General features: G+C 38.2%; 14 protein-coding genes and 1 pseudogene across 18 annotated transcripts; 6 read left to right on the top strand and 9 right to left on the bottom strand.

The window, feature by feature from the left end:
- Window positions 1-749: 749 nt before the first annotated feature.
- Window positions 750-1,889, top strand: LOC112177327 (F-box/kelch-repeat protein At3g23880). Its single transcript, XM_024315623.1, has one exon. It carries the CDS (start codon window positions 750-752, stop codon window positions 1,887-1,889), a length of 1,140 nt encoding a protein of 379 aa, XP_024171391.1.
- A 2,122-nt stretch (window positions 1,890-4,011) lies between these two features.
- On the top strand, window positions 4,012-9,465 carry LOC112179765 (protein RAE1). Of its 2 annotated transcripts, none has more exons than XM_024318243.2 (12): window positions 4,012-4,144; window positions 4,355-4,411; window positions 4,508-4,594; window positions 4,879-4,956; window positions 5,941-6,134; window positions 6,442-6,583; window positions 6,792-6,872; window positions 7,192-7,320; window positions 8,473-8,550; window positions 8,739-8,749; window positions 8,948-9,028; window positions 9,107-9,465. In XM_024318243.2, the coding sequence occupies exons 2-12, from the start codon at window positions 4,370-4,372 to the stop codon at window positions 9,252-9,254; spliced, it is 1,071 nt and encodes a 356-aa protein (XP_024174011.1). In that variant the 5' UTR covers window positions 4,012-4,144; window positions 4,355-4,369; the 3' UTR covers window positions 9,255-9,465. The 2 variants fall into 2 exon arrangements, with proteins under 2 accessions (XP_024174011.1, XP_024174012.1); XM_024318244.2 differs by having other exon boundaries at window positions 4,013-4,144; window positions 8,739-8,810.
- A 4,283-nt stretch (window positions 9,466-13,748) lies between these two features.
- LOC112176281 (RING-H2 finger protein ATL79) lies at window positions 13,749-14,684 on the top strand. The gene has a single exon (XM_024314122.2). The coding sequence runs from the start codon at window positions 13,913-13,915 to the stop codon at window positions 14,588-14,590; it is 678 nt and encodes a 225-aa protein (XP_024169890.1). The 5' UTR covers window positions 13,749-13,912; the 3' UTR covers window positions 14,591-14,684.
- A 723-nt stretch (window positions 14,685-15,407) lies between these two features.
- LOC112176280 (actin-7) lies at window positions 15,408-18,749 on the bottom strand. Its single transcript, XM_024314121.2, has 6 exons — window positions 18,632-18,749; window positions 18,426-18,452; window positions 17,371-17,444; window positions 16,882-17,275; window positions 16,111-16,724; window positions 15,408-15,736 (listed from the first exon to the last, which is right to left on the bottom strand). Exons 3-6 carry the CDS (start codon window positions 17,428-17,430, stop codon window positions 15,671-15,673), a joined length of 1,134 nt encoding a protein of 377 aa, XP_024169889.1. The 5' UTR covers window positions 17,431-17,444; window positions 18,426-18,452; window positions 18,632-18,749; the 3' UTR covers window positions 15,408-15,670.
- Window positions 18,750-20,411: 1,662 nt separating this feature from the next.
- LOC112179176 lies at window positions 20,412-22,102 on the top strand. The gene is made up of 2 exons (XM_024317518.2): window positions 20,412-20,730; window positions 21,579-22,102. Exons 1-2 carry the CDS (start codon window positions 20,491-20,493, stop codon window positions 21,810-21,812), a joined length of 474 nt encoding a protein of 157 aa, XP_024173286.1. The 5' UTR covers window positions 20,412-20,490; the 3' UTR covers window positions 21,813-22,102.
- Window positions 22,103-23,929: 1,827 nt separating this feature from the next.
- LOC112175092 (probable cinnamyl alcohol dehydrogenase 1) lies at window positions 23,930-26,488 on the top strand. Of its 2 annotated transcripts, none has more exons than XM_024312754.2 (7): window positions 23,930-24,078; window positions 24,425-24,517; window positions 24,818-24,931; window positions 25,018-25,248; window positions 25,377-25,662; window positions 25,845-25,995; window positions 26,102-26,488. In XM_024312754.2, the coding sequence occupies exons 2-7, from the start codon at window positions 24,438-24,440 to the stop codon at window positions 26,296-26,298; spliced, it is 1,059 nt and encodes a 352-aa protein (XP_024168522.1). In that variant the 5' UTR covers window positions 23,930-24,078; window positions 24,425-24,437; the 3' UTR covers window positions 26,299-26,488. The 2 variants fall into 2 exon arrangements, with proteins under 2 accessions (XP_024168522.1, XP_024168524.1); XM_024312756.2 differs by lacking the exon at window positions 23,930-24,078 and adding an exon at window positions 24,227-24,277.
- Window positions 26,489-29,362: 2,874 nt separating this feature from the next.
- LOC112180641 (probable cinnamyl alcohol dehydrogenase 1) lies at window positions 29,363-32,054 on the top strand. Its single transcript, XM_024319198.2, has 7 exons — window positions 29,363-29,523; window positions 29,928-30,020; window positions 30,352-30,465; window positions 30,552-30,782; window positions 30,911-31,196; window positions 31,379-31,529; window positions 31,636-32,054. Exons 1-7 carry the CDS (start codon window positions 29,516-29,518, stop codon window positions 31,830-31,832), a joined length of 1,080 nt encoding a protein of 359 aa, XP_024174966.1. The 5' UTR covers window positions 29,363-29,515; the 3' UTR covers window positions 31,833-32,054.
- On the bottom strand, window positions 31,990-34,110 carry LOC112180640 (WAT1-related protein At5g07050). Its single transcript, XM_024319197.2, has 6 exons — window positions 33,892-34,110; window positions 33,610-33,789; window positions 32,956-33,196; window positions 32,696-32,854; window positions 32,357-32,508; window positions 31,990-32,273 (listed from the first exon to the last, which is right to left on the bottom strand). Exons 1-6 carry the CDS (start codon window positions 34,062-34,064, stop codon window positions 32,078-32,080), a joined length of 1,101 nt encoding a protein of 366 aa, XP_024174965.1. The 5' UTR covers window positions 34,065-34,110; the 3' UTR covers window positions 31,990-32,077.
- Window positions 34,111-37,200: 3,090 nt separating this feature from the next.
- LOC121050788 (WAT1-related protein At5g07050-like) lies at window positions 37,201-39,406 on the bottom strand. The gene is made up of 6 exons (XM_040511953.1): window positions 39,092-39,406; window positions 38,820-38,999; window positions 38,339-38,582; window positions 38,079-38,237; window positions 37,726-37,877; window positions 37,201-37,613 (listed from the first exon to the last, which is right to left on the bottom strand). Exons 1-6 carry the CDS (start codon window positions 39,262-39,264, stop codon window positions 37,463-37,465), a joined length of 1,059 nt encoding a protein of 352 aa, XP_040367887.1. The 5' UTR covers window positions 39,265-39,406; the 3' UTR covers window positions 37,201-37,462.
- Window positions 39,407-39,611: 205 nt separating this feature from the next.
- On the bottom strand, window positions 39,612-41,935 carry LOC112176712 (WAT1-related protein At5g07050). The gene is made up of 6 exons (XM_024314771.2): window positions 41,602-41,935; window positions 41,332-41,511; window positions 40,794-41,037; window positions 40,542-40,700; window positions 40,161-40,312; window positions 39,612-40,062 (listed from the first exon to the last, which is right to left on the bottom strand). The coding sequence occupies exons 1-6, from the start codon at window positions 41,772-41,774 to the stop codon at window positions 39,876-39,878; spliced, it is 1,095 nt and encodes a 364-aa protein (XP_024170539.1). The 5' UTR covers window positions 41,775-41,935; the 3' UTR covers window positions 39,612-39,875.
- Window positions 41,936-42,060: 125 nt separating this feature from the next.
- LOC112176713 (60S ribosomal protein L9) lies at window positions 42,061-43,002 on the bottom strand. The gene has a single exon (XM_024314772.2). It carries the CDS (start codon window positions 42,933-42,935, stop codon window positions 42,348-42,350), a length of 588 nt encoding a protein of 195 aa, XP_024170540.1. The 5' UTR covers window positions 42,936-43,002; the 3' UTR covers window positions 42,061-42,347.
- Window positions 43,003-43,393: 391 nt separating this feature from the next.
- On the bottom strand, window positions 43,394-49,268 carry LOC112176711 (nuclear pore complex protein NUP98A-like). Its single transcript, XM_024314769.2, is given in 13 exon segments — window positions 43,394-44,407; window positions 44,536-44,589; window positions 44,872-45,034; window positions 45,115-45,231; window positions 45,333-45,376; window positions 45,379-45,473; window positions 45,753-45,813; window positions 45,919-46,027; window positions 46,538-47,061; window positions 47,165-47,380; window positions 47,509-48,450; window positions 48,794-48,855; window positions 49,093-49,268. Coding segments are annotated over 12 exon segments (3,036 nt in total). The 5' UTR covers window positions 48,813-48,855; window positions 49,093-49,268; the 3' UTR covers window positions 43,394-43,715.
- A 4,054-nt stretch (window positions 49,269-53,322) lies between these two features.
- Window positions 53,323-56,766, bottom strand: LOC112176710 (serpin-ZX-like). Of its 3 annotated transcripts, none has more exons than XM_040511707.1 (7): window positions 56,675-56,766; window positions 56,080-56,170; window positions 55,913-55,973; window positions 55,538-55,632; window positions 54,952-55,178; window positions 54,704-54,782; window positions 53,323-54,596 (listed from the first exon to the last, which is right to left on the bottom strand). In XM_040511707.1, exons 4-7 carry the CDS (start codon window positions 55,557-55,559, stop codon window positions 53,353-53,355), a joined length of 1,572 nt encoding a protein of 523 aa, XP_040367641.1. In that variant the 5' UTR covers window positions 55,560-55,632; window positions 55,913-55,973; window positions 56,080-56,170; window positions 56,675-56,766; the 3' UTR covers window positions 53,323-53,352. The 3 variants fall into 3 exon arrangements, with proteins under 3 accessions (XP_040367641.1, XP_040367639.1, XP_040367640.1); XM_040511705.1 differs by having other exon boundaries at window positions 56,692-56,766; XM_040511706.1 differs by having other exon boundaries at window positions 55,541-55,632; window positions 56,675-56,717.
- LOC121048939 lies at window positions 55,722-59,060 on the bottom strand (annotated as a pseudogene).
- Window positions 58,859-62,223, bottom strand: LOC112176714 (nuclear pore complex protein NUP98B-like). Its single transcript, XM_040511299.1, has 6 exons — window positions 61,969-62,223; window positions 61,575-61,698; window positions 61,336-61,391; window positions 60,634-61,032; window positions 60,297-60,416; window positions 58,859-58,894 (listed from the first exon to the last, which is right to left on the bottom strand). The coding sequence occupies exons 1-6, from the start codon at window positions 62,221-62,223 to the stop codon at window positions 58,859-58,861; spliced, it is 990 nt and encodes a 329-aa protein (XP_040367233.1).
- Between the last annotated feature and the right edge of the window lie 3,966 nt (window positions 62,224-66,189).

The following is a 66,189-nucleotide window of genomic DNA, read 5'->3' as shown; positions in this document are numbered from 1 at the left end:
ACCTAGCCTCTACCATTCTTTTACTTCTAAATGGGGTGTTGGAATTAAATTGGACGTCCAAAGTTCAATGGAATCCGTTTTAGGCATAATTTGTCATGACACACATTATTTGTTGAAATTGGAAGCTTAAAATTTATAAAGACTCGAAAGTGAGCCACGGAAACCACATTTATACATGACCGATTCTAACAAATAACTAAAAAGGAAATAGTTGATGCAAAAGGGCGACCAAACCTTTCGGAGGAGAATCAGAAAATGAAAAGCGCCATTAGAACTCAGAGAGAGAGAGAGAGAGAGAGAGAGAGAGAGAGAGAGAGAGAGAGAGAGAGAGAGAGAGAGAGAGAGAGAGAGAGAGAGAGAGAGAGTGTGTGTGTGTCTAGTGGCAAGAGTGAACTGGAAAAAAGATGGCTATTGAAGAATGAGAGGCAGAAAATGATAATTCAGTAGGAAAAGATGCAAAACTAAAGAATTTTCCTACACCTATCAGATTAAAGGAGTTAAAGATAAAAGGAATATAATACCTATTCCTAATAGATTAAGGAGTTGTCACATTTACCTATTCCTAATAGATTAAGGAGTTGTCACATTTACCTATTCCTAATAGATTAAGGGGCAATGCTCTATAAAAGGCAAGCCACTAGCTCTATCGGTTAATATCCAACTAACCAAAGTTTCTCTCCTCTCTCGACCACTTTAGATCTCGAAACCCTATTCCCTCTTAGGTGTCAGCGGTTCTCAAACAGTAGTCAATGGAGTACCTCCCGCAAGACCTAATATATGAAATTGTGTTACGACTCCCTGTGAAGGGTCTGATCCGATTTTCTTTTGTTTCGAAGCTATGGAAGGCTGTGATCTACAGCAAAGACTTCATTAAAGAGCATCAGCAACGCCGCTCTATCAACAACTCCAAGAAAGATTTCACCCTCATACGCCATGGTGTTCAGTCCGGAGATTTTCATCACTTCTATGCAGCCTCCTTTTCTGCTGATACATTAGAGGAAGAACAACAAATCGAGCATCCAATATATTCCCTTGAAGAAGAGTATGGACTTGGGCTTCATACTCGTATCATTACTGTCTGCCATGGATTGGTTTTACTAGGTGTTCTGTGTAGGAAGGCTACTAGTAATTATGTGCACCTCTATGTATGGAACCCGGTGATCGCAAAGCACAGATACATATCCCAGCCCATATGGCCAGAAGGAGAAGACTCGCATTTTACGTATGGAATAGGTTATCATTGTGACGAAGATGACTTAAAGGTGTTAGTTTTGAGGCAAACTGGTAGACGGCCGATTTGGAAAATCCAGTTTATAGTTTGCAGCGTAGCAACAGGCCAATGGAAAAGGATAACAAAACTTCCACCTAGTAATCTTCAAGTTAATATATTTTGTTATTATAATATGGTGTCGTTGAGCGATTCTCGTGTGGCTTGGCTGATGGCAGATGTTGATTATATGGATCTGTACCATGTTGTGACTTTTGACCTTGTGAAGGAGGAGTATAATACTTATCGGGTTCCGATTTCTATTCGTGGTCCAGGGGCTATAACGCTGATGGAACTGGGTGGCTTCCTGTGCTTTAGGCATGGTCAAAATATTTGGTTCATGAAGGATTCTTCTTGGTCGACCGAGCCTATTCCTCTGAATAATTCCAGGCCTCTATTCTTTGATGGTGAGAGGTTTCTGTTGAGCAGGTTTTCTGGTGATCATAAGGAGCTCTTTTGGTACAACATAAAGACACAAGATCATCAACATGTGACGCGAACTGGTGACTATGCTGGAAGCTTTGATGGGGCTACTACTCAGACAGCTTTCATTTGTGGAGGAAACCTCCGTTTTCTCCTCGATGGTCAACCTGATCTGTATGCCTATTTCTGTCGTCCCTAAACCCTAGCTAGTTTCAACTTTCAAGTCTCCATCGATCTCTTTGAATTATTGGGCAAAGCCCTAGCTAACTAAGGGCTTATGTTTTATGCGAATTGTATTTTATCACAAAAATCGGACACGAACTATGACCAAATGCAAATTTGAAAACCAAGTCCAAAAAATAGACTTGATACTTTCAATACAAAGGTGTGGGTTTGTTTAATTACATATATGGTACGTATTTTTGCAAATGTTCTGTACGTTTAGTGGTACAATGCGTTTATATATATCATTGTCTCCTACATCCTAAATACAGGTCATGAAAATTAGGAATCAATTATTTACATTCTTGTTGTACGTTGTAGTACTATTCTACATATTTTGTGCCCATCTTTTGTTTTGGTTGATCTTTTGCAGGTTGATAGAGGCACCGTGTTGATAAAGGCACTGGCAAGTACTTGGGTTTGTTAGTTCAAATGAGAAAGGATTTAAGGGTTTAACATAATCATTTTGAGGGTTTTGTAGCTAATATCTGGGATTCTGGATCTATCAAGAATTGTATTTGCTATTAAACATTATATGAACAATTAGGAGACGTCTAAACAAGTAATTCAGAGCTTCACTTGCTATATATTTGCTAGTATTGGCATCAAAATGAGTCAATGACCTACTCGCCCGAATGAATCGTTTGAACAAAACTTACCTCTTCACTTTCTAAAATCCCAATATGTCATTATCCTATTTAATTGGCTATGATTTATAGTGCACAAACCTAGATATCTCCCCACTACATTAGGATTCAAGGTGCATATCAAACTAAAATTAAAACCTCCTCGAATATTTAGGTCTAGCTAGCTACATATACACAAAATCTATGGATTATATATAGCACACAATTTTTTACCTTTATTTTTTTAAAAAAATTTTGACCAAATTTTCATGTTATTGTTTTTTTTTTTTCACCAAAATTTCCACCATCACATAATGATTTTTATACACTGCTCGAATTGATGGAACTCAAAAATCACGACCCGGTTTTTTACTAAATTTTTCAAAATAAAAAAAAAAGTTCTTAAAAAAGTCATTAGATTATGAAAATCGTGCTCTATAAACAGTGAGCTAATGGTGGCTGGTACATGAGAATTTCAAGACTCTGATAATTAGAACAAATACAACAATTAATTTTGGCATATTTTGAGATACCATTACGTTCCACGAGTATTCCCATAAGTCCATAACATCTCTTCTGTCATGTTTCTTAATCTTACCATTAATAAAGCATGATCTTTATAACACAGTTCAATTAACATAATACCAAAATCTTTAATGGTACGAACAAGAGGGTTGAAGGGGTCCAACTAAGACCTTCTTATTAAAAGAAATTAAAAATCATCCGTCTAAGCCCCAAAGACAAGCCAAATTCAAAGGGCAGCAACAACCAAAGTCAATTTATTCTCAAGGGAGGAAAACGATCTTGATTGACGAATCACAAAATTAATAACTGATCTACTCATACAACGGGGTATCAAGACCCTGATAATTATAACGTTCAAATACAACATCCTTTCATATATTTTCCATTAGTCAAGTAGGCCACTCCTCAAACCACATATAAATAATTTTATTTAACATGCTGTAAAATAAACCAAATTATTATCTGTATAAAAGACGTATTTCCTCAGCAACAACATCTACGTAAAAGATGCAAATATCATCAACCGCTTCCCAAAAAATTCAATTCAACAACCAACGAGAATAAAAATAGCTATCAATAGCTTGTCAAATCTCTTACTATTGGGTTTTCATCATCTCTCCATACTTAAAAAAAACACTTGAAAATTTGTAGCACAACGTTACAACGGAAAATGAGATGCTTATTGTAAGCTATTATCGACCAAAAAAAAAATTTGTAAGCTATTGACCATTTTTTAGTCAGAGCTATTGACTTATTTTGCACGCCAACATTTTTGACATATTGTGGATTTAAAAAAAAAAAAAAATTGTAGACCAACTCCCGCCCTCACAACCCTCATTTTCAATTTTCATTTCTTTATTATTTAAATCTCGCGCTCTTAGGCTCTTACAGCTTACCATTAAAGCTAATTAATCTTTGGTCGTAATTTGAACGCTAACCTCAACACACATATATAACCCTCTCCCTTCCAGAGTTTCACTCACTCACATTTCCCTTTCTCTCTCTCTATTTCTCAGCGCTCTTCGATTTCAAAACCCTCCGGAGTCTCACATCGACGGCCGTACCGTCTCCGATCTCTCAGGTACTTCATAAACCCTAATCTCCGGTTATGTTTCGTTATATCTCAGATTAGGCTAATACGGTACGACTCATTAGGTTTTATCTTGTTTTATCTTCTATTTTCGCTGCGTCATTAGCCTATTGATCTCCTAGGTTTAGCTTCATTTATTCACCTGCAATTTGATTTTACGTGTGTGATGAATGAGCTTTGTTTTCTGTAAATTTTATACAGAGTTGAGGATTTTCAATGTCGGCTTTTATGAATCACAATCCGAACAATTCCTTTGAGGTAAAATTCGATTTCAGTTATTGCGTTTTGCTTTTGCTTCCGTTTCTATTGTTTTATTTTGTGTTATTTTAGTGAGATTATTGTGAAATTTTACAGGTCGCTCAGCCTCCAAGCGATTCTGTTTCAAGCCTCAGTTTCAGTCCCAAATCGAACCTTCTGGTCTCTACCTCCTGGGACAATCAGGTTTCGATTAGTTTTCTTCTTATTTTTTGTAATTCTTTGGTATAAAGTGCTTAAATTCTGTTTAATTAGTTGCTAGGAAAGTTATTTGTAAAGAATTACAGAGAAATGAGACATTTCTGTGACTATGCCATCGAATATGTAGCAGTATGAAGTATGAGGTTAAAATTTTATGCAAATCACAGTAACTGAAGTAAGATTTACATACAACATTATTAGGATTTAGCAACCGCTTATTAGAATTTAGGAATGATCAGGTGAGTGATTGATGATATGCTTGTGTTTAGGTGCGATGCTGGGATATTCAAAGAATTGGAACAAATATTGCTGCTGCGCCGAAGAGCTCCTTTTCGCATGACCATCCGGTAGTTTACTACTCTATTTTAGCTTGTTGTATTGTATTTTTTACTCTGGCTTTTATCTAAACTGTTGTCTTTGATGTCAATAAAAGAAGTAAGCAACTATGCTAAGAGTCTAAGACTGTCCTGCATTAATTCTCTGTTGTTGACCTATTCAAGAAAGAACTTGTACATACCATAGTGAATTCTTTCTTCAAGCATGATTTCCAAAGTCTATATTTTTCTCACTGAACTTCATTGTGTAATGGAATTATAGACATGCACAGTGAAATACAATGAGACAGTCAGTTATGATTTTCAGATGCAACTATTTTACGATTCCTGTTCACTTTAGATTTAACAGGTGTATGCCTATGGTCTGCCTTTACCTGTAGAATTTGCACTTGGAACTTTTGACCCCCTTGCCTGCTCCATCGTTCAGATGAGACTATTGTCCACTGATATGATTCTTGGCTTTCGCAGCTATTGTTACAGTCATATTGTACCAGTACAACCTATAATTGTTTCGTGGCTTCACCAAGCTCAAGAGAACCTTGTCATATTAGATAATCTTCACTTTTTCCTTCAAGTCATAGTGTCTTAATTAACTACTAGATGGCTCACAACATAGTAGGTTGTGCTGTTAGCTTTGAGACATTATTACTCATGCATCAAGACCAGACATACAAAAAGAATAGGGAAACATAATAGGATGTGTGAGACATGTTTGCAAGATCATAGGTATAGAAAATAGACATGAAGGACAATTGCATGTACAATTTTTATATGGTGTTGATTTTAAACATGTATGTTTGTGCAATTGTGCTGTCATTATCTGATATATAAGTGAGTCTTCATGATTGAGTAAGGATCAGTATTTCCCAGCGATTTGTACATGTATGTGCATTTGCATGTATGTACTTGTGACCTACCAACTTCTCTGTCATATGTTTAATACAGTCTGCAGTTTATATTTCGTACACAAATGCTAATGTATGACAACCTATGTAGGTTTTGTGCTCAACATGGAAGGATGATGGGATGGCTGTATTCTCTGGAGGTTGTGACAGGCAAGTTAAGATGTGGTCTCTAATGTCTGGTGGCCATACGAGTACTGTTGCCATGCATGATGCACCCATAAAAGAGATTGCTTGGATTCCCGAGATGGCGCTCTTAGTCACAGGCAGCTGGGACAAGACTATGAAGTAATTAAACACAGCGTTCGGTCTTAAATATTTGAGTTATCTAAATAATTATACACCATAGGTTTATTTGTCTTTGTTAGTTGAAGGTTATAGGCAGTAATTCTAAGTTTTTCTCCTTTGCTCCTAATCCTAAGTTTTGTTCTGTGCCACCTGAAGTTCTCATACATCTGAGAACTCGGTTTCTTCTAACTGTTCATGTCCTTTACTGTTTTTCCACCTTAAATTTATTCATAAATAAAGATCTATATTTTGCCTTAATCTCAAGTTATCTATTTATAAACATATGATCTTGGCGGCCTATATTCAGGTACTGGGATTTAAGGCAGCCAAATCCAGTGCATACCCAACAACTACCAGAACGCTGTTATGCACTAACAGTGAAACACCCTCTAATGGTTGTTGGAACAGCAGATAGAAATCTGATCATATTTAACTTGCAGAGTCCACAGGTAAGATTTTATTTTCAGAAGGTGTGAACAAGAATCAATTAAAAAATCAAAGGAGGCCTTTTTTTTCCAGCAAATTCATATACTCCCACGTTTCCAGAAATAAGTCAATAACATAACTTTTGTGGGACTTTGAGGAGAATCTTCTAGCTTTAGAATTGTTCAACATGAAACTGCATTAGTATTCAAGAGATTATCATATTTCTGACAGACTGAGTTCAAGAGAATCATTTCACCCCTGAAGTATCAGACAAGGTGTGTTGCTGCATTTCCTGATAAGCAAGGTTTCTTGGTAAGTATTAACACTTACTTTAAATCCTTTTTGCTGCCTGAATGAATAGTTCTCTTTTCAACGTTTTGCAAGAATTTACCTGCGTACTTAAGGAAGATAAATAAACGTTCCTTATATGCAGATGTTTATTCAAGACAGATGATATACCTCTTCATGACAATCTGTGCTTCATTACTTCTTTCTTCTTGTTTTTTTTTTGAAGGTCTATTATATTATGAGACTGATATATAAGATCATACATACTATTTTTCTCTCTTTGCTTGAGGACTAGTCTATTCTGTAAATAATTAATCATGCTTCTGGTGTTATGCTCTGCCAGGTTGGTTCAATTGAAGGGAGGGTTGGAGTGCAGCATCTGGATGAAGGACAAGATAGTAAAAACTTTACCTTCAAATGCCACAGAGAAAACAATGCTCTTTACTCAGTCAACTCTATAAACTTCCATCCTGTAAGATTTCTATTTCCATTCTTTTTTTTTCCCTTTGCCATAATTTTCTGGCACTGCTTACACTTTGTTCTTCTTTTCTTTTATAACTAAAGAGAGAGAAGGGCAAGGGAAAAAAGGTTAGGGATGATAAGTGGAGAAAGGAGTGGTTTATAAAATGAGAACCGGACATATTTTTTTGACTTTCTAGCTTTCCTTTGTCCTATTTATTTCCATCTCTTTTTGATGTAGAGAACAAGAACACAAAGTGATACCAAACAGGCCTTGTATTTTCATTTTTAGAAAGATTAATAATCAATAATTACTGGATTGTTTTGCTTGTTGTCTTGTCATAGTTTGCAAGAGTTGGAGCAGTTCTATATTTCTTTACCTAGATCTCATGTTGTCTTCTGTTGGGATCATGACCAAGAAAATGCAAACAACTACCTGTTTCTTTCATGGACTTGTGCCATTTTCAATGTTACTAGTTTCCCCTGACACATTGGCTGTGGGAAAAACTCTTGACATTCATCATTTGCGTTTCCGATAAGACTTGTATGTCTGGTGGATAAGCTATATATGACACAACCTCTTGGTTGATTTCGTGTGAAGTGTGGACATTCTATTATAGCATCCTCCACAACAAAAAAACAGAAATTTTGTTACTAGTTAGTCTTTTTTGCTGTCTTTTTGAGAATCCAGTTCGTAGGTTTGAGTTTCATGAATCCAGTTCTTTAAGGAATCCTTTTTACTCTTCCAAATACTGGACGTGTTACTAGATATGGCATAATAGGAATAGATTCTGATGGACAACAATTTTGGAAATTCGATAGTAATGTCTGGTTACAGGTTCTTTCTATATATATCATTTATGTTATGTAGTGTTCTTTGCTTATGGCTACATCGAGACATTAAAGAATTTTTCAATATCCTATCATATCTTCCTTTTGATATTATATCTTCTATTACATGAAGTCTACTGGAAATTTGAAGTACATTCGATTTGTTTTACTTCATTCTTGTCATTGTTCTGCTCAGTTATTTGATATTATCTCATTATTGCCAACTTATAAGTCATTGTTCATTCTGATTCTGATAGGTTGCACTATCTATAGTTTCTTTTCTGCGCATTCTTATTATTTGGCCTTTAGGATCTTATTGTGTCGCTTGTTTCAGGTGCATCACACATTTTCTACAGCTGGTTCTGATGGTTCTATCAGTTTTTGGGATAAGGACAGCAAACAGAGACTCAAGGTTTTTCTCTCATCTATTTATAAATTGTTTTGCTTGTCTTTTTCTAATAGCCAAGACTTAAATATCCCTTCCTCTCTCTGTTTCCTTAATTTTGAACAACAAATCATCATTTTATCACTTAGGCATCATCGTTTGATCTTCTGTGGTTATATGCATATAGTTGTCTAATACAAGTTTCCTGCTTTTAGGCCATGCAAAGGTGCAATCAACCCATTCCTTGCAGTACTTTCAACAATGATGGTTCCATATATGCGTACTCGGTGATCTCTCTCTCTCTCTCTCTCTCTCTGCGCGCGTGTGCTTATATAGCAAGGCGGAGTGATAAACTATAAATATACAACTGATATGGACATGATTAATTGGAATTTGAAATTTGTTTTCGAAATTTGTGTTGTAGGTTTGCTATGACTGGCATAAGGGAGCAGAAAATCATAATCCTTCTACTTCAAAGACCTCCATTTTCCTCCACTTGCCACAGGTATATCCAACGATACTTCAACAGTTATATTCATTAATGCCTGAAAATTTTCAAAGTATCTGCCTTTTTGTGCTGCAGGACGCTGATGTTAAAAGCAAGCCAAGACCTGGTGGAAGAAGGTGAAGCTGGTTTTGAACAACTTGGTAGTGGTTGCAATCCTATGACCTCTTTGTATATGCATGACATCTTACTAGTTGCTAATACAGTAATACGTGATCAAGGCTGATCAAGACTAGACTACCCCCTCCCTCCTTTGAGTAGTCATTTTTGTACGAGGGTCCCTCTTGTCTGTTTCGATCTCCTTTAGTCCTCATCAAGCCGACCCCCATCGGTTTGTTTGCTAAATACTAGGCCTAGCTAGTGCAGCGAATGACATTAACTGTAGACTGTAAATTTGCCTTCTGATGCTAGAATCCTGCTCTTTCTTGTGATGAGAAGTCCAAACTAGTAGAATTTTGTGTAACTGACCTGTCGTATAACCCATATTTATTACAATCTTCCGAACCCGGTGGCCAAGGCGTTTATGATTGATACATGCACTAATGTACTATTGTACAGAATTTTGTTGAAGGCTGCCCTAACCAAAATCATTGATTATAGGAGCATGGGCTTTGTCCCATGCAAGTCCCCACTCCTAGCCTTCTATGCATCTTTGAACTTTAATTCTGATTGTGAAGTTGCCTCTGACGCTGGCAACTTCGGTTTGAATAGTTGATTTCGCGGGTTGTGAGCTACTTGTTATTGTTAACCATGAAAGTTCTGGAATTATGTGGTTGACTGGTACGCCTGGCTGCGAAGCCTGCAGCCACATATGCGACTTGTAATAACTGATTTGTACTTGCCGACTTGGTGCGTGACAAATCAATTCCCAAGTTCACTTACTCTTGTGGGCTTCTTTTCTTTGTTGGGGTTCCCATTCTTAATTAACGAGGCTTACGTAAATGAGATAACACAATTATAAACAAATTTAGTAAGTGTTTTCGGACAAACTCAATTACGTTATGACAGATTTCACTCTTAACAACTCTGTTATGCCCAAAGTCAGATTTTATTATGATAGTATGTCACTCTTAACAACTGTGTTGTATCTAAAGTTAGAATTTGTATGGCATTTAAAAAATGATGCGGAGCCTTAATGGCCTCCATTAGTGAGATAGAAAAGCAACGTTACCGGTATAAGAAAATGTTGATATAAGGGAATGTTAGCGACTTTTTTCTAACAACCTCCTCCTCTTCCATTTTAACCTTTTGATTTAACATATTCGTGACAAAAGAAGGTCGAAGCAGAACGATTGCCAGCATTATGGAATGATATGGAAATAAATATACAAGTCTTTTCATTGCGGATACCTGGCAAACCGAGTCATCAAGGATGGAGATGAAGATGGGACTTTAGAAGCGTCTTCGTCTCTATTTAAATCATTGAGAACCATCTCACTCTTTCCTCCAATAGTTCCAAAATATCGTATAACACTGGTTGTTGTTTCTGTTCTTGACAAGCTGCGATGTCTCCAAAATAGCGTTGTGATCAGCTTATCCACTCTTTTTACTTTTCAATATCTCCAGACAACTGTGACAAGAAGGTAAAAAAGCACACCGTTCTTCGTAGGCAATCAGCCAATTACAAAGAACAAAGACCTTTTGTTTGCGTAATTATCTACTCCACCTACCTCTCCACCTTATCATTATGATTATTATTGCTTTTTTAATCCCCTCAATCTTTTTCTTTGCAACTTGTTACATCATTACATCAAGGCTTCATTGAGAAACTTCACAGAGAGAGAGAGAGAGCGCTTCCATCATCGTCATCTTCATCATCATATCCAGAAGAGCCTCTCAATCTTTAGTGTGTTTTAAATGCAAGGAAAAGGAGTTCAGATATACATGAAGCTCAATGGGACCAATTGGATCCTCATGTTTTCCGGTTAATTTGATTAATATACAAACGAATCAAATATTTCTTTTGTTTAAATTTAGCTTTTGTTTTAGAAAAACAAGAAAAAAGTAAATATTTGGCACATTAATTATGAATTTTATAATCATAAGGGATATTTTTTTTTAATCATATTAACGACTAACTTTTTGTCAGTCAAACTTATGACCTCTTATTTACAAAAAAGAAACTTAAGTTATTAGATCAAATAGTATTTTGTGAAAAAAATTAAATTAAATTATAAGAAAATGATAAAAGATATATGTAAATGAAATTTTCTCACGGATCATTCTATGTTTGGAACTTTAGATATATATCAATATATGGATTCCGTCACTACAAAGGGGTTGTATGATTATGACTTCTTATTATATTGTGTTTCACTCTGCTGTTAGAAATCAGATCCTAAAACACTCAATCTCTTGACTCCACTCACATACACCCACTCCCAACCCTCTTGCCCTTACCCAGTTAACCCCAAAATCCATCCACTTTGAAATTTCTGTGAGCTTCACAAAATGAAATACTAAGAATATGTTTATGAAAGCGACAATCTAGTTATAAGTCTCCTTTTTTTTTTTTTTTTTTGGGAGAATGCTAGTTATAAGTCTTTAAAGTTCAATGGATCGAAGAAACATCTTGAAATTGCATTTTTTTTTAAATGTATCGGTCATAAAATATTATTTAGTGAGATCTAATCACGAATCACATTATTCTAAAAACTATTCAATTTGTAAAATATTTTAAATAAATTTTGAGTTTTCATAAAATTATGGATACCAAATCACATGCAACAGAGCGAATGTTAAGACCGAAAATTACAAACCCATTCACCATAACCAACTATAGTGAATCGCTAAAATTACATTTCCATGCTTTTCCTTGTTTTTTCTCTCTTTCTTATTTGGTTTTACTTCCTCTACCAAAACAAGAGACGGGTTGCAATCAACCGAGTCACTCTTGGTTTCCTACTTTCCTTCACCACTTTTACTTCTTTGTTTACTTCCTTTACCAAAAGTTCAACTCTACACTTTTGTTGTCTGAAATATCCGATACTAAAACACTCAAGAACTCTCGAACTCCACTGAGTCCACTCTGCTCCCAACTCTCTTTCCCTCAACCCTCATATCCATAACTTCCAAATCACTGTGTGCTTCACCAGATCAAATATTAAGAACTTTAGCGATAATGATACCCTAATTGTAACCCTTAATGCCTAGAAAGTAAAAGACAACCTTGAATTTTTCTTTTTCTTATAAAATTATCGGTTATTAATATTATATAATGAAATCTAACGACAACTTATATGATTAAAAAAATTCATTAATTTCTGAAAAAAAAATGTAATAAATCCTAACTTTTCATGAAAAAACGTCCTACAATGAATGCCAAACCATGTGCAAGAAAGCGAGCAAAACATGGAAACCGAAATTTATAACCCTACTATTGCCACCAAGTACGACTATGTTTTTATCAAAATACATTTCCCAAGCTTTTCCCTGTTCTTTCCTCTTTGTTGCTTGGTTTTCCTTTCTCTAGCTAGCAAAACAAGACATAGTTTGCAACACAGTCGCTCTCTCTTTCTGTCTCTTTCAGATAGGAAAAGAAGAAAAATTATTGCTTATTGCTTGATTGCTTCTCGTCTTGAATTAGAATACCTTAATGAGAAACCAAGAATCAACTTAAATAAACACTCTTTTTTCCTTCAACAAAACTACGCTAGTGTGAAGTCAAAGGTTGAATTCCAAACAAACCAAACCCCATTCCTTCTTTCAGGAATATATTATTTTCCTTTTAAGAACAAGTATTTTTCTTTAAGAGTGCTTCGATTCCAAAGGAAAATGACTTTCTATGCTGTAGGGTTCGTTGTCTTGATCTTAATCTTTTTGTTTTAGTTTCTTAAATAGAACTTATTTTTCGATCGCTAAGAATTTTAGGTGAAATATCTGATGTTCTATACCAAAATTAGGTTCTATGCTCAACTCTTTGTATTTAGTGTAAGAATCATTCCTTTCTTTCTTTCTAAACCCTATAATCAGTCGTAAATTATAACTTGAGCAGAGACTTGTAGCTCAGCAATATTGTTCATTTTTCATAAGTAGTTAGTGTAATATTCCCACAAGTAAATGTCAAATGTCGAGATCAAACAACCAATCAAAGATTAGACCACCAAGTACTCACAGAACAGTAAGACTAATAATCTGGACTTTTTTTTAAAGTAAGCCTCAAATAGAGCTACTAAAGGATTTATAGTAACTCTCAAATACACGCAATTACCATAGTTGTGGACATTATTAATAGGTATGATAGATTTGTGCCGAGTCTCGAATTATTTAATACGGTATTAAATTTCAATTTAAGATAAACCTCAAATACATACAATCACTTACTTGTAAAATGCGTGATAATTTAGACTTACGGTAAATTTTAAAAACGCGTAACATGCATGGTAAATTCAAACATTATTACATTAGGTAGGTAAATCTCGAATACGGGCACATCATCACTGGTTACATGCATCAAAAATTAGCGGGTATTTTTACATCTGGACTTCGAAGTTCGAACTCTGCTAGAACGGATGGATGAGGGTAACTTTTCCTGAATGGCATGACCCACACATGTGAAAATCCATGAATGAATATAAGAACATGACAAATTTGTTGCAGAAGGCAACCTCAAGAGCACGTATGCATTTCTTGCTCCACCCTCCTCACTCTCTCTCTCTCTCTCTCTCTCTCTCTCTCTCTACCCTTATAAATTACCACTCTCTCCTCTCTTCTCACGCAACCTCTCTCTTTCTCTCTCTCTCCTCTCGATCTCCTTCTACTCTTTCTCTCTCACATCAAAAAAAAAAAAAGAACATTTCCCTTTCTGCAAAACTCGGGGTTAATTATCAAGAGCAGAGAAGCAGAGATCAGTTAATTATTTGATTAGGTGACACAGCTAGAAAAATGAGACCACCACCGAGAATACTACTAGAAGCGGCAGTAGCAGTAGCCGAGTTCAGCGGCACAGTCCACTTCTCTCCACCACCACTCTCCACCTCGCCACCTCCGACGCCAGCGCCATGCGTGGCTCACGCCTGCCGCTGGTGGCCCTACTCCGGCTCTAAAGAGTTCGAGGCCAACGCAGCCATGGTCCTCATCATCCTCCTCTCGGCTCTCATCTGCGCCCTCGGCCTCAACGCCGCCATCCGCTGCTTCCTCCGCGGCACTCACCTAGTGGAGGAGCAGCTCGACCGCCGCAGCAGCAGCAACCCTACCCAGACGCATCACGAGTTGGCTCGCGTGCAGCTCAAGACCAATGCGGCAGCGGCTCCCTGCTTTGATGGGGGACCCACGCTGGTGTACTCGCCGGAGATGAAGGCGGAGCTGGCGGGGGCAGCGGCGGAGTGCGCCATTTGCTTGTCGGAGTTCGTGGATGGGGAGGGGATAAGGGTGTTGGAGAGGTGTAAGCATGGGTTCCACGCGCACTGTATACAGGCCTGGCTGTCTTCTCACTCTTCTTGTCCAACGTGCCGTCGCACGTGCCTCCCTCCCTCCCCTCCTCATCCTCATCCTCATCCTCCGCCGCCGCAATCCACCGACGTGGAGGACCAACCGCCCTTGACGGAAATTATTGCTCCGTGAACGGCTCTACTGTACACTAAATGCATGTATGTAAACTGGCTGGCTTGAGTTGAAGCTTTTTAAATTCATTAATGGTACAATAGCTTCTCTATCACCTAATTTGCTCATCAAATAATGCAAGCCCGACATGAATGGAATTCCGATCAAGCTCAGATCAGATCGAGTAAGGCACAGACGCATCATTTGATAAATAATTTTGATAAATTATTAGCGTAAATTTAACGGTAATTAACCTTTTAAGTTCATCAGCGGCTCCACCAGAATACATAGTTCCACTTCCCCAGGTCAAATGTGCTAAATTAGCGTAAATTTAGCGGTAATCAACCTTTTAATTGTTCAGCGGAATACATGATTCCCGGTTCTGTTTCTAGTTAAAGGGTTGTCTCACTTTTGTGATATCTAGTATCTTTCATGATCAGATTTCCACATGGGCCTTGCAGTTCTCTGATAACCGTCCATTATTTTTCGGCTTTACGACAAGTGCCCTCGGTCTTCATTGATGAGTGAAAAACCAGAACTGAAGTCACGCGGGTCTATCCGTCTATGTGTGTTTATAGGGAAGACGAGTCTTCGCGATGGAGATTAAACGGTACGGTTTTGAGTGATAAATAACAGACTCCACATATAGACATCTGAAAACAGTACGATCTTGAGTGATAAATAACAGACTCCATATATAAACAACTGAGATTACATAGTTGGTATACGTGAACTTGCACTACTGCCGTGTACAGAAGAAGAATTTTCGGTGTTTATAGGGGTCGATTGATTGGTAATTTTCCAGTAGTTTCCATTGTCCCGAATACAGTGTCGGAAATGAACAACCTGATCAATGACACTATCATATTATTGTATTTCAGGAACCGAGAAAAGCAGTAAAGCACATACAACAGAAGCAATGTGGTACAAAACAACTGCATAGACTACTGATCTGATATAAGAACTAGTGCAGTATGAGAGTGAATGTAGCAACAAGAAAGAAAACAAGGTTACAAAAAGGAGACCAGGAAGCACACCATAATCTGACAATGCCAATTGAACCACACAATCCAAGGGAGAAACGACAATATGATCACATGTCTAGAAGCATTTTCTGTGGACGATGGATGGGCCGGATTCATCGTACTCTGCCTTAGATATCCACATCTGCATTCGAGCAAAACAACAGTGAAAATTGATACTAGAATCATACTACATAAACAAAATACTGCAAGAATTCATGAAAATAGAAGAGTCGGGTCATCTTAACATGCAATTTATGTCATAATTTGTCACACTTGAACCTGATCTTAAACGATAAGTAGTTCAGAACATGAGCAACTTATAGACTATCTTGTTCCGCCGGAATATCAGGAGGGGATTCCACTGGTTTTCCGATTATAAAACCTTAAAAGTCTCTTTAGTAAACTCACAGTTAACATCCAAGATTTTATATGATCAATAGGAATACTATCACAGTTCAAATTAATAGAAATCAGATATAGTAGATGTCGTCATCTGAGGAGCACTATAAGCAGTACCTGCTGGAATGTACTTAGTGAAGCCAATATGGATCCTCCGATCCAAACACTGTACTTTCTCTCAGGAGGTGCCACCACCTTGATCTTCATACTGCTTGGTGCAAGGGCTGTTATCTCCTTGCTCATCCTATCAGCGATTCCTGGGAACATAGTAGACCCACCACTGAGCACAATATTACCATACAAGTCTTTCCTGATGTCAACATCACACTTCATAATCGAGTTATAGGTGGTCTCGTGAATTCCAGCTGCCTCCATTCCAACTAGTGATGGTTGAAATAGGACTTCAGGGCAACGGAAACGCTCTGCTCCAATGGTAATTACCTGACCATCAGGTAGTTCATAGTTCTTCTCAATTGTGGAGCTGCTTGCAGCAGTCTCAAGTTCTTGTTCATAATCAAGTGCCACATATGCAAGCTTCTCTTTAATGTCACGTACAATTTCCCGTTCAGCAGTTGTAGTAAAAGAATACCCTCTCTCAGTCAGGATCTTCATTAAGGAGTCTGTTAAATCTCGTCCAGCAAGGTCAAGCCGCAGAATGGCATGTGGAAGTGCATAACCTTCGTAGATGGGAACTGTGTGACTGACTCCATCACCAGAGTCGAGCACAATACCTGGGAAATGTGTTGTAGTAAGAAAAAAAAGGTTATCAAAGTTGCTGTCTAAAGTTACTGTGGTCTATGTTCTCTTAGTAGTAAAGAATTCTAATAGAACAAATACTTAAATAGAGATCAGTCTCAATTTTTCAAACTGGTACAGCAAATTACATGCCTGTTGTACGCCCACTGGCATAGAGGGAGAGAACTGCTTGAATGGCAACATACATAGCAGGGGAATTGAAGGTCTCAAACATGATCTGTGTCATCTTCTCTCTGTTGGCTTTAGGATTGAGGGGTGCCTCAGTAAGGAGCACAGGATGTTCTTCAGGAGCCACACGAAGCTCATTGTAGAAAGTATGATGCCAGATCTTTTCCATGTCGTCCCAATTGCTAACAATCCCATGTTCAATAGGGTATTTTAAAGTGAGAATACCTCTTTTGGACTGAGCCTCATCCCCAACATATGCGTCTTTCTGTCCCATCCCCACCATAACACCTGTGTGCCTAGGTCGACCAACAATACTGGGGAAGACAGCCCTTGGGGCATCATCTCCAGCAAATCCAGCCTGTTGAAGAGATAATAATCAAGTATATACTGAGGGAATCTGAATGCTTGCCAGCTTTTCATACATTCCTACATGAAAGAGAAGTAAGCCCTTACCTTAACCATTCCAGTACCATTATCACAGACAAGAGGCTGAATGTCCTCGGAATCTGCCATTCTTTAAAGTAGCCCTGCATAGGAATAAGGATCATATGTTAGGAAACTAAAAGGCATACTACAGCTCATCAGCCACAGATCACCTCTATCAGCTACATTAACCACACCCACAATGAATATGGTTAGATAGTATAATAGTTAAAGACTTAATAGTGTTGCTATACAGTACAGTTGGGAATTGGTAGGTTAATTGTATGCGTAAATGTGTAACAACTAACAACAGCTCTTCATTGAACTAATGAGATAACCACTTGTAAGTTTTTACACAAGATAACTCTCAGTTATGATCTTCGACTGCACAGTGCCTACCATAATCAAATCATTTCAACAAAGAATATCACTATATTCGTGACATCAAGTTATTTCGAGACAGCAATAGCAACAAATTGTGCTCATATCATTAAGAAATGTCCAGATCATTAAGTAACTACAAGCTTGAAGTAAGTGCTCAGCATCGGGTAACCAGGCACAACTGACATCCTACTGCAAAACAACAGAATGCTGCCCTATTCCACAGTATAACCAACACAAAAGGGCACAAAATTTGAGCATAATTTCTAAATTCTTTCCAGAATTTGTATTTAACACCAAAAAATAGCCCCAAGCCGAAAACCAATTACACGTACAAATAACATGGTGAATCTTAGAAATTTCCATTTTTCTTGAGATACATGCAACCAACAATCAGCAACTTGATAAGCTAAGCAAGCTGAAGGAACTGGGTTCCTGAATTTCCTATTGTCCCATTAAATTAAAAGCTATGCAGAATCAAAATTCAATCTTTCACATGATCAAAACTGTGACAGCTGATATCAACCAAACTAAGATCCCATCAGATCAAAACACTCTGAAACTCAAACCCCAAGCAAACTAATGAAACCCCACAACTTCAAATCCAAATGGGTACACAAAAACCAATCACAACCCGCAAAAATCAGAAGCCTTTACAGAAATCAAAGAGAAAGAAGCAGTCTTTAGCAAGAAGAAGCATATACCTTGGGAGAGTTGGACCCGATGAGAATCTGAGAAGTCACACAAGGCAGAAACGTGCAGAGAAAACCAAAGAGGCAAACAGTGAGTGAGAATAATGGGAAGGAAAGTTGGGTAGATTCTGCTTTAAGATTAGACAAAGCTGATGGGGAAAGAAAATAATAAACAAAAAAAGAGAGTAAATAAATGGAAAAAAAGGAAGGAGCTTTACCAAAAAGGGTGGGACTGTGGAGCCCCGAATCAACTTTCCAGAATGTAATTTACAGAGAAAAAGAGAAAGAAGGCAGCTGGGATAGGAGGACTTAGAATTTTTCAATTTCTCTCAGCTTATGGCAAAGCGGTGGACTAGTTTGAATGTGCGGTTTATTACAATAAGCACAATTTTGAATCCCGAAATGTTTTAATGTTAATCATGGTTTAATTTTTGGTTAAGTGGGTTTAATCATGATTAACTTTTTAAAGTTAGTTTTAAAATATTGCATCAAATGGTCAAATGCATGCCAAAAATAACTTGGACACCTATTTATGCATTTTTTTCATAGTAATAGGAAGTTTTATAATGTAAAGTGTGTTGTAGATTTAAATATCCTCCGTATGTTTGTTATCTTTTTGAAGATTTTGAAAAGACGGATGAATGATATTCATGTATAAGTGTTCTTTTTTTTTCTTTCTCTTTTTCTGTTGTATACAGTATTGTTTGGTATCTCAAAACTATAAAAAGCTTTAAAGAAGAATACTATTTTTTACTATAACGAGAATGTTTTCGCCTAAAATTTTAGCTAAAGCAGAAATGAGTACAGTACTCATGGACTGTCTTCAGAAGTCTTTGATTGATGTAATTAGCAATGGCGATGCTCAATGGTCTGATCTAGACGACTACTTACAAACAAAATCTCGAGTTACTTAAAAGTGAAACTGTGTTAAACCATTTAAACCTTAGCACAAACTTATTTTGTTATGAAAATTTCATCGTAGCTAGCAAGCAACACATTTTGTGGCTAATAGCATACTCATTGTAGAAATAAACAAAATTACAGGTGAAATACAAATTATAATACTTTTGATATAACTTCCTCTACGTTTAATAATACTAGCAATTTGTAATACGACTGAGGACCTTTACAACCAATATGGGAAGCCCCCAAGCGTGAACACACAAGTTATACAAAAAACACCAGTTGTTAACTAGTGATCGACCATATTAGTACACCATGGCAGATTTCATCCATCAAGTAAGCATCATAAGAATTTCCAAGAGTTGAGATTAAATTAATGAATTATAAGTCTTTTAATCTCAACACTTAAAAAATTATTATAGTTACCACAAATTTCTTAGTCACCCGATGACAAGATAGACGCTATTATTAATTCGAAGAAGGGGGAGGATTCTTGATAGTTGATCCACACAAGGGGCATTGAAGTTTAGAGCTCATCTCAAACCACTTAGAAATGCACATTGTATGAAAAAAGTGTGCGCAAGGCAAGGGAACAACTCGATGATCGTTACTCGTCTCAAAATCCTCCAAGCATATAGAACAGTCTTTGCCTTTCAAACAAGCACTTCTCATTTTCTGAACATGATTAGAGCTTATAGCAATGGTGGGGAAGGGAATTAGACCATCATCTATTTCCATGTTAAAGGAATTCACGGTAATGAAATTCCTTACATTTGTAACCCCATCATCAATCGGATGAAGCCTACTTGATCTCCGAGTCGGCCACAAGGCCTTAAGCCATCTAAAACCCTTAAACGTCATGACCTCTTCAATAACAGTAACTATGGCAAACAGGGACGCCAGAAACCCAATTTATACACATCCTCCTCTGTTTCTCCTTCTCCTTCTAGGCAAACCCACCACAAGTAGGAAACGGATCCAAATTAGGAAAAGGGTCCTCTCTCCAGTTGCATAAAGAACACGACGTAAAAATCAAAGTCGTATTGTTCTGCACGTGAGCGGCACGTGACCGAGGGGGGGTTTTGTACCTCTCCCTAAAGTCTCAGACTTTAAACCCCTGACTGAATCTGATCCGACTCCGACTCCATTTTCAGCGAGGACCCAAAAAGGAGCGATGTGGTTTACTGGTCGTGCGATTAGGGCTTCTTGCAGTACTAATTGTACTGGGAGTGGTTTGATTAGAGCTGCAACGGCGTCGTTTGCGAGGTACTTCTCTCGGGAACGCGCAGAGAATTTGAGGAAAATCAACCCTAAGGTCAGCTTTCCGGAGGCGAATTCAATTGCTCGGGATCTATACGACGTCGTCAAGCAACATGGACCTATCACCATCCCCAATACTTGGGCTCAAGCCAAGGTTCTGCCTTTTTCTCCCCTCAAAGGATCCCCATTTTCAGTTTTGTGATACAAAATGTGAACTGTGAAGTGGGTTTTTTTGTTTTTTATATGTACGATTCTAGTAAAGCTTGCACATTTTTGCCTGAACCCATTTGCCCATTTTTCATTTTCAGTCACTTTGCTTATTGGAGTGTGAGATTTTTTCAATTGGGTGTGGGGTTTATATGCCCAAGATTTAATTTAGCTTCACACAACTATAAGGATGATATAATGGTGTTGTCATTGACTAGAGTAATACAGCTTGAACTGTAAATATAGGAGATTAGTTGATCATACTTTCCTGATGATGGAAGAGCTGGTGTTAGCTCTAGATTAGATAGAGAGTGGTTACCTGGTTAAGTGGAATTGCTGGATGGTTTAGATATCTCGGTTTGTTTCCAGCCTGATACCTTGTGTGAGATTGTGACGATGAAAATGAAAGTAAGAGCTTTATTTTCTCAATATATTTTGTTGTCTTTTAGTTCTCGAGCTTATAGTAAAAGCTTTTCAGGATGACCATACTTTCTTCTTGTTGTGGACTCTGAAGTCTAGACATTGTTACTCCCTAGTTGTTATATGAGATTATGAGGCTAGGGTGCTTAACCCTGTTTATTACTGCATTTGCAATGCTCAAACAGATATATTTATGTCTACTTTCTCGTTCTCTTTCTGCTCCTAAACTTGTTTTCATTTTTTTTTCAAACATCATTGACTTAATGATTATTGAAACTCTTCTATTTTGAAAGAAATATGGAGTACAAGGCTAGAATTGTGATTTTCTATAGGTTCATGTTTCTGATTAGGTCTTTTTGAATTTGAAATCATCAGGAGTCTGGTGTTAGTGGATTGAATAGCAAAACACACATGAAGATAATGCTCAAATGGATGAGAGGAAGGAAGATGCTGAAGCTGTTTCCCAACCAAGTTGGCTCAAACAAAAAATTCTTGTTATGTACACTGCCTGAAGACCCTCATGTTACTGAGTTTAGAACTTCCACCGCAGTAAAAGTGTTATCTAAGAAGCCTTCCTCCAAGAGGAAAAAGCAAAAGCAAAAGAGGTAGGTTTGTGTCTTGGCCTTTGTTTCAGGCTTGGGACCTGTCTGCATGCTTTGTATGATCCATTGCGATTTCAGTGCTCCTTTTGGTTGGACGCGAGACTGATCACTTAGTTTCGCGGTTTTGCCCCCTTTCCCAATGCATTTTTGATTGTAGTTTACTTGTATTTAGGATGACAAGTTGGAATATTTGGAATAATGTTGGTGGCAGATTTTATTTTGAATTTTAGCACGAGTGAATTCAATGTTTGTCTTACCATCACTCTTAATAGACTGTAGGATGGATTGCACAATCTATGCTTTATTGGTTTGAAGAACAGTGAATGTTTAGAATTATTCTTTGAACTACCCAGGGCTGAAGGATGCTCTATATTTTTGTGGGAGCAAGGCAGGCTAAAAGCCTAAAAGTGGTTGTTAGTGAAGATGAACAGCTTTATCATGTGATTGATTATAGCTACTAGACATGCTCATGTAAATTTATATCCAACGCCCAATATTTATCGTAGAACATGGATTCTAAATATATTTTCTATTAAAAAAAGAAAGAAAGAAAAAAGGTACTACATTTATTGAAAACATTTTTATTGGCGAAGGTTTTTTTTTAATTTTTTAATTTTTTAAAATTGAGTACCGCTTTTGCTGACGAATATTTGGTCACCCCTATATTTCCATAAGAGCAAGTCCAGCGGTTCTCTTTTGCCCGGGCTCCAGCAAGGAAAACTGATGTGGTGATCGGGCAAGGGGAAAATCATCCCTCCACGGGTCTAGTTTTACCCAGCCAAAGTTTGGCTTTCCTTGACCGAGGTCAAGAAAAAAGGCAAAACCCTGACTAAAATTATGACTAGTCGAAGGAGACGCCAGCTCGGCTACAGCCAAACGTGGCCGACGTCAGCGATAGACAAGCAGAGAGAGACGAGGAGGAGAGGACGCGTGGAGGTGACGCACGAATGAGGTTTAGCCGGAGGACGATTTGCTCCACCTGGGGTTGCTTCGATCTCGGCCTAGGGGCAGCGTCTGGGCGGGCTGACTCCACGAAGCGGCCGGAAGAGGTGAGGCGACCTCGGGGGAGCCGAGTCCGTGGACGGAGGACGCCGGAGGAGGGAGAAAAAGGCGGGTCGGGTCGGAAGAAACCAGCCAGGTCTGGGGGCGCGCGAGAGAGAGAGAGCCGGAGGGGGGAAATGAAAAAAAAAGAAAAATTTTCGTCCTGAAATTTTTTTTGCTATTTATAGAAAATTTTCAGATTTTAAAAATTCATAATAAATTCATACGAACTCAGAATATTGCGTTCCATATATGCATGAAATCGTATCGACGAGCTCTACAACTTTCATGAAAGAAGTTTTCCCAAATTCCGAATGTATAAAAAGTCAATTTTCACGACCCCCTAAATAACGTTTGTTTCGAAAATAAAAATCGATTAGAAACCGAATTTCTCGTACAACAACTAAATAACGTTATATTGTACTTATTCCTAGTTTTTCATTTATGTAAGAAAAAATCGATAAATAGTGAAAAATGAATAGTCTTGACTAGTCAAGAAAAAAAAAAGGATGGAAACTCATGTCTAGTAGCAGTGAACAGTTACTTGACTGGTCGACGCCTTGACTTTTCGACCTTGACATTTCTTAACTACGGGTGAACTTGCTCTAATTGAGTATCACTTCTGCCTATAAAATGAGGGCGGCAAAAGAGTTCTCTGTATTTTGAAGAGGTTGAAGTAATTGCATCCAACACTCGAACCCCCAAGTCATCAGCCAGCAAATCACAGAGGGGCGTAATTCCCCCATTCATCCGGTGTATTTTTTTTATTGTATAGAATAAAGACTTCAAGGCGGCCATTGATCATCTATGCATGATATATATATATATATATATATATATTACTTTCATGAATTGATCTTAAATATTCATGTAACTGTGACACGTCACGTCTTGTTCAAAATAAACCCAGGCTGAACATCATCATCCCATACGTAGTTATTTATTATTACGTACATACTGATTCTCCCTTCAACGGCACGGGGTTTGACAAACTGGAACTTGGATTACCAGTCTCGTGGGCTGCTTTTATATTAAAAAGTTTGAGTCTTAATCAAAGGCCCATCTCTTCGGATGAATCCAGAGACTGAAAACTGTGCCAAGTAACGCCTGAGAGAGTGTTGGTTCACTCATTAGAAATGCTACATGTTTGGTTCTTTAAGAGTTTGAGTGCTCATACTAGGACAATCGACGACCCACAAACAAAGCCGAGCTCTCTCTCCCCGTATCTTTGGGTAAGTGAACGCATGCTCTTTCTGTATTCTTAATAGTCAGAGTTTATTTGTATCTGAAAGACTGAAACGGTCACTGAAGACATACTCGTCAAACATGAAGCCTTGTTTTTGTGAGGTTTAGACAGTTTTTCACTATTTGGGTATCAGTGGAACTACAAAAAGATCAAAACTTTCCCCAAATTTAAGACACCCAATTGGTGTAAGTCACACATAACAGTCACTTTAGTTGTTATTCAGGATTTTGAGATTGATTTGGTAGCTTTAGTCAGTTAGTCTGAGATGGACTGCCTAATCATGCATAGCTTTATCGTAATGGAAGCTGTTTTTGCTTGCTATTTGTTTATAGGGATAAGTCAACAATGAGTGAAAAAGGGAATTGCATTGGATATGCTGCAAGGGATCCATCTGGAGTTCTATCCCATTATGAATTTAGCCGCAGGTGTGTTTTCGAATCATTCTTACTCTATAAAAGTTGCACAAATTTTCAGTAATTTGTTGTTGCATCACTTTAGATTTAGATTTAAAGAAAGGCTCTTCTTGTTGCATCACTTTAGATTTAAAGATCACTTTGTGATTGAAAGTAGTGCAGTTAAGCTGTGATGACAAAAGACTTCTAGTTAGAATTGGGGAATATCAGTTATCACTGAATTCTCATTGTTAGGCCTTAGCATCAAGATTTCAGAATGTTGATCTTCTAGAGTTTAGTTGCATCTATAATCAAGTTTGTGATCATCTTCAGGGATCTTGGAACCGATGATGTTTCCATAAGAATTACTCATTGCGGAGTTTGTTATGCTGATGTGATTTGGACCAGAAATAAGCATGGAGACTCCAAGTACCCTCTAGTGCCTGGGTATGTAGACTGACGCTATTATAGATAAACAAGTAGCTGCTGTATTTCTCACTCTAAAACTATTTGTTTATTTATTTATTATACAGACACGAGATTGCGGGTATTGTAAAAGAGGTAGGTTCAAATGTTAAGCGGTTCAAAGTCGGTGACCATGTTGGAGTGGGAACCTATGTCAACTCATGCAGAGATTGTGAGTATTGCAATGATGGACTTGAAGTTCAGTGCGTAAAGGGATCAGTTTTCACTTTTAATGGTGTTGATGCTGATGGTACAATTACGAAAGGGGGATACTCCAGTCACATAGTTGTTCACGATAGGTATGAAGTTTATTGCTATAGAATGTTGCCATCCTTTGGTATAGTTGTACTATTACATAATTCAGAACTAAATGGTATATGCATTTGAAGTTCAACTTCTTTTAACCTAATGCCAATTCATATTACAGGTACTGCTACAAGATACCTGATAACTATCCATTGGCTTCCGCAGCACCTTTGCTTTGTGCTGGAATTACTGTTTATGCTCCTATGATGCGCCATAAGATGAACCAACCCGGTAAATCTCTAGGCGTGATTGGGCTTGGTGGTCTTGGTCACATGGCAGTGAAGTTTGGAAAGGCATTTGGTTTGAATGTAACAGTTTTCAGCACAAGCATAACCAAGAAAGAGGAAGCCTTAAGTCAGCTTGGTGCAGATAAATTTGTGGTCTCATCTGACCAAGAGCAGATGAAGGTAAGCAACATAATAGTGAAATTGGTGATCTATAGTAGTCTATGGTATATTGGTATTCATTAATCCTCTTTCGTCATAAAGCAACTCTTTTTGGTTTTACCTGACCAGAAAGAAATAGTGAAATTGGTGATCCATACTTGCTATGGTATTTCTTTATCATTTTTCGGCTTTTTGCTATGCAGGCTTTGGTGAAGTCACTTGACTTTATAGTTGACACAGCGTCTGGTGATCACCCATTTGATCCATACATGGCATTGTTAAAGACTGGTGGAATTTTCGTCTTGGTGGGATTCCCCAGTGAAATCAAATTCAGTCCTGCAAGCCTTAATCTTGGTACTTTGGCATTTTTCAAATGATCAAAATTATAGTTTTCATATATTCTTTTGGGTGTGGGTATGGTTGTAAGTTTAATGATTTTAATTCATTGACCTTTTGGCAGGTATGAAAACCATTTCTGGTAGTATAACAGGTGGAACAAAGGATACACAGGAAATGATAGATTTCTGTGCTGCTCATGGAATCCACCCAATGATTGAAGTAATTCCAATTCAATATGCAAATGAAGCTATTGACAGGCTTACAAAAAGGGATGTGAAATACCGGTTTGTGATTGACATTGAAAACTCCCTGAAATGATACCCTGGAAGAGAAGCAGAGTTTCTCTTCTTGATGTGTTATTACTTATTAGATGTACATGGTGTGTTTCGGGTGAGAATACCTTTCTGGAACTTTTTTTATTGGAATTGATCTTATGCATGCATAATTTGTAAAGGGATTAGAGATTTTGTGAATAAACATCAATTTCATATGGGATTGATTTTCTGAATCATGCTAAAACAAACTTTCATTTTCAGCAACTGTTCTTAGGTTAGGACTACGCTCTTTCTGTAGTTACAGGATTGGTCACTTTAATATCTTTCAGGGAAATGGCGAGCACCTTATCATCATTAAGTACTCCTTTTTCATTTTCTGTGACTGTGGGTTCAGCAACAAGACCATCTTTCCACTTTCCTTATAGAAAACAGTAAAAAAGGCCAACGATAATGAGAAATGCTCCGATCAAGCAGCAAATACTCAACTTTAGATTGCTCATGACATATTATTAAAAACCGTGAAAAAGCAGGATAGACGACAGATTGGTTTACCTGCCGACGTGAAGTCGCTCTGCAAAAGCGAATGCCGGGAACAGTGCAACTATAATGACTTGTAGGAGACTAAACATAGCTGGTCCCTTGTAACTGATGCACCATGTCGTGGACTAATGCCGAGCTTACAACTCCCAATTACTAAAGTAAGAAGCGTATTAAAACGAATGAAATGGACGGTTCCTGCCAAATGTGATGACTAGGGTAAGAGATGCACGTAATATAAATTTAAGTCTAACTTGTTATGTTTTTAGATTGACAATTCAATTCCCACAGTCAAATAATTATCTAAGTACTCAGCAATTCAGATAAAAAATGTGAACATAATTCATAAGATAAACAGATACAAAAGAAAACACTCAACACTGTAGACGATGGTTAAAAGTTGCACATTCAAATCAAGTCTCCATGAAGCTTGATCTCTTGCAAAAAACAAAGCAACAATGGAAGATTGCAATGATGCGAAAAAGCATATCAGGGTGGTCAGTGACAATGGAGCAGGGCAGACTTTGGAGACCACAGCCTGCGAGCCAAATAAACCATAAGGTCATGTTGAACAAATGGTTTCATTTTATATAGAGATGTCATTTGAAATCAAGGATTTAACCACCTGGAGAATCAGCCATGAACACCATACTATGTGACTAGTCTGAATCAGAGCAGAACCCTTGATCCAGTTTTCGTTGCCATGCTTCAACTCAGTGCTTTATATACTGATAAGTGGCCTCTCAACAAAGTTTATTTTAGCACGACTGAATTCAATGTTTGTCTTACCATCAATCTTAATAGACTATAGAATAGATTGCAAATCTATGCTTTATTGGTTCAATGAATAGTGAATGTTTAGAATTATTCCTTGAACTATCCAGAGATGAAAGATGCTCTATATTTTTGTGGGAGCAAGGCAGGCAAAAACTGGTTCAAATTATACATGCTTTTTGTTCATTCATGCAATATAGTTGTAATTCAATATATAGTACTGGATATGATTTAAGCTGACATTACTGAACCATGGCACCACTAGAATATTGATGTCGTTATTTCCTTTTCTGGTTACAAGTTTGCAATGCATATTTACTCTTTAGTTGAGGTTCTGGACAAATATTTACCCTTCCTTTGCCAACCTATGGAGGGCCTCTTTGTTCTCTGTTTCTTTTTTTTCACTGATTGTGTTGCTCCCTTTCTTAATAAGCAGATCCGGGAGAAAGTAAGTTATAGCTAAGCTCATGGCAAAGAAAAAGTAAGTTATGGCTAAGCTCAAGGCAAAGAAAATAAAAAACACTATATTGGTGTTAAAATTTGACTAGAATATAGAAAAGATATACATGTCATGTATTACATCTTAATCATAAGAAGCGAATGAATTTTGTACATACATTTTCAGAGTCTGTAATCATCATTAGATCTAGGTTCTCTTATGCCTGAGGCTCTAGGGTTCTCTTATGCCTGAGGGCTTTAGGTTCTCTTACGCTACCAAGGCTGCAGCCCAATCAAATTAGCGAGATTGGAGTCTCAGATTCCAAACCAACATATCAGTTGAAGCACTGACCATACTATTCGCTACAATACGAAGCTGATGATGAAAGCATGGATGAAGATATCCAATTTCAGGTTGTGTTTTAAGGCGGTACTTATCCTCGAGCAAAACAGACACCATCGGGCATTTGAGGTAGACTAAGGAGGTGACAAGCGGTGGCTTAACACCTAGGACAAAAACGATGTATTCCCCAACATCCCTTTCCACTTTTGAACTATCTCCAGCTGCGTTAATTTCCACAACTTTTTCAAGCATATGCCCAACGATGACCCAGATTCTTCCATCTCAATTGCTTAATGTGTGGATCCTCAATACTTTCCACACATGAAAAGGTCCAGCATGACTACTACGAGAACAGAGAATGCTTCCAACAAAACATACAGCGTAGTATTTTCAGAAAAGTGAGAAACGAAAAGAAACTAGATAAATTTTTTATGCAAAACAGAAATTTTAACCAAACAAATGAATTTGTAATTTTAAGGTATTAGGTATGTAATTATCAACATACGTGAATGAATTTGTAATTATCAACGAAAAAAATTGAATTAGAACAAAAATATTGAAATTCTATGAAACACACTACTAAAAGTTTTTTATTTAGTCGTCATTGTTGTACATACCTATTTTTTTTGTTTTGGGATTAAGAGCTGTACATATCTCTCTTTAAATATAGCACAACTTCATGAATTTCGCATTATTATTCACATTCATCAGTGTCAAGTGACTGCATTAATGATATGTGTGTACTTAATTAAAACAAAATTTCTTATTGTCATACGTTGTTACGTTACTATATCAGTGATATATATATATATATTATGAATTTTCAGTATTTCATGATATAATGAAGCACTAGCAATTACAATAATTTTATTTGAAACCAAAAACATCAAACTTATCCTCATAATCCTTTAAAAACTGTGTCCTTTACTCCTTTAATAAACAAAAAGATGACCTCGCACATGTTACCCTTCTTACCGGTCTCGTGCGCTGCCGAGTAACGCTGTAAGGCCCACCTCTTCTGAGGAGTCCAGTGACACTGTGCCAAGTAACGGTGAGACCTGAGATGGTTCATTCACTATAAGAATTAAGAATTAAGAAGCTTGAAGCTTCAATATGAGTGGTCTCTCAAACAAAGCCAAACAAACAAAGTCGAGCTCTTTCTCTTCGTATGTTTGGGTAAGTACACGCATGCTCTTTCTGTATTCTGTCAAAGTTATTTGTATCTGAAAGACTGAAACGATCAATGGAGATATGACTGTCTGATCTTATATCATACTGGTAAAACATGAAACCTTGTCTTTGTGATGTTTACACACTTTTTTACCATTTGGGTATCACTGGAACTACACAAAGATCAAAACTTTTCCCAAATTTTAGACACCCAATTGGTATAGTAGATCGTTAATAAGTCACACATGACGATCACTTTAGTTGTTATTCAGAATTTGAGATTGATTTGGTAGCTTTAGTGTTGTATTGCAAGGTCTTCTGTGATTAAGCTCAGTCAGTTTGAGATGGAATGCCTAATCATTCATAGCTTTATCTTAATGAATCCATGTTTGATTGCTATGTGTTTATAGGGACAAGTCAATAATGAGTGAAAAAGGGAATTGCATTGGATATGCTGCAAGGGATCCATCTGGAGTTCTATCTCATTATGAATTTAGCCGCAGGTGTGCTTTCGAATAATTCTTACTCTATAAAGTTTCACAATGTTTCATTAATTTTCATCTAGGAAAGATAAAAAGAGAAGGGCTTTTCTTGTTGCATCACTCGTTTAAATTTCAAGTTGACTTTGTGATTGAAAGCAATGCAGTTGAGCTGTGATGACAAAAAGACTTGTATAGAAAGAATTGGGAATATGTTTATCACGGAATTCTCATTGTTAGGCCTTGGAATCAAGCTTTCAGAATGTTGATTTTCTAGAGTTTAGTTGCATCTAGTTGGGGTGATCATGATAACATTGTTTACTCATTTTCTATTTGATTGGGATTCTATCTTCAGGGATCTTGGAACCGATGATGTTTCCATAAGAATTACTCATTGCGGAGTTTGTTATGCTGATGTGATTTGGACCAGAAATAAGCATGGAGACTCCAAGTACCCTCTAGTGCCTGGGTATGTAGACTGACGCTATTATAGATAAACAAGTAGCTGCTGTATTTCTCACTCTAAAACTATTTGTTTATTTATTTATTATACAGACACGAGATTGCGGGTATTGTAAAAGAGGTAGGTTCAAATGTTAAGCGGTTCAAAGTCGGTGACCATGTTGGAGTGGGAACCTATGTCAACTCATGCAGAGATTGTGAGTATTGCAATGATGGACTTGAAGTTCAGTGCGTAAAGGGATCAGTTTTCACTTTTAATGGTGTTGATGCTGATGGTACAATTACGAAAGGGGGATACTCCAGTCACATAGTTGTTCACGATAGGTATGAAGTTTATTGCTATAGAATGTTGCCATCCTTTGGTATAGTTGTACTATTACATAATTCAGAACTAAACGGTATATGCATTTGAAGTTCTACTTCTTTTAACCTAATGCCAATTCATATTACAGGTACTGCTACAAGATACCTGATAACTATCCATTGGCTTCCGCAGCACCTTTGCTTTGTGCTGGAATTACTGTTTATGCTCCTATGATGCGCCATAAGATGAACCAACCCGGTAAATCTCTAGGCGTGATTGGGCTTGGTGGTCTTGGTCACATGGCAGTGAAGTTTGGAAAGGCATTTGGTTTGAATGTAACAGTTTTCAGCACAAGCATAACCAAGAAAGAGGAAGCCTTAAGTCAGCTTGGTGCAGATAAATTTGTGGTCTCATCTGACCAAGAGCAGATGAAGGTAAGCAACATAATAGTGAATTTGGTGATCTATAGTTTGCTATGGTATGTTGGTATTTATTAATCCTCTTTCGTCATAAAGCAACTTTTTTTGGTTTTACCTGACCAGAAAGAAATAGTGAAATTGGCGATCCATACTTGCTATGGTATTTCTTTATCATTTTTTGGCTTTTTGCTATGCAGGCTTTGGTGAAGTCACTTGACTTTATAGTTGACACAGCGTCTGGTGATCACCCATTTGATCCATACATGGCATTGTTAAAGACGGGTGGAATTTTCGTCTTGGTGGGATTCCCCAGTGAAGTCAAATTCAGTCCTGCGAGCCTTAATCTTGGTACTTTGGCATTTTTCAAATGATCAAAATTATAGTTTTCATATATTCTTTTGGGTGTGGGTATGGTTGCAAGTTTAATGATTTTAATTCATTGACCTTCTGGCAGGTATGAAAACCATTTCTGGTAGTATAACAGGTGGAACAAAGGATACACAGGAAATGATAGATTTCTGTGCTGCTCATGGAATCCACCCAATGATTGAAGTAATTCCAATTCAATATGCAAATGAAGCTATTGACAGGCTTACAAAAAGGGATGTGAAATACCGGTTTGTGATTGACATTGAAAACTCCCTGAAATGATACCATGGAAGAGAAGCAGAATTTCTCTTCTTGATATGTTATCAAGTTAAAACTTTGCATGGTGTGCTTTAGGGTGAGAACTTTTTATTGGAATTAATCTTCTGCATAATGGGTAAGGAGATTAGAGATTATGTGAATAAGGAGATTAGAGATTTTGTGAATAAACATCAGTTCCATTTGGGATTGATTTTCTGAATCATGATGAAACAAACTTTTCATTTTCATGAACTGTTCTTAGGTTACAACTACGTCCTTTCTGTAGTTACAGGATCTATTGTCACAGGATTCGTCACTTTGATATCGTTCAGGGAAATGCCGAGCACCTTATCATCATTAAGTACTCCTTTTTCATTCTCTGTGAGTTCAGCAACAAGGCCATCTTTCTTCTTTCCCCATAGAAAACAGTAAAGGCCAACTATAATGAGAAATGCTCCTATCAAGCTGCAAATAACTCAACTTTAGATTGTTCATGACATTTTATTAAAAATTGTGAAGAAGCAGGATAGAAGAACAGATTAGTTTACCTGCCGACGTGAAGTCGCTCTGCAAAAGCGAATGCCGAGAACAGTGCAACTATAATGACTTGTAGGGGGCTAAACATAGCTGTAAAAACTGGTCCCTTGTAACTGATGCACCATGTTTGCAGGTAATAGACTAATGCTGAGCTCACAAATCCCTATTACAAAAGTAAGGAGCGTTTGAATACAAATTAACGAAATGTATGGTACTGGCAAATGTGATGACTTATCATGTTGGCAGATTGACAACACCGTTCTCACATTCAAACAATAAGCCAAGTACTCAGTGGTTCAGATCAAAATGTGAACATCATAAGGTGAACAGATACAAAAGAAAACACTCACACTGTAGGCGATGGTTAAAAGTTGCACATTCGAATCAAGTCTCCATGAAGCTTGATCTCTTGCAAAAAACAAAGCAACAATGGAAGATTGCAGCGATGCGAAGAAGCATATGAGGGTGGTCAGTGACAATGGAGCAGGGTAGACTTTGCAGACCACAGCCTGTGAGCCAAATAACGATGAGGCCATGTTGAACAGACCACTTAAATTTGATGTGTTTCTTATTATATAGAGATGTCATTGAAATCCAATAATTTAATCACCTGGAGAATCAGCCACGAACACCATACTATGTGACTAGTCAGAATAAGACCAGAACCCTTAATCCAGTTTTCGTTACCGTGCTTCAACTCAGTGCTATATACACTGATCAGTGGCTTCTCAACAAAACCCTGGAATAGGTATCCTTTCCAGAAAGTGAACATTAGAGAACCACCGATGCAAAGAAGTGTACCAACTACCTTTGCTTGACCTCTGGCACTTTTAATATTCAAATTCTCCATCCTGTATAAGAGCAAGTAGTTGATCATCCGCTTAGGCTTCAAATGTATTTATATTATACTTTAAGGGTTTATCTATGGTACATCGATGTACCGGCATCAAGTAGACCAGCTTCATACTTTAGTAGACTAACTTCATGCAGTGGTAGACTAGCTCTGCTTGGTCTTGATCTAGTCTACAAGTACATGGAGCTGGTCTACCATTGATGTACCAATACTGTAATGCACCGTAGATTCTCCCATACTTTATGTTTCCAATACACTGTAAACCCTACATGGTTGACCCTTTATACACAAACAATGTTCTTTTGAACATACATAAGCACAAGGTTAACACCGAAAAAAGCTGCAAAAATTATTTCAAATAGATTAGAACAAAGGAAAGGTGGATTTACACGATGTGTGTAGAGAATATACCGAAGCAGAACCGCCATTGCAAACGTCAAACTTGGGACTACATTACTCAAGGCGCAAGCAACAGTGGGGGACGTGTATGCTAAACCAGTATAGTACACATTGAGATGGATGGTAGTCCCAAATAATGTCAGCACAAAAACTTTTGCAGCTATTGAAAATGAGATTGAGGGTCTCTGCTTCCTGGTTTGCAAAATCCATTCTAGTATTAATTTTCTCTGTTACTTAATACCACAAAAGATGCAAGAATATGAGTCTGAAAAGATGCAAGAATATATAGCTTACTTTTCAAGGAAATAAGCAAATGGTGCTAGCAAAAACATGGCCATAACATGCCTATAAACCACAAAGACAACTGGCTTGAGACCTTCCTCGAGAGAAAGTTTTACGAGGACGCTTGATCCACCATAGGCCAGCTGAACCAGTATCATTACCACGTAGTACCTGCATCCCTCCATTTTTATGTGAACTGCTCTAATTCAAAATGTTGAACTTTACTAACTAGTTTCAATTAATGAGTTTTTATAGTAATGAAGGATCAACCAGAACCACACCTTCTAAGTACCACTCTTTTTAGTTAGAAATAAATGTGAAAAACAAAAGTAATAAACTAATTAGCTAGTGGAATTCACATTCACCAATTATGCTTACGAAGGATGGCAACTCACCTTAAAGGCTTAAATCAAAAAGGGTTCATAAACGAAACAGAAAGAAAAATACTTGGATTGTACAACTCTTTTAGATTAACTTCTGGGGAATGTCTCATTTAGTGCACAATGAGGTGTCCAGATTTTGGTACAGATGCACTTGAAAATTACGTCATCATTTCCATCCACAGTGGAGGACATGCACAGATTAGGATGTGATTCGTGTCGGACTTCCTACAAGCTTGTTGTTTAGTTAGGTTTAGGAATTGGTATGTGATATCTGCACTACTACAGCTGTGCATTTCATTTTGGGAAGTTGCTGATTAATATATAGGTTCTGGTTAGCAAGTTCAGTTCGGTATGAATTGAAATTTCTTTTTCTATATGAATCATACACATATATGATATATCAGTTAGTTAAATTCTGTGAACAATGTTTTCCCTTAATCATGTTGTTTAATAGCAGTAGCTTAAGCATTTTAGAGCTGCAAGTGATGATGTAATTTTTTTTTGTTGAGAAAATTAGATATAAACCCAATTTTCTAAAGAGGTATAGGGAAAACATATTTTTCTATCAATTTACACCCAATCTCCGTAGGTAACCTTCCTTGTAGAGTATTGGTGCATAATTAATATTTTTTCTTGTTTTTCTATATGCCTGATTTACCCTTATGCAACATTCCTTACAAAGTGTTGATGAATAATTATAATATGCATGCGGTTATTGCCACCCTACAAACTATTTTGTTCACCATACATTCTCTTCTCACCTTATATATATATATATATATATATATATATATATATATATATATAATTTCAAGTTTACTTTGTTCATCCATTTGTACTATCCAAAATAACCTTTTTTTAGTGTAGGGTTTTACTCGAATTCTTTTTCTATATGTCTTCTTTTTCTATTTGACTTCTTTTCTTGTCTCTCTTCTTTTCTTTTCTACCAAACGAATAAAAAACTTGTAACTTTTAGTTCTACGATCATATATGAAGAAACATGAAATCAAAAACACGATTACTTCATGTTCACGCTCTAAATAGGTGTTTCCAGGCTCCATTAGCTTTAATATGATATGTTTTTTGGGCATAAAAGTCGTTAACACAACATGAGAACGATTAAAGATGATGATTGATAAAAATAAAAGCGTTAAGGTTTAACGATGAGTGAGGAGATTAAGAATGAAGTTTAAGTGTGTTCTATATGGTGTAATAATAAATAAATAAAATTGTAATTTTTACTAGGATATTGTCCTTATTTGTAATTTTATATTAGAATATTTTAGTATTTTAATAAAACAAAAATTTGTAGGTGAACAAAGTACTTAATAGGGTGGCAATAGCCGCACCCTTATAATATTTTGAAAAGTGTGTAATTTTATGGCTTAATTCATGCATGCTTTGATTTCAAAATTTCATTGAGGAAAACTTTTATATATAGCACCATAATTTCAAACTATACAAATACTAGTTCATTTCCGGTAGACCATAAGAAAGAAGTTCAAATTTGTTGCTGTGAACTTGTGTATCATCTATGCATTCGTGACCATGTTCTCTTTCGAAAGTATGGTAATAAGGTATGTTATTCATGAGATTTAGTTTTTCAAATCTCTTCTTTTCTCATCATTGTACCGTGAATTTTCTATGGTAACTTTTCCTTTTGTATAGTTATATTAATTTGATCATTGTTCATTCTCAATTGTTACCTAATCGATAGATATATGCATATAGGGATAAGTTAGAGATTTTGAACGTAAGAAATATGGTTAATTCGCATGATAGAATACCCAAGAAAGAGGTTGATATGAAAATTTCTAGAAGTGAGGTTAGCTAAACATACACGTCTAATCTTTAGGTTGTAATTAAAATAAAAACCTATTAGATAACCTAACCTCTACCTTTAAGTCAGGTTGCAAGTGAAATCTACCTTTAAAATAGAAAATTTCAATTACCAAAGAGTAAATTTCTAGCAATAATGATGAGTAGAAGGAAAATTGCTATAATAATGGGACCAATAAAAAATCTACAATTAAGGTATTTTAAAAGATTTGCGAGTTGACTAATGTTTATCAACTTTAAATAGTGGCAATATGTGTAATTTAGAATAAAGGAAGGTAATATTTTATCCTAGTTAGCAATAATTAGTTGTAGATTGAAAAAAAATAGTAAGTGAGTTTCTTCTATTAGATATAGATTTTATAAGAATTGGGTATATAATGAATTTCCTTTTTTTTTTTTTGCTGTGCATGCAAATGGAATCAGATGTATGGATGCTTACTGTTATATAAAGCTAATTATTGCTCAGGATTATATTGTTTTCTTTAGACTTTAGACGCTCACTATTTAAGCCATGATAAACAAAGTAGTGGATATGTTAAACACCATATGAAAAATATGTGACGTCCACTCTATTCCACTACCACAAAAGAAAGTTGCTTGTATCATTTTGCCACCTGAAGCTGGACATGTACCAGCTTAATACTTAGTGAGGCGTGACTAACGTTTTAATAACTCTAATTGGATAAAAACTATTGTAGTTGCTTATGGATAATGAGTAATGCCCACTTTTCTTGTAGTGAAAGAAAAAGATTGAAGAAAAATTAGCATATTCAAGATGGATACCAATTTCATGTGATTTTGAAATCTGGAATTCGAGAGAATCAGCATATTCAAGATGGAACCAATTTCACAGTCAAAAACCATTTGTTATAGAACCATATTCACAGTCAAAAACCATTTGCTATAGAACCACATCGGTTCGTCGTATAATTAAAACATCTAAACCATAACAAACAGAGATTTCTCATCAAAATCTCCTACTAAAACAAAACCGAAAGATGGCCAAATCAAAAAACTATGAATCAGTCCTCTCCAGCTATGATTAAAGTGATTCCAATTCAATAGGAAAATGAAGCAATTATAAGGCTTATGACAAGCTATGTGATATACCGGTGTTTGATTAACATTGAAGCTTTCTGAAATAATTCCTAGCTTAAAAGAGAAGCAGAATTTATGTTCTTGACATGTGTCATTAAGCTTATAAGTTCATATGGAGTGTTTACGGTGATCAACAGCATAATGTGTATGAGATTATGTGAATAAACACGAATTTCATAAAGGATTTTGTGAATCATGCTAAAACAAAATTTTCTTTTACATCAACTGTTCTTATGAGTTATGACTGTGTCCTTTCTCTAGTTTCAGGCTTCATCACTGTATCGATCATTCATGGAATTACCACCATTAAGTACTCCTTTTCCATTCTGTTGGAGTTCAGCAATAACACCATCTTTGTTCTTTCCCCATAGCACGCAGTAAAGGCCAACGATGATGAGAAATGCTCCGATCAAGCTGAAAATAATTCTAGCTTAGATTATTTATGACTAGCAGAAAGTAAGTAGTATCAAGATTAGAAACAACTGTGAAGTAGTATCAAGATGGAACAAGAAGAAAGTATTTTTACCTGCCTAAGTGGAGTCGCTCTGCGAAAGCAGTTGCTGAGAAGATTGCGACTATAATAACTTGTAGGGGACTAAACATAGCTGCAAAAACTGGTCCCTTATGTCTGATGCACCATGTTTGCAGGTAATAGACTAGTGATGAGATCAAAACTCCCTAATACAAGAGGATCAGATGAATACAAATTAAGGAAATGTACAGTAGTGACAAATATATTAAGCCTGACTGGTCATAATATTTAATTGGAAACTAGAATCCCACATTTAAACAATAATAAATCCAACTACTGAATGGTTCAGATTGACATTTGAGCGAATTTCATGCATAAGATAAACATATACAAAAGAAAACACTCACACTGTAGACGATGGTAAAAAGCTTCAGATCCCACTCAAGTCTCCATGAAGCTTTATTTTTTGCAAAAAACAGGGCAACAATGGAAGATTGCAATGATGCAAAAAAGCACATTAGTGCGGTTAGTGATAATGGAGCAGGGTAGACTTTGGAGACCATAGCCTGCAGTGAGCAAGATAACCATTTGGTCAAGTTGATCTATCATCTGTCCACTAGATTTTGATGTAAATAGAGATGTCATTTGAAATCGAAGATTTAATCACCTGGAGAATTAGCCATGAACTCCATGCTATGTGGCTAGTGAGAATAAGAGCCGAACCCTTGATCCAATTTTCCTTACCATGCCTCAACTCAGTGTTATATCCCTTGATAAGTGGCTTCTCAACAAAACCCTTGAATAGGTACCCTCCTTTCCAGAATGTGAAAATAAGAGAACCACCAATGCAGAGGAGTGTACCAACCACCTTTGCTTGACCTCGCCGATTTTTAATATTCAACTTCTCCATCCTGCATAAGAGCAAGTAAAACTTAGAATAGAATAAGTAACTTGTTCTCCTAAATAGTTGATCATCTACTTATGTCTACAGCTATATTGGATTATACTTCGATTTTATTACATTTCTGATAGAGTGTAAACCCTAAATGTGCATGGTTAAGGTCAACACCAAAAATATGTGCAAAGGATTATTTCATAGATAAGCACCTAGAAAAGGTGGTTTTACTCAATGTGAGTAGAGAATATACCGAAGCAGAACCGCCATTACAAACGTCAAACTTGGGACTACATTACCCAAGGCGCAAGCAACTGTGGGGGAGATGTATGCTAAACCGGCATAGTACACATTGAGATGGATGGTAGTGCCAAATAATGCAAGCAAAAATACTTTTGCAGCTATTGAAATTGACAGTGCAGGTCTCTGCTTCCTGCTTTGCAAATCCATTCAGTATAAACTTTCTCTGTTCCTTAATACCACAAAACCACAACATTCTGAAAAGTGCAAGAACATGTAGCTTACCTCTCAATAACATAAGCAAATGGTGCTAACAAAAGCATGGCTATAACATGCCTATAAACCACAAAGACAATTGGATCGAGGCCTTCCGATAGAGAAATTTTTGTGAGGATGCTTGATACACCATAGGATAGCTGAGAAAGTACCATTGCCAAGTAGTAACTGCAGCCCTCCATGGATGGATGATCTACTTCCTTGCTATAGTTCAAAATGGTGATCACATTGCTTCAAGTTTATAGTACTGAAGGATCAACCCAAACCATTCCCTTCAAGTAATCCTCTTTATAGTTAAAACTAAAGTGGGAAAGAAAAAAGAATTTGAGTACTCAGCTACCGATATTCAAAATCAGTTTACCAATTACGCATTTATGCTTAATGTTCTTGAATGAAACAGAAATGAACTCATCTTAACTCGAATAGGTTCTGACTGAAACAGAATTTAACTTGCATGGATGGTGCAACTCTTTTAGAACAAATGCTGGGGCATTTTCATGTGCACATTGCTTTCAGCATGTGGTGTTGTCTAGATTTTGGTACAAAGAAAAAGAATGCAGAGAAAAAATAAGTAACTAAAAAGCTCACGTCATTTTGAATCCTGCAGATCAATGTAACTGCAGAAATTTATTAAACTCAAGCTGGATTCCACAATTTCAAAATTGACCAACGTTTTGCTAGTGGAACCATATCAATTTATAATTAGAACATATTACAACCATAAAAAACCTAAGTCCAGAATTTGTCATCAAAATTCCATGGTGTAACAATTTTCTTTACATATTAACTGTTCTTATGAACATGTACTTTCTCTAGTTACAGGATGTATCACTTGAATATCAATCTTGGAAATTGCGAGCACTTTATCATTGTTAAGAACTCCTTGTCCACTCTGTGGGGGTTCAGCAACAAGACCATCTTGCCTCTTTCCCCATAGCACACAGTAAAGGCCAACGATAATGAGAAATGCTCCGATCAAGCTGCACAGAGTTTGATCAATTTGTGACATCTAATTAATAAAAACTGTGAAATAGAAGCAACATGGACAAAAAGAAAGTGCTTATGTTCTTCAGTTTACCTGCCAAAGTGAAGTCGCTCTGCAAAAGCAACTGCCGAGAACATTGCCACTATAATGACTTGTAGGGGGCTAAACATAGCCGCAAAAACTGGTCCCTTGTAACTGATGCACCACGCTTGCAGGTAATAGACTAATGCTGACAACACAACTCCCTATTTCAAAGTTAAGGACCCAATGAATATCGATATGGAGTAAGAAATAAGATAACTATGGTGATGATTGGGATGATCTGCTACTAATTTGAGCTCTCTTATATGCTTGGCATGTTTGTTAGATAGAGAGCTCGAATCCACATTCAAACAACAACCCAATAATTGGTTTTCAGATCGACGTTTGGATGGACATACAAGATAAACATGCATGTATGAGAGTAACACTCACAGAGTAGATGATGGTTAAAAGCTGTAGGTTCCACTCAAGTCTCCACGAAGCTGGATTTCTTGCAAAGAACAAGGCAAGAAAGGAAGATTGCAATGATGCGAAAAAGCATATGATGGTGGTTAGTGACAACGGAGCAGGGTAGACTTTGGAGATCACAGCCTGTGAGCCAGATAACCATATGAGCATGTTCAATAAACACTTTATTTAGATTCATTTCATGTTATATGAATCTGTAATCAAGGATTCAGTCACCTGGAGAATTAGCCATGAACACCATGCTATATGACTAGTCAGAATTAGAGCAGAACCCTTGATCCGGTTTTGCTTACCATGCCGTAACTCAGTGTTAAATGCAGTTATCAGGGGCCTCTCAACAAAACCCTTGAATAGGTGTCCTCCTTTCCAGAAGGTGAAAATAAGAGAACCACCGATGCAGAGAAGTGTACCAACAACCTTTGCTTGACTTCTGTTACTTTTAATGTGCAATTTCTCCATCCTGAATAAGAGCAAGTTAGTCTCTAAACAGGAAATGGAACTTCTGCTCGTAAATATAGTCTTCACTGCTTATGTATAAAACTGTGTTTTGTGATCGCTTATGGCTTGTATTTCCATTTTTCGACATAGATCCTTCTTAATTACAGAACTACAAACCCACAACGCCTAAAGGAAGTGGTTCTGAAAACAAGCACAAGTTCGAGCACCAAAAAGATTTGCTATAGATTATTTTGTAGATAAGAACCTAGAAATTGAAGGAAAAGTGACTATATAATGATGTGAGTAGAGGATATACCGAAGCAGAACGGCCAATAAAAACGTCAAACTTGGGATTACATTACTCAGGGCGCAAGCAGATGTTGGGGAAATGTATGCTAAACCAGCATAGTACACATTGAGATGGATAGTAGTCCCAAATAATGCAAGCACAAAAACTTTTGCAGCTATTGAAATTGAGAGCGAAGGTCTCTGCTTCCTGCTTTGCAAATCCATTCCTAGTATTAAGTTTCTCTGATCTTTAAATACCAGAAACAGAGCCTGGAATAACACAGAATATATAGCTTACCTCTCAAGAACATAAGCAAATGGTCCTAGCAAGAGCATGGCGATAACATGCCTATAAACCACAAACACGATTGGATTGAGTCCTTGGGCAAGAGAAAGTTTTATGAGGACGTTTGATCCACCATATGCTAGCTGGACCAGTACCATTGCCAAGTAGTAACTGCATCCCTCCATGGATATGAGGGTCCATGTCCCTAGTCCTAATTCAAATGTTTATATAACTTTGCTTCCAAGTTTTCATGGGTTTTTGCAGTAGTGAAGGATCAACCACAAGTACATTAAAGTTGGGAAAGAAAGAAGTAAACTAATTGCCTGGTGGAATTCTAAATCAGTTCACTCAAAAAGCTAAAAGGGGGTTCCTCTTTTAAACTAAATTTTGGGGGATTTTCATTAGTGGACATGAGGTGCTCTCCATATTTTGATAGTTGATACAAACAAATAGATCTCAGCCAGAAAAGAATTGAGAAATAATAATTCCATTACCAACTGAAAAGCTCTAATTTAACAAAACCAAGCTGCAGTTCCACAAATCTGACGAAATCTTTGCTAACACAAACCCATATCAAAAGCAAAATCTCCACAATCTCACGATATCTTTGCTAACACAGACCCATATCGGTACACTATATTATAGTAATCCATAAACAAAGCTTGAGATCAAAATTTCCATACTCCCATATAAATATAGAAACATGCCAAAATTAAAGAAAATAGTACTACTGACTGGACTAATCGATCGATTCTTGTTCATTCGTCTCCGGTGGTAATGGTGCTCCTCTCGCTGACGTAGATCCCATCCAGAAACTTCCTGATGTCCTTGTTCTTCACATGACACTTCTGGTTGATCAGCGCCGCCGACCTCGAAACCAACTCGATGTCGTTCCCGTCCAAAACCAGCTCGTCCTTCACCTTCTCCGATCGCGAGATCGTCACGCCTTCGAGCATCTGGACCTTCCTGACTTTCTTCTCTCCCAGGAAGTTGCGGATCTCGATGGCGTTGCTGGAGCTGGGGATGGAGGCGTTGATCGGAAAGTGAGCGTAGACGAACCTCATCTTGTAGCGGTAGCCCTTGGTGACGCCGATTATGAGGTTGCTGACGTGGCTGAGCGCAGTGCGGATGGCGGCGCTGGTCTTGCGGGTGCCGAACCAGGCCTCGATCTTGAGCTTCTTTTTCCCCGTCGACTCGTCGGTGACGAGCTCGAAGTCGAGGTTGAGGTGCTTGAAGTTTCGGGTGAGCTTCCCGCGGGGACCTTCGACCTCGATGACCTTGGCCTTCACCTTGATGGTGACGCCGTCCGGGATGTCCATGCTCTCCGAGGCCAGAATCGTCTTCATTTTCAACTGTTTCGGCGTCTCACCTCTGCACGCCCTTTCCACCAAACCCTAACCCTAACCCTAACAATGGCTGCACTTTATATAAGGGAAAGGGACTAGAGCCTGGAGGGTTCCTTCTCTATATGGGCTGGGTCCAATTTTACTTCCCCGCCTTTGGTCGAAGCCCAAATATAAAATGAGAGATGATTTTATTTTAGAAAATCATAAATAAAAAACAAACTCAGGTCGAGATTTTTTGGTTATGTCAGTTACAGAATTGCTTATAAATCATGGTTTATAGGTGAGAATATTTTGATCAGAAAACAAAAACGTGTGATTTTATTTGAGAGTGAAGAACCATGATTTCGTACAGATTTTTTTATTTGAGAGAATATTAAATAATTAAACTATCTCTGGGAAGGCATTCATTTCCGTCGTAAAGATAAGAGGGCAGCAAATACAGTAATGTGAATGCAGGCTGAAACAAAGTCGATGGATTCAAAGCATTGAAAATTCACAATCAAACAAACGTTAAAAAAAACTCTTGAATTTACTTTTCACATGAACAAGTAATTTGAGACTGACCCTAAAACATACCTAGTCACAGAGTATTGACCACTCCAGACCAGTAGAGGGTCAAAAAAAAAAATGAAAATACTAAACCACACACAAGTAACAGTCAGCTTGCCAAGGCTTGGACAGTTGCACCACAAAGCCTAAATTCTATACAATACCAAAATCAATCGCCATCAACCCTTGGCAAAAAACAAACGACATTTCCTCAACCTGACTCAACATCTGTCAGCAATCTTGGGCAGCATCCACATCCCAGTCGTCTTCATCTCTCAACTTGTACTCACTGAAGTGGTCGACCATGAACGTCCACTCTTCCTTCTTTGGGTCAAAGGAGACAAACTTGGCACCTTGTTCCTCGGCCTTCCTCTTCAGCATCTCCTTGTATTTCTCAACTTTTGGTCCTTCTGTATACTGAAGCCCAGTCTTCTTCTCAATGCATTTAATGTTGAGAAGTGTAACCTCAGCAGGTTTATTAAGCCCTTGCCCGACAGGAGGCTTCTTGTTCTCATCACGGTACACGATTACCTCCTTATTATTGAACTGCACCAGAGCCTCAAGATCAAGGCGCCTTACATCTGTCTCACCCAAGAACTTAATGCTACCACAACCATGTCGCCCAACCACAAAGTCCTTCACACGACAGCAGAACCCTGGCTCTGCCCTTTCCTTTGCCGCCAGTTCTTGGATTCGGGGCTCTGTGTAGTAATCAGAGCGTCGGAGCTTCGGCATTTGTGCCTCAATGTCAGCACCATGCTCATACACAATTGCAGCCTCACCAGCTCTGTGCCCACTTAGTGTTGTATACGAGTCCCCTTTCTGAATAGAGTGATCATCATGTACTCCATTAGGTTTCTGATTAGCCTTGACATGATTTAAATGCTCCTTGACAGCACCATTTTCTTGCAGAGTTTCTGGTTCTGAAACAACAAATGTTAGAACAGTTTTGTCAACCACAGAGTACTCGACCAAAAACATATATATATATTTTCCAATTTACAGAAAATACACAAAGAAATACTACTAGCTATGGAAAACATTTGCTCACCGTCTTTATCCTCAGAGTTGGATCCCCCGAAGAGTGCTGCTCCCGAAATTTTTCCTGAATCACATTTGTGTCCGAAGAGTCGGCAATGACCAAAAAGTCAGAAAGTCAATTGGCAACTAATGGCATTACATACTGATTGTATGTGCCCAATACAAAACCAAACCTGAGATACGTGAGTTTAAGAGGGAAAAGAAATACAAGCAAATCTAAAATTCAAGTGCACCCATAAACATGGACAAAGCATATAAGAAAATATAAGTTGGTACCAAGACGTTCCCATAATTAACTTCTGATACTACCCATAAGGACAATGGAACAAGAACTAGCAAAATTTACCATTCTCATGGGCATTCTTCAGTGCTGTTGCTTTCTCAGCACTCGCTCTTAGAGGCCACTGTTCCTGGGGACGAATGACAAGTGCTCTTGGGTTTTCCCTGGGATGGAAAACAACATCCCCCTTGGGTGTAGAGGGTGTTTCTTCATCATCACTAAAAAAAGCCTGCAAGACATAAAAGCATACCGGTGTAAGCCGAGATAGGAAACATACATATTCTAGTTTCGCTGAAGCATCATCCTAACCTTTGGGTTATCATTCTTAGGATTATATTTTCTTGCAGGTAATCTGATCCGGCGTTGTGACAGGTGTCGAGGAGTCAGGATGGATGTTACCCTAACGGGCGCAGGTTTATCCGCAACCTACCAGAAAAATGAAGAGAGTCACATTCATGATTGTTAGTTCCCATTGAAAATAACAGCTTATTAAAATAAAAAACAGCTTAATAAACATTTCATCTTACAGGCATGCTTGAAATTCCATATTGAATTGATGGTGCAGTTCCCCACGACCAATTGACATCTGCGGCATCGCGGGGAGCGTTCCAAATGGATTTGTAGCAGGTACTGGTTGTTGTACAGCTGCAGAGCCTTGAGTGACAGACCTGTAAAAGACAACATAACTAAATTAATGTCCATTAAAAAAGAAGGTACCAACTTTGAAACTATGAACAATGTAGTAAACCAAAACCGATCAAATTAGGAAGACACTAGAATCAGAAAATTTTGTCTGAGAAAACATGTGAATATTTGGAATTAAACTCAACTAGAGAATTGATTGATCCTCAAACTTATGGAACTTAATCTATGTGAAAGAAAAACAGTGGATACACCAAGAACCAAATAAACAATAGTAACTACAAAAGATACAAGTCATGACATACGATTGTCCAAAGTTGTTCTGACCAGAAATGCCTGCTAAACCACCAAAACCACCTGTGTTGCCTACAAAGCCAAAAGCACCAATTGATAAGGTTAGGCAATCAACTAAATAAAATAAAAAAGGCTCAAGAAATTAATAAACACAATCCTACCAAAAGTGCATGTTACCTGGCTGGGGTTGATTAAAGGTGTTGGTGTTGTTGAAGGCATTGGTGTTGCTGAAGCCAAAAAGACTAGACTGAAGAGGCTGAGATGTCTGGAAAGTAGGAAAAGCAGGCTGTAAAAAGAAAGAGAGAAACAGAGTTAACCAATAGCATCGCATACAACTAAATACACAAGATTATGACCAAGTATTAATATCATAACGAAAGATAAAAAATGCAAAGACACATTGCTCAAAATATAGTAGATATCTTATTTAAAAAACAGAAGGTATACAAACAGTCAGATTCCTTGGTCATGAAGTGTCTAAAATAAAACTTAATATAGCTTTCACTAGGAATTTCAAAAACACATTAGTAAACTTTTTTTTTTTTTTTGCAAAATCGACTTCTTCAGGTAGCAAATGGCTCGGCAGGTTGACCCCCCATAACACAACAAGGATATATATGAACCCTGGCAACCCTACCAATCCGAGCTTAGGGAAAAAAAAATTGAGCATCTCATGTAAGCACTATTAACACAAAATCTAAGCATCTTTGGCACAACCTTATATTTTACTCTGGTAACAAACCAATGGGGAGAGAGAGAGAGAGAGAGAGAGAGAGAGAGAGAGAGAGAGACTTACAGCTGCTTGAGTAAGACCCAGTTGGTTGCTGGTAGTGCCCAATGAACTGCTCTGCAAACTGGAAGTACTATTGAACAAGTTTGAACCAAAGGTAGATGGATTCAGCCCAAAGGAGGTAGTGCCTGTTTGACCAAACTGTGTCTGTGGGTTTGATGGAGTGGGAAAATTAAATGAGGGAGTGGATGATGTAGCTGGGGTAGAGAATGAAAAGGAAGATGGTGAACTAAAAATAGCTGGAGACGACGTTTGGCCAAATGGTGACGCAGATGATGCAGGTGTAAAAAAATTGGTTTGAGTTGATGAAGAACTAAACGGTGAAGTTGAACTAAATGGTGAAGATGAAGTAACACCAAAACCAGTAGAAGGAAAGGATGAGGGTTTTTGGGCAAATAAACCAGATGAGGTTGAGGTATTAAAAGGACTTGAAGATGTTTGAGAAAACGATGGTGCAGGATTAGGATTCAAAGTACTTGTCTGAACAGTTGATACACCAAAGCTACCCGCACCAGCAGGAGACGGTCCACCTGAAAGTTCAATTTTAAGTTAAATTATAACATACACAACCGTAAAAGCAGTCAATGATGACAAATTCTATAATAATAAAAATAACAATCTTAAAAAAAATACCCTTATCCCCTAATTGGTAATCCTCCCATCTCAATTCCTCGTGACTTTTTTCTTTATAGGCTGGCATTGCTGATATTGACTCCAATTTCCCCATTCCATTACTATCCGGTTCAGATGTGCCTGTGTAAGCAGCCACTCTACTTCCACCCCGTTGGCCCCCAAAAGCTGGCTGTCCAAAGGCAGTGTTTCCAAGTGTTGGTGTTGTTGACTGAGCCCCTGCATCACCATTATAAGAATATAATATTGCTACAATATACCGTGATATAGTGACTTATTCCATGACTTCTAAAACACAATTTCTTTTTCAAAATGTGCAATGACTCGTTAACATCTTAGATACTCACCAAATGGCGAACTCTGCCCTCCGAAAGGAGATGGCGAACTCTGCGCTCCGAAAGGAGATGAAGCCGCAAATTGGGTGCTACCAAAGGTTGAACTTGATTGGCCAAATGCAGGAGCACTTGTTGAAAAGCCAAAACCTGAACTTGATTGACCAAAAGCAGGAGCACTTGTTGTAGTACCAAAAGCTGAGCTAGATTGACCAAAAGCTGGGGTGGTTGAAGCCCCAAATGCTGCCCCTGATCCAAACAAGTTGGAACTTGTTGTCCCAAATGCAGATCCTGTGCTTCCAAATGTAGGACTTGGTGTTGAGCCAAAGGTAGGAGTACTTGGAGCACCAAACGCCGGAGTACTTGTACTACCAAAAGGTGAAGCGCTTGTGGCCCCAAAGGCTGGAGTGCCTTGGCCACCAAAACCAGGGGTGCTCTGGCCACCAAAGCCTGTGGCATTCGTTGAACCAAAGGCTGGGGCAGTATTAGTGCCAAATGCAGGCTGACTTGCGCCAAATGCTGTAGAGGTGGCACCAAACATATTGCTTCCAAATGCTGGTTGTGATGGTTGAGCTGTGCTTCCAAATGGACTTGTTTGAGCAGGACTCGACCCAAATGCTCCAAAAGCGGGCTTCTGACCAAAAGCAGACGTACCAGATGCTCCACCAAATGGACTTGTTTGAGTGGATGATGGTGCACCAAATGCTGGAGTAGAAGATGCTCCAAATGGAGAACTCTGCTGTCCGAAAGCTGGTGAGGATGAAGCACCAAAAGGTGAGGATTGGGTTTGACCAAATACGCCAGTTGAAGTTCCCCCAAATAGGGAACTCCCTGTCTGGGCACCAAATGGAGTGGTGCTACCAAAGGGCTGGGGAGCAAAAGGATTGTTACTTGTGTTGCTGCTTTGCCCAAACACCGACTGGGACCCAAATGGGCTGTTAGATGACTGCCCAAAAGCTGTTGAACAAAACTCCATCAATTAACTTATCTTTACATACAAAAATAAAGCCATAACCACATACTCACAAGGAAAAAAAAGCAGTATAAACAGTACACAGAGATTGAAAAAGCCCGAAACAATCATAACCCACAAAAAACTTCTACTTAATGGCATGACATGTTTGTTTTACAGGCCCTATCTATACTTGCCGTTGTCGAAACCACCTCAGCATGAAAACTTATTTACGATCAATACAACAATAGCAGAAACAACTATCCATATACAGAACGAATTAAAATTTACAGAATGCAGTTACAATAAGGCAACAAAAATGTAAAAGATAAAGAGAAGAAAACTTACGGCTCGTAGAACCAAACATGATTCTGTATCTCAGAAATCAGCTATAACTCGTCGATCTCAATCTGAAAACACAAACACACCACGGATTTAACACAAACTGCAACAGCCACTGAAATTTAACCAAAACGCTCTTAACAATTTCACACACACACACAATAACAATAAACAGGTAACAACAACAGGTTCAAAAACACTTTGCAATCCGATCAAATACGAATTCGATCCTCGGCGAGCGATAGTAGCAATCCATTAGATCAGATAAATAGGCGAAGAACGAAGAAGCTAGGGTTTTCGAATACCTGAAAGCGGAGACGGAGCGGCGAAGTACGGGAGCGGCCAGCGGCGTGCGATCTGAGCTTATCGGAGGGTGTGAGATCGAAGAAGGGGGAAGGAAGGGTTTGGGAGTCTGAGAGAGAAACAACCTCCCAAGAGTTGCGAATGTCAGAAATTGGAGATTTGCCCAAAAGCTTTAATACTATTAAGTCTAAAGATGAGTGACGGCCTCGTTGCGTAAAAACTAAGCACCCGAAGGGCGTAATTACTACGTCGGTAAATTTGATATTTCGGACCAAGTGAAAAACGAAAATGACCGAGTCGGTTGGCTTTCTCTTTTTCTCCTTCTTTTTTACATTTTTTTTTTTCCTTTCTTTCTTTTCTCTGTTATAGGCTTTTTTGAATTCTCGGCCAACGGGAGATGCCGATCATGGGATAAAGAAATGAAAATTTAACTAAGGTAATTTATTTGGTCGTTTGAAATTTAATGCTGGTTGTGATGTTTGTTATATCACTTTCTTTGTAGCGTATCTAATGGTTGTCCAAGAGTTTCGGAAAATTTTAAGGCGTGTTATTTTCTTTTAGGAAAACTGTGCATTATAAGCCTGTAACAGACAAGTTAGGAGCTATTAAAATAAGACACTGAACATGGTTCTAAAAGCTCATTTAAGATTATTTACATGATAAGCGAAGAGTCAAACACGGTAATCAATTTTATTTTTTTAAATTTCTTTAAATTAAAAAATTAATTAAATAGAGGACTTCTCCTACCGTTGCTTGAGAGAAGCCGGCAATTACTATATTGAAGTAAATACTTCTGGTGATCCAATGAATCTGCTGCTTGCGATTAGTTTTTTTTTTCCTGGCTATAACGTTTCTCTCATTACTCATACAAGATGTCAAAAGTTTCAAGTTCAACTAAAAACAGACTCACATACTTCCAACACCCAATACGGTTTCTAGAATTTATTTAAGTTTTACTTGGATGACATCCCCAAGAGTCAGCATCAATATAGCATTTTTTTTGTTAATTTTAATAATTAAATTAACCTCCCAGGATCAATATAGCATATTCATAGACTCTGATGGATGTATCAATTTGGGCCAAACATGCTGTATCCATCCCAACTTTTTATTTTCTTTGCCATATAGCAGAAAGGGAGGAACACTTAACGGAGGAGAAAAAAGAAAGACGGGAGAAAGAACCCCTCAATTGACATTTAGATTCATGAACAAGTAACCGAAAAGCTAGCTTAGCTAGAGTTTACCATGATTTAGTAATGTAAGCCTAAAGCACATCCACTATTCATTTTCATTCACAGTTATGCATGAATTCCTACTGTCATTTTTTCATAAGAATGTACCATACTACCATGCTCTGTTAGTCTCTTGTCTTGTAGATAGGACATCGATAACGCAATACTTCTTACTTCTATACCAGCTCCTTTACAAACAGGATTCCTATGACACATCTCTAACTAAATGGAAATTGACCTGCAAAGGACAATAGGGTGTCAGCACAAAATTGACATTACCTCATAAAGGAAACACAAGAGATCAGCAGCATCGTCCTCGCCATTGACCATCATTCTTGCAGCCGAAGGATCAGCAGAAGACCCAATTATCCATATCTGTGTCTTTGTCCAAGTCCTTGTCTACAAACTGGCAGAAAAAGAAAATGAATAGCACTGTTACAATCATTTCATTTTCGTCAGTGAGAAACTTCAATCCTTACTGCAAGCCTCGGCATAAGAGTGCATGCAAGTTTAAAGCATAGTTTAAGGCATCATTGACATAGTGGCATAGTGCTGATTTATTATTATAGTAACAAAAAGATGAAAGATCTTATATATGTACGTATGCTGGAAAGAGACAGATACTTACAGCTGGTTGACTGAAGCAAATTGGGTTGCTTGTAGGAATAGCTGCCGAAGAGCTCCCTGAACCAATACTAGTGAAAGGAGTATTGGATATGTTTTGACCAAAGAGAGTGGATGTCTGCCCAAAAGTACCACCTGTCTGTGGTATTGAAGGTGTGAAACTATGTGAGCCAGAATTATATGTTGAAGGTGGAGCTGAAAATGGAATCGCAGATGTGGCCTATGAGCTAGGAGAGGGCATGGCCGTTTGTCCAAAGACTGATGGAGAGGAAGATGAAGGTGCAAAGAAATTGGTTGTAGTAGAAAGCCCAGTGGAAGGGGTATTGAACATATTTGTTTGACCAAAGGGAGTTTGAGTTGGCCAAAAGAAAGTAAATGTTTGTCCAAAAGCACCATTTGTCTGAGCAATTGAAGATGTGGGAGTGAAATTAAATGATAGAGCAGGAAATGTAAATGGAGATGTTGTTGATGTACTTATAAGAGATGGAGGGGACGTTTGGCCAAAAACTGAAGAAGACGATGATGGAGGTGTAAAATGATTGGCTATAGAAGAAGACCGAAAAGGTGGAGATGATCGAAGAACTGAATGGTGAAGATGAAATTCCAAAACCAGTAGAAGTAGTGTTGGTACTTTGTTCATTTGCAGATATTAGGATCGATACATTGTTGCAGTCCTAAATTAGGGTGCGCCAACTATATCACTCCTAATATGCAAATTACATTGTGGTGATCAGATATTAGGATAGATACATTGTTGCAGTCCTAAATTAGGATGCGCCGACTACATCACTCCTAATGTGCAAATTACATTGTGGTGATCAAAGACTAGGCCTCGGATCTCGGTCCTGAACAGTCGTCTTGCCCGAACAGACGTCTTTTGACGTCTTTCTTTGTTTTAGATAGATATGAAAGCAGTTACAATTACAAAGGACACATTTGTTCGATTTTGAAATTCAAATCAAATAGTTGCAACTTCTCATACCAGTTCAATCTGAACTCTATAAAAGACTCACGAAAGGCCAATTCTGAAACATCAGTTTGGAGACTCACATATCTTCCATAAAATCTTCTGAGAGAAAACACAGATTGACGTTCGCGATAGAATCCAAGGCAACACTGCTAACCTTGGATTGAGAGTTGAATCCTGCAGGGCATACGTCTTAGAAGATCTACATCAAGTATGTAGGGACGTATTTCTGTCTTAGAACATTGCACCAAAGCAAGCCTCTCTCAAAGATTCAAGTCAGTGAATTCGATTTCTTCTTTCTTGATATACTTTCATTTGTTCTTTACGTATTGTTTTCGTTCCTTTTAATTTTAGGATTGCAACTTCACTGCAATCCTTTGTCGTATTTCAATCTGCCTTTAATTTTACTTTAATATTTTAGGATTGCTAACTACTTCCAATCCTAGTCGTAAATATATATACATATCTGGTTACAAACAACGTTCTGTTTCTTTAATTGATCTGTCACTTACAGTACCTATTTGTAACAAGTAGATGGGGTCTGTGGAAAAAATATACTGATGAAGTTGAGGCATTAATATGACTAGAAGATGTTTGAGAAATTACTGATGCAAGATTCAGAGGGCCTGACTGTGTGTGGTAGAGGTGCCAAACCCACTCCCACCAGCAGGAGACTAAAGTTATAATATGACACATCAAGCTTAGTAAATTCCATCAATATTGACAGGTGCGGAGATTTTTTTAACTCAACATTATCCTTATCCCCCAAGTGATAATCCTCCCGGCGCAATTCTTCATGACTTTTTTTTTATATAAACTGGCATAGCTGATATTGACATCAATTTCACCACTGTCGCAGTATTCCCATTACTAAAAAATTCGGGTGCAAGTGTGCCTGTGTATGTAGCCACTCAACTTCCCCCACGCTGGCCCCCAAAAGCTGAATTCCAAAAGCCAGTGTTCCCGGATGTTGGCGCTGTTGCTTGAGCTCCTGCATCACAACTTAGAAGGATATATATAATACAGCGACAACGAAACAATACAACAGCCGCGACCTACTTTGATTTAAAACTATGAATCGATATATTGTGTTTTGGCACAGGGAAGCAACGAAGTAATCCTTGACCAGCAGAAATAGTGGTCCAATTTTATATTTTCATTATGTGCAATCACTTCTATACAATTAGAAAACTCACCAAATGCAAAACTCTGCAATGGAGGAGATGAAGCACCTAATGGAACGGTACCAAATGTAGAATTTGATTCCCCAACAGCAGGAGGGGGACAGCTGAAAGATGGAGTACTTGAAGAACTAAAACCAGGTGCACTTGCTGTAGGAGTAGCAAAAGGGAAGCTAGATGAACTAAAACCAGGTGCTTTTATTCTCGTCACTCAACTGATAGCTAGCATTGAGCTTTAGAACTAGGAGATATACTAAATTATTGATCTGCAATGGGATTGAGGACATGACCAATGAACAGCACTGCTCCAGATGTTTCTTCTCTGATCAGGAAAAGGAATGGGTGATCTGCCACAAAGTCTATCGGCGGATCTCGGATTGAGATGCAGTCAGATAAACCAAAGGCAACAGTAACAGTCGCGGTTTCTGTGCCTTCTTCGTTAACTTCAATGAAGGATTTATGGCGTATGCAAGACATACATAGCCCCAAAGATGAGTCCACCATCTGTGACAAACTTCCAGGATGAAGTGGCAAGTCTAGTCCTAAAGTTTGCAGAACTTCTTTAACCTCAAAGCCAGCAGAGAGCTTAAACTTCGGGATCAAAAATCTACCAACTTTAACTGCAAAGCGGGGAAGATAGCGATCCACAAATCCAGACTCTGAACAAACTCTCTCAACTAAAGCTGGCAGGCCATCTATTGCATTTGGAAGATACACATACATGGAGAAACGCCGAATGTGATCTCCACCTTGTTCGTAAGGAAGCTTTAAGACTTTGAAACCGTCAAAGGCACTTATGAATTGTTTATTCCAGCTGATCATGAAGGGTGCCTTTACTGACCTCCCATCGATAAGGTGGAAATCATCTGTTTTTGTAAGTGATGCGTCGAACTTCTCAGTCCAATCTCCTTTAAAGTATAATGCATTAGCAAGGATAAGCCTTGTTGTGCTGTCAACTGACATAGGGGGAAGAACCTCTTTGATGAGGCCTCTAGTCTCCTCCTCGGCCCATGAATTCACTTCACATCGGATTTCCTCTGCCTTGGTCTTAAAGTCAACTTGATTCAAAGCCGCCTTGTATGCATTGTCCACTACATGTTTGAAAGAAGCCTTGAAACTGAGAGACTTGTCGAGCCAAACACTATTAGAGAATGATAAGCAAGGCCCTCCCTTTGGGGATCCGTCAGCAAAGACCAGAGGGACAAGCTTGGAAGCAAAGTCATTGAGTTCCTCGGTGGACTTTGCCTTCAGGAAATTGAGAATCTGGTCCCTGTTGGTTCCTCTTGTTGATCCAGCTGCTATCAGGCCAAGAACCATGTGGATGGACAGCGGCGAGTACACCATGTTGTTGTCCCTGCCTACATCCAGAAGCAATTGCTTTGTGATTCCCAGCGTGACATCGTTCTGGTTTTTAATGGATTCTCTGACACCATCTTCAATTGGCTGTGCAGGAACAGGAATTGGAACCAGAGATGAGCTTGTAGAATGTATTGGTTGTACAGCTGTAGCCAATATACAAAGTCAACACCATCATCTGATAAACAGTTCAAGGACTATATATGTCAATTGAAGAAACATAAACATGCTAAAAGCCTAAAACAGAAGTTACCTGGTGGTTTTTTATCCAAACTGTTGAAGGGTTGAGATAAACTCGGAGACTTTGGGGCAGGATGGGGAAGCCTAAAGCTCTGCACATGCATGGAGAAAAAATAGAGAGAAAAGTTAACATAAATCATCAATAAATAGATAAAGTATCGAATTTATAGTTAAAGTCTTAAAGATCACCAGGTTGCCACAAAGCCAGCAGAGGAGATAGCATACTACAATCCACCAGAAGATTAAGTTCTCGATACTTACAAATGGAGATGAAGTTTCTCCAGTTGGCGAAGGTGTATTACTTGAGGTAGTTTCAGAAGTGGGGGATATATTGATAGTAGTACTACCAGAAATTGAGATGGTTATGGTGACAGTACTGCCAGGACTGGGGGTTATAGTGACAGCAGTACCAGAAGTTGGGTTTACGGTGATACTAGTGCCAGAAGTGACAGAAGTAGTAGTTCCAGAATCAGGCTTCTGATAAGGAGCTGTTGCAGAAAAGAGAGAACAATCAAGTTAGCATTCAATAAAGTCATGTTCATCTTGCAACATGAACAAATAAAAGCATGTGACCACCTAGCTTAATTAAACATCCTATATATTATATATATGCATCTTCAAAATTGATTAATACTTGTAATCATAAGTTCTTAACAACAAAATCACTACCGTGCCAAGTTCATAAAGCCGAAGAAAGCAAATAGAAAAATAGATTTGTAAACAAAACAGTTGAACAATATGTTGTATGACTAAATTTTGATATCTAGATCACAAGATGCCAATGAATTTCGAATTATTCAATGCATGCAGTTAAGATACAAGTGACTTGATGGTGCAGTTCCCCCACAACCAATTGACATCTGAGGCATCGCAGGGAGCGTTCCAAATGGATTTGTAGCAGGTACTGGTTGTTGTACAGCTGCAGAGCCTTGAGCCACAGACCTACAAAAGACAACATAACTAATTTAATGTCCATTCAAAAAGAAGGTACCAACTTTGAAATTATGAACAATGTAGTAAACCAAAACCGATCAAACTGGGAAGACACTAGAATCAGAAAATTTTGTCTGAGAAAACATGTGAATATTTGGAATTAAACTCAACTAGAGAATTGATTCATCCTAAAACTTATGGAACTTAATCTATGTGAAAGAAAAACAGTGGATATACCAAGAACCAAATAACACAATAGTAACTACAAAAGATACGAGTCATGACATACGATTGTCCAAAGTTGCTCTGACCAGAAATGCCTGCTAAACCACAAAAGGCACTTGTGTTGCCTACAAAGCCAAAAGCACCAATTGATAAGGTCAGGCAAGCAACTAAATAAAATAAAAAAGGCTCAAGAAATTAAATAAACACAATCCTACCAAAAGTACGTGTTACCTGGCTGTGGTTGATTAAAGGTGTTGGTGTTGCTGAAGCCAAAAGGACTAGTCTGAAGAGGCTGAGATGTCTGAAAAGTAGGAAAAGCAGGCTGCAAAAAAAAAAGAGAAACAGAGTTAATCCAATAGCATCGCATACAACTAAATACACAAGATTATGACCGAGCATTAATATCATCTAAATGAAAGATAGAAATTGCAAAGACACATTGCTCAAAATATAGAAGATATCTTGTTTTAAAAACAGAAGGGTATGCAACCAGTCAGATCCCTTGGTCATGAAGTGTCTTAAATAAAATTTAATATTGCTTTCACTAGGAATTTCAAAAACACATAAATAAACTTCTTCTTCTTCTTTTTTTTCTTTTTATTTTATTTTTTATTTTTTATTTTTTGCAAAATCGACTTCTCCAGGTAGCAAATGGCTCGGCAGGTTGACCCCTCATAACACAACAAGGATATATATGAACCCTGGCAACCCTATCAATCCGAGCTTAGGGAAATACAATTGAGCATCTCATGTAAGCAGTATTAACACAAAATCTAAGCATCTTCGACACAACCAACAAATGGTAGAGAGAGAGAGAGAGACTTACAGCTGGTTGAGTAATACCCAGTTGGTTGCTTGTAGTACCCAATGAACTGCTCTGCAAACTGGAAGTATTATTGAACAAGTTTGAACCACAGGAGGTAGTGCCTGTTTGACCAAACTGTGTCTGTGGGTTTGATGGAGTGGGAAAATTAAATGAGGGAGTGGATGATGTAGCCGGGGTAGAGAATGAAAAGGAAGACGGTGAACTAAAAATAGCTGGAGACAACGTTTGGCCAAATGGTGACGCAGATGATGCAGGTGTAAAAACATTGGTTTGAGTTGATGAAGAACTAAACGGTGAAGTTGAACTAAATGGTGAAGATGAAGTAACACCAAAACCAGTAGAAGGAAAGGATGAGGGTTTTTGGGCAAATAAACCAGATGAGGTTGAGGTATTAAAAGGACTTGAAGATGTTTGAGAAAACGATGGTGCAGGATTAGGATTCAAAGTACTAGTCTGAACAGTTGATACACCAAAGCTACCCGCACCAGCAGGAGACGGTCCACCTGAAAGTTCAATTTTAAGTTAAATTATAATATACTCAACCGTAAAAGCGGTCAATGATGACAAATTCTATAATAATAAAAATAATAATCTTAAAAAAAAATACCCTTATCCCCTAATTGGTAATCCTCCCATCTCAATTCCTCGTGACTTTTTTCTTTATAGGCTGGCATTGCTGATATTGACTCCAATTTCCCCATTCCATTACTATCTGGTTCAGATGTGCCTGTGTAAGCAGCCACTCTACTTCCACCCCGTTGGCCCCAAAAGCTGGCTGTCCAAAGGCAGTGTTTCCAAGTGTTGGTGTTGTTGATTGAGCCCCTGCATCACCATTATAAGAATATAATATTGCTACAATATACCGTGATATAGTGACTTATTCCATGACTTCTAAAACACAATTTCTTTTTCAAAATGTGCAATGACTCGTTAACATCTTAGATACTCACCAAATGGCGAACTCTGCGCTCCGAAAGGAGATGAAGCCGCAAATTGGGTGCTACCAAAGGTTGAACTTGATTGGCCAAATGCAGGAGCACTTGTTGAAAAGCCAAAACCTGAACTTGATTGACCAAAAGCAGGAGCACTTGTTGTAGTACCAAAAGCTGAGCTAGATTGACCAAAAGCTGGGGTGGTTGAAGCCCCAAATGCTCCCCCTGATCCAAACAAGTTGGAACTTGTTGTCCCAAATGCAGATCCTGTGCTTCCAAATGTAGGACTTGGTGTTGAGCCAAAGGTAGGAGTACTTGGAGCACCAAACGCCGGAGTACTTGTACTACCAAAAGATGAAGCGCTTGTGGCCCCAAAGGCTGGAGTGCCTTGGCCACCAAAACCAGGGGTGCTCTGGCCACCAAAGCCTGTGGCATTCGTTGAACCAAAGGCTGGGGCAGTATTAGTGCCAAATGCAGGTTGACTTGCGCCAAATGTTGTAGAGGTGGTACCAAACATATTGCTTCCAAATGCTGGTTGTGATGGTTGAGCTGTGCTTCCAAATGGACTTGTTTGAGCAGGACTCGACCCAAATGCTCCAAAAGCGGGCTTCTGACCAAAAGCAGACGTACCAGATGCTCCACCAAATGGACTTGTTTGAGTAGATGATGGTGCACCAAATGCTGGAGTAGAAGATGCTCCAAATGGAGAACTGTGCTGTCCGAAAGCTGGCGAGGATGAAGCACCAAAAGGGGAGGATTGGGTTTGACCAAATACGCCAGTTGAAGTACCCCAAATTAGAGAACTCCCTGTCTGGGCACCAAATGGAGTGGTGCTACCAAAGGGCTGGGGAGCAAAAGGATTGTTACTTGTGTTGCTGCTTTGCCCAAACACCGATTGGGACCCAAATGGGCTGTTAGATGACTGCCCAAAAGCTGTTAAACAAAACTCCATCAATTAACTTATCTTTACATACAAAAATACAGCCATAACCAAGCACACATACTCCAAAGGAATAAAAGGCATTATAAACAGTACACGAGACTGAAAAGGCCTGTAACAATCATAACCCACAATAAACTGCTACTTAAAGCATGACATATTTGTTTTACAGGCCCTATCTAATCCATGCTTGCCATTGTCGAAACCACGTCAGCATGAAAACTTACATATGATCGATACAATAACAGCAGAAACAGTTATAAAGAGAAGAAGTAAACTTACGGCTCGTAGAACCAAACATGATTCTGTATCTCAGAAATCAGCTATAACTCGATCGTCGATCTCAATCTGAAAACACAAACACACCACAGATTCAACACAAACTGCAACGGCCATTGAAATTTAACCAAAACGCTCTTAACAATTTCACACACACACACACACACTAGCAATGCACAGGTTCAAATTTGGGATTCAGGGAGAGAAAGAACCTCCCGAGAGTTGCGAATGTCAGAAATTGGAGAGAGTTTCTGAAGACAAGAACAAGTGGAAGCGTTGCTTTGCGGAGAGGGTTTCTGGAAAGCGTCTCTTTCGAGGGAATCAAGCTCTTCCGCACTGAAATTCCAGTCGTCGTCGTCGTTGTTCCCAAAGTCCACTCTTTGAATACTCTCTGAGTGATCAGAGAGAGAGAGAGAGAGAGACCCAAGTCAAGAGCGCCAACATGAACCATCAGCAATCAATCTATGTACGCTTTTTTGCTTTTTTAAAGTTAAAGTTAAAATAAAATTAAAAATTTCTGCTAAACTCCTCCACGAAGGAAACAAAATAAGTTTATAGCATTAACGTCTTCCTCAAACAAAAAAAAAACACAAAAAAAAAATACTTTTTTCGCCAATAGTATATGAAGACTTAGAATAAGTTTGTGTCTATATTGAATTATCGAAAATTTATGATTTAAATTTCAACATAAAATGTAAAAATTTACAGAGATAAGAAATTATTATAAATAATTCAGCATTTTTTTGCCTATAGCATTTCTCTCGTTACTCATCTAAAATGTCAAATGTTTCAACTTTCAAGTTAAACCAAAAACAGACTCACCTACTTCCAACACCCAATACGGTTTTTAGAATTTATTTTACTTGGATGATATACCCCAAGAGTCAGGATCAATATGGCATTTTTTTTTTGTTAATTTTAATAATTAAATTAAATTAACCAACCAAGGAACCCCCGTGCCCTGGGCCTCATCTTTAATATGTTAGCTAATTCATAGATTCATGGAAATATCAATTTGGGCCAAACTTGCTGTATCCCATCCCGACTTTTTAGAAACGAAGGGAGAAAGAACCCGTCAATAGATTAGCTAAGGAAGAACAGCAATTAGAAATGTTTCTCCAAAGCATCTCAAGTAAAGAGTAGATATGCATTGCAAACTTGTAACCAGAAAAGGGAAATAACTATTTGACATATAGATTCATGAATAAGAAACTGAAAAGCTGGCTTAGAGTTACTATGATTCAGTAATGTAAGCCTAAAGCAAATCCACAATTCATTCACAGTTATAGGCAAGAATTCCTACTGTCATTTAGTCATAAAAATGCACCATACTACCATGCTCTGTTAGTCACTTGCCTTCTATAGGTGTATGCTACTTTAGCCAGATCCTTTACAAACAGGATTCCTATGTCACATCTCTAATTAAATGGAAAGGACAGACAGTAGGGTGTCAGCACAAAATTGACATTACCTCATAAAGGAAAGACAAGAGATCAGCAGCATCGTCCTCACCATTGACCATCATTCTTGCAGCCGAAGGATCAGCAGAAGACCCAATCGTCGATATCTGTGTCTTTGTCCAAGTCCTTGTCTACAAACTGGCAGAAAAAGAAAATGAATACCACTGTTACAATCCTTTCATTTTCGTCAGTGAGAAACTTCAATCCTTACTGCAAGCCTCGGCATAAGAGTGCATGAAAGTTTAACACATAGTTTAAGGCATCATTGACATAGTGCTGATTTATTATTATAGTAACAAAAAGATGAAAGATCTTATATATGTATGCTGGAAAGAGACAGATACTTACAGCTGGTTGACTGAAGCAAATTGGGTTGCTTGTAGGAATAGCTGCCGAAGAGCTCCCTGAACCAATACTAGTGAAAGGAGTATTGGATATGTTTTGACCAAAGAGAGTGGATGTCTGCCCAAAAGTACCACCTGTCTGTGGTGTTGAAGGTGTGAAACTATGTAGGCCAGAATTATATGTTGAAGGAGAAGCTGAAAATGGAATCGCAGATATGGCCTGTGAGCTAGAAGGAAAGGGAGTGGGCATTTGTCCAAAGACTGATGGAGATGAAGATGAGGGTGCAAAAGAATTGGTTGTGGTAGAAAGCCCAGTGGAAGGGGTATTGAACATACTTGTTTGACCAGAGGGAGTTTGAGTTGGCCAAAAGGAAGTGGATGTTTGTCCAAAAGCACCACCTGTCTGAGCAATTGAATGTGGGAGTGAAATTAAGTGTGGAGTTAGATGATGGAGCTGGAAATGTGAATGAAGATGTTGCCGGTGCACTTAATTATAAGAGATGGAGAGGATGTTTGTCCAAAAACTAAATGTGTAAAAAGATTCCATGTAGAAGAAGGCCAAAAAGGTGGAGATGATGAACTGAATGGTGAAGATAAAATCCCGAAACCAGTAAAATTAAATGGGATCTGTGGAGAAAATATACTAGATGAAGTTGAGGAATTAAAATGTTGAGCAAATACTGATGCAGGATTCAACGGGCCTGACTCTGTGGTAGAGGTGCCAAACGCCAAACCCACTGCCACCAGCAGGAGTCAGTCCACCTGAAAGTTATAATATACACATCAAGTTAATATGAAAGTGCGGAGATTTTTTAACTTAACATTACCTTTATCCCCCAAGTGATAATCCTCACGGCGCAATTCTTCATGACTTTTATTTATATAAACCGGCATAGCTGATATATATTGACATCAATTTCACCACTGTTGCAGTATTCCCATTACCCAAAGAATCTGGTGCAAGTGTGCCTGTGTATGTAGCCACTCGATCTACTTTCCCCACGGTCGCCCCCAAAAGCTGAATTCCAAAAGCCAGTGTGCCCGGCTGTTGGCATTGTTGCTTGAGCTCCTGCATGACAACTTAGAAGGATATATAGTGGTCCAGTTTTATATTTTGACAATGTGTAATCACTTTTGTACAATTAGAAGACTCACCAAATGGAAAACTCTGCAATGGGGGAGATGAAGCAACAAATGAGACGGTACCAAATGTAGAATTTGATTGGCCAAAAGCAGAAGGGGAAGGACAACTGAAACTCTGAAAGATGGAGTACTTAAAGAACTAGAACCAGGTGCACTTGATGTAGGAGTAGCAAAACGGGAGCTAGATGACCTAAACATTGGGGTTCTTGAATCCCCCAATGCGCACAGGACTCCTTGTTGAGCCAAAGACCGGAGTAGTTGTACCACCAAATGCCTGAGAACCTATAGCACCAAATGGTAGGGTGCCAATGGCCCCAGAAGGCAGAGTTGTGGCACCAAAGGCTGGGGTGCTAGTGGTGCTAGTAGTACCAAATGCAGACTGACTTCCACCAAATGGCATGGAGCTACCAAACATATTGCTCCCAAATGCTGGCTGTGATGGTTGAGTCATGCTTCCAAAAGGACTTGTCTGAGCAGGACTAGGCCAAATGCTCCCAAATTAGGCTTCTGATCAAAAGTGGTACCTGGTGGGTGAGGTCCTCTGAAAGCAGGGATCAGAAGATGCTCCAAAAGCAAACATTGCAGTTCTAAAAGCCGGTGAGGATGAAGCACCGAAAGACCCAAACGGGCCACTAGATGACTGCCCAAAAGCTGAACAAATTCCACAAAATTACATCATATTTCACAGAGAACAAAGGGAACAAAAGCAGTATATACAAATCATTACATCAAAGAAATCACAACCGATAAACAAACTGCCAGTAAATTCATGCCTTCCTCATCTTACAACAGAACAAATAAATTGTACAATACCAGTCACACCTATATGTATCTTCAAAACAAAATAATCAAAAAAATCTTAAAGCAACCACCTTGTTCATAAAATCGAAAACTTCAAACTGATCAATATATAGTTTTCCCCCCAAAAAAATTCATATATAATCAATTAACCAAAAAAAAAAAAACAATCGTTCATATATGAAAATGAATTGAAAATTACTGAATGCAGCTAAGCAGAGGCAACCAAATCATTCTCAATAATCATAAAAAAGCGAAAGAGATAAGAACTTTACGGATGTCGGAACCAAGCACCATGTTTTATGACTAATCTGTAGCTCAATAACCAGTGATAGCTAGTCGATATCAAGCTGAAACAAAATTAGAAAACAATCTATAAAAAAATCGAAATTAGAATGCAAAAGCGAGTGAACTAGTTCCACACTGAGCCGAAGAAGCATAAATTGACAAAAAAAAAAAAAACAAACAAAAAAAATCGAAGCGGTTGCTTTGGGCAAGGAAGGTTTAGGGTCATTGCAGTACTAATTGGGCGAAAGTTTGTTAATTACAAAGATAATTGATGCAAAGTAAGCACGGAGCGCGGGAAGCTTTTTTCTTCGATTAATCATTAATGTATGAAGTCAAAGCCCAACTGTAGCTTGACTAGGCCCAAGGTTTAAGATGTTTTAGAAATTTTGGCAATGGGATGTTGAAACATGTGAAACACATAACTTAAAAAGATAAAACCAAAGGTTTGTTGAAGGAAAGACACATTATGTGCCTTCGTCAAAGTGATTGACGGAGACAGAATCTGGGAATTAGCAATTACCATCAATTAGCAAGGATTACGGACCAATCAGCATTTAATGTCATCATTGTAATTGATTTTTCCGTTGTAATTCTCTCCTTATATAAAGGGGCTATGAAATGAAATAAGTAGACCAATTCCAATATCAATTTTACTTTTACATGTTATCAGCACGCTCAGAGCAAATAGCGAAGAAAAAAACTCTAATTTTCTAGTTTCTTTCTGTTGAAAAACAATCCAAAACCTAGAAGAAGAAAAAAAACATTTTTCTTCTTTTTGTGCCGCCACCCTAAATAAAAACAAATAAATAAAAAACTTTGATTTGATTATCGTTGGCTTGTTAATAAATTTTGGATCGTATTATGAAGCAATGAATTTGTTCGACTTTTATTTATTACACAAATTTACATGGTTCGAAATAGCACTATAAAGATGTAAAGCAATACATCTAAAGAAAAAATTATTAGAATGAAAATAATATCATTCTACGCAAATAGAAATACTCCAAAGAATATGAGTTATATTTTCTAAATTAACTTGAGATGAAGGATCTTGGGAAAACTCGATTTTGTCTAGGCCTTGAACTAGAACACCGAGTTTGTGGAATACTAATCCACCAGTCTGCGTACGTCCAAAAGATGCTCAGGCAATTTAACATGGACAAAACGCATCCTGCTAGCACTCTCATGATCAGTCGAAGTTTGGATGCAAGGAAAGATCCATTTAGTCCAAAGGAAGATGACTGTACCTACATGTGCCAGAACAAGCATAATTAGCTTAAATGAGCCACGCTCATTGTACCGCCAGAGGTACTGACTCTCACCAAAGGAGTGACCTACGAAGGCACAGCCAGGCGGGCTACCACCCGAGCCCTAGATCGCCCCCAAATCACCGCTGACGCGCCATCAAGCGCCGCGCCAAGATAGCATCAGAAGCTCCAGATCAACCTTCTCCTCACCTATAAAAGGTTCTTTCCTCTCTCCTCATTAATTACGCATTCACTACTCATTTATTGTTATGCTGCCTATACGTGTTGACTGACTTAGGCATCGGAGAAGTGAAGACCGCCCAACTCGGTCTCCCTCTGACGCCCTGTCTCTCGTGTGACAGCTAGCGAAGGCCATCAAATCCTCAGAGTAGCGGTCCGCCCACTGGACCCGCGTTAAACAAAAGATCGGCTACCGCCGAACTTTGAGCATTAACATTGGCGTCGTCTGTGGGAACCCTTGAACAAAAGGTCATCCCGCCACAATCACCATGACTAACGGTAGCGGGGGAAATGCTGAAGAGCAGGCAGACCAGTCAGCCATCCCCCAACCTACCCGCCCGGCGGTAAACGTCAACCGCGCACTATTCAACACCCCGATAAACCCTGGCGGTGAGACAAACCCAAGTAGCAGCCGTGTGTAGCAGCCAGCAAAAAGGGAGCATGAAAGCACACCATGTGTGCATGTGAGGGTAGTGAGCTAAAATCACCTAGAGATAGGATTGGTTTGCTTGCTTGGTTACCTAAACTCTAAGCTTTATGCATTTAGGGGCAAATGATTGAGACCTATCCGGTAATTGAATTTGTCTCTAGGTAGTTAGCTCTAGACTTATCCGGTTCAAGGTTTTAAATATCTGCGATATATCCGATATCTCCCCCGATGTCTCCTTTTTTCGACGGACCGATATATTTAGGGGGGTAAATATCTTATCTTTCACCGTTTCTGCGAAATTTCTCCGACATCGTCAAATATCCCCGATATATTAGATATTTACGATATATCCCCGATAAAGTGAAGAAATATCTGTAAAATTTGAGGTAAAAATATGGCTGTTTTTTTTTTTTTTTTTTTCCCTTTGGGGCTTATAGTCTTTGATTGCTGACTAGTGAGCAGTGACTATTGTTTATTTACACTCATTCGGACAAGAGGGGCAGATAGATGCTTATGTTTGTCTCTTTTTATTGATTTTAAATTATGGTGAAGCCCTAGAAAGCTGGTTCATGCCTAATTGCCTAGACAATCTCTATTGGTGATAATACTGATGATAAAAAAGCTCCAATTATTTAAAAGTAGTAATGGATGGTGACCTAATTCCCCAATCCCTAGTTCCCTACTCTTGTTGTCTGGTCCTAGGCTATGGTGATAATACAGATAGTTCTGATGATGGTGGAGAGGGTGGAAGCGGAACAGGTGGTGGAGGTGAAAGACATGACTATGGAGAATCTTCTGTGGATGGAGGATTCCAATTTACATGTGAATGTAATTTTGATCATACCACCCAAGATGAAGACCACGGAGTGAGAACAGCTGGCCATGGTGCTCAAGAGAAGACCCGATATGGGAGGAGGACAAGAGGTGCAACTGATGATCAAAGTACCCCATCTGATGTTTCTTCAATTGCCTTAAGTTTTGACTCAATCAGTTTAAGCACAGAGCGCAGTGGGATCTCAAATGAATCTCATGAAGGCAACAATCAATTTGGTTATGATGCTTATGGATATAATCAATATGGAGAAGTATATGATCAGTCATCTAATTGGGTTCATCCTTATTATCCCCTTATAGGAGAAACAGTCGGCAACTCTAAAGAGATCTATAACTATCATGTTCATCACTACAATTCGCACTATATGGGTCATATGTCTTGGTCTGATTATTGCATTTTCGTAGACCAGCGAGCGGCTTTTCAACCGCCTAGAGTCTCTTTTTGGATGTAGATGAAGTTGACATTCATATGTATTTATATGTAGTTCTAAATTTCTAATAAATTTACTTTTTTCAAAAACGACATTTTCTTACCCTGTATCCCCGATATATCCCCGATATTTCCGACATCTCCCTTTTT

This window comes from Rosa chinensis, chromosome 7 (genome assembly GCF_002994745.2).
Source record: "Rosa chinensis cultivar Old Blush chromosome 7, RchiOBHm-V2, whole genome shotgun sequence".
In the NCBI taxonomy this organism is placed as follows: domain Eukaryota; kingdom Viridiplantae; phylum Streptophyta; class Magnoliopsida; order Rosales; family Rosaceae; genus Rosa; species Rosa chinensis.
This window is presented reverse-complemented; position numbering and strand designations above follow the sequence as displayed.

Excerpts from the sequence above, each read along its gene's own strand:
- LOC112177327 (XM_024315623.1), top strand. The coding sequence starts at position 750 with ATGGAGTACCTCCCGCAAGACCTAATATATGAAATTGTGTTACGACTC.
- LOC112179765 (XM_024318243.2), top strand. The coding sequence starts at position 4,370 with ATGTCGGCTTTTATGAATCACAATCCGAACAATTCCTTTGAG. Across the intron at positions 6,873-7,191 it reads CTGATAAGCAAGGTTTCTTG|GTTGGTTCAATTGAAGGGAG; the intron begins GTAAGTATTAAC and ends ATGCTCTGCCAG. Across the intron at positions 9,029-9,106 it reads TTTTCCTCCACTTGCCACAG|GACGCTGATGTTAAAAGCAA; the intron begins GTATATCCAACG and ends TTTGTGCTGCAG.
- LOC112176281 (XM_024314122.2), top strand. The coding sequence starts at position 13,913 with ATGAGACCACCACCGAGAATACTACTAGAAGCGGCAGTAGCAGTAGCC.
- LOC112176280 (XM_024314121.2), bottom strand. The coding sequence starts at position 17,430 with ATGGCAGATTCCGAGGACATTCAGCCTCTTGTCTGTGATAATGGTACT. Across the intron at positions 17,276-17,370 it reads ATGGTACTGGAATGGTTAAG|GCTGGATTTGCTGGAGATGA; the intron begins GTAAGGGCTTAC and ends TCTCTTCAACAG. Across the intron at positions 15,737-16,110 it reads CACTAAGTACATTCCAGCAG|ATGTGGATATCTAAGGCAGA; the intron begins GTACTGCTTATA and ends GCTCGAATGCAG.
- LOC112179176 (XM_024317518.2), top strand. The coding sequence starts at position 20,491 with ATGTGGTTTACTGGTCGTGCGATTAGGGCTTCTTGCAGTACTAATTGT. Across the intron at positions 20,731-21,578 it reads ATACTTGGGCTCAAGCCAAG|GAGTCTGGTGTTAGTGGATT; the intron begins GTTCTGCCTTTT and ends TGAAATCATCAG.
- LOC112175092 (XM_024312754.2), top strand. The coding sequence starts at position 24,438 with ATGAGTGAAAAAGGGAATTGCATTGGATATGCTGCAAGGGATCCATCT. Across the intron at positions 24,518-24,817 it reads CATTATGAATTTAGCCGCAG|GGATCTTGGAACCGATGATG; the intron begins GTGTGTTTTCGA and ends GATCATCTTCAG. Across the intron at positions 25,663-25,844 it reads CTGACCAAGAGCAGATGAAG|GCTTTGGTGAAGTCACTTGA; the intron begins GTAAGCAACATA and ends TTTGCTATGCAG.
- LOC112180641 (XM_024319198.2), top strand. Across the intron at positions 30,466-30,551 it reads AAGTACCCTCTAGTGCCTGG|ACACGAGATTGCGGGTATTG; the intron begins GTATGTAGACTG and ends TTTATTATACAG. Across the intron at positions 31,530-31,635 it reads TCCTGCGAGCCTTAATCTTG|GTATGAAAACCATTTCTGGT; the intron begins GTACTTTGGCAT and ends ACCTTCTGGCAG.
- LOC112180640 (XM_024319197.2), bottom strand. The coding sequence starts at position 34,064 with ATGGAGGGATGCAGGTACTACGTGGTAATGATACTGGTTCAGCTGGCC. Across the intron at positions 33,197-33,609 it reads GCAATGGCGGTTCTGCTTCG|GATGGAGAATTTGAATATTA; the intron begins GTATATTCTCTA and ends GCTCTTATACAG. Across the intron at positions 32,855-32,955 it reads GTTCGTGGCTGATTCTCCAG|GCTGTGGTCTGCAAAGTCTA; the intron begins GTGATTAAATTA and ends TTTGGCTCACAG.
- LOC121050788 (XM_040511953.1), bottom strand. The coding sequence starts at position 39,264 with ATGGAGGGCTGCAGTTACTACTTGGCAATGGTACTTTCTCAGCTATCC. Across the intron at positions 39,000-39,091 it reads TTTGCTTATGTTATTGAGAG|GAAGCAGAGACCTGCACTGT; the intron begins GTAAGCTACATG and ends TTTGCAAAGCAG. Across the intron at positions 37,614-37,725 it reads GAGCGACTCCACTTAGGCAG|CTTGATCGGAGCATTTCTCA; the intron begins GTAAAAATACTT and ends AATTATTTTCAG.
- LOC112176712 (XM_024314771.2), bottom strand. The coding sequence starts at position 41,774 with ATGGAGGGATGCAGTTACTACTTGGCAATGGTACTGGTCCAGCTAGCA. Across the intron at positions 41,038-41,331 it reads TTATTGGCCGTTCTGCTTCG|GATGGAGAAATTGCACATTA; the intron begins GTATATCCTCTA and ends GCTCTTATTCAG. Across the intron at positions 40,063-40,160 it reads GAGCGACTTCACTTTGGCAG|CTTGATCGGAGCATTTCTCA; the intron begins GTAAACTGAAGA and ends AACTCTGTGCAG.
- LOC112176713 (XM_024314772.2), bottom strand. The coding sequence starts at position 42,935 with ATGAAGACGATTCTGGCCTCGGAGAGCATGGACATCCCGGACGGCGTC.
- LOC112176710 (XM_040511707.1), bottom strand. The coding sequence starts at position 55,559 with ATGCCTCAGATGTCAATTGGTT. Across the intron at positions 54,783-54,951 it reads GAGAAACTTCATCTCCATTT|AGCTTTAGGCTTCCCCATCC; the intron begins GTAAGTATCGAG and ends ATGCATGTGCAG. Across the intron at positions 54,597-54,703 it reads TTTGGATAAAAAACCACCAG|CTGTACAACCAATACATTCT; the intron begins GTAACTTCTGTT and ends TATTGGCTACAG.
- LOC112176714 (XM_040511299.1), bottom strand. The coding sequence starts at position 62,223 with ATGACTCAACCATCACAGCCAGCATTTGGGAGCAATATGTTTGGTAGC. Across the intron at positions 61,033-61,335 it reads TTTGGCACCTCTACCACAGA|ACAGGTGGTGCTTTTGGACA; the intron begins GTCAGGCCCGTT and ends TCAATTGCTCAG. Across the intron at positions 58,895-60,296 it reads TCTTGTCTTTCCTTTATGAG|ATTGAGATCGACGATCGAGT; the intron begins GTAATGTCAATT and ends TTGTGTTTTCAG.